Here is a 69,815-nt window from a genome sequence, read left to right as displayed (position 1 = left end):
TAGTGTCTTGGTATGTTGGGTTAGAGTGTGTTGGGTTAGAGTGTCTTGGTATGTTGGGTTAGAGTGTTGGTATGTTGGGTTAGAGTGTTGGTATGTTGGGTTAGAGTGTCTTGGTATGTTGGGTTAGAGTGTGTTGGTATGTTGGGTTAGAGTGTGTTGGTATGTTGGGTTAGAGTGTGTTGGTATGTTGGGTTAGATTGTGTTGGTATGCTGGGTTAGAGTGTGTTGGGTTAGAGTGTGTTGGTATGCTGGGTTAGAGTGTGTTGGTATGCTGGGTTAGAGTATGTTGGGTTAGAGTGTGTTGGTATGTTGGGTTAGAGTGTGTTGGTATGTTGGGTTAGAGTGTGTTGGTATGTTGGGTTAGAGTGTGTTGGTATGTTGGGTTAGAGTGTTGGTATGTTGGGTTAGAGTGTGTTGGTATGTTGGGTTAGAGGTTTGGTATGTTGGGTTAGCGTGTGTTGGTATGCCGGGTTAGCGTGTGTTGGTATGTTGGGTTAGAGTGTGTTGGTATGCTGGTTTGAGTGTTGGTATGTTGGGTTAGCGTGTGTTGGTATGTTGGGTTAGTGTCGTTAGAGTGTGTTGGTATGTTGGGTTAGAGTGTGTTGGTATGTTGGGTTAGAGTGTGTTGGTATGTTGGGTTAGAGTGTGTTGGTATGTTGGGTTAGAGTGTGTTGGTATGTTGGGTTAGAGTGTGTTGGTATGTTGGGTTAGAGTGTGTTGGTATGTTGGGTTAGAGTGTGTTGGTATGTTGGGTTAGAGTGTGTTGGTATGTTGGGTTAGAGTGTGTTGGTATGTTGGGTTAGAGTGTGTTGGTATGTTGGGTTAGAGTGTGTTGGTATGTTGGGTTAGATTGTGTTGGTATGTTGGGTTAGATTGTGTTGGTATGTTGGGTTAGAGTGTGTTGGTATGTTGGGTTAGATTGTGTTGGTATGTTGGGTTAGAGTGTGTTGGTATGCCGGGTTAACGTGTGTTGGTATGCCGGGTTAGCGTGTGTTGGTATGTCGGGTTAGAGTGTGTTGGTATGCTGGTTTATAGTGTTGGTATGTTGGGTTAGAGTGTGTTAGTATGTTGGGTTAGAGTGTGTTGGTATGTTGGATTAGAGTGTGTTGGTATGTTGGATTAGAGTGTTGGTATGTTGGGTTAGAGTGTGTTGGTATGTTGGGTTAGAGTGTGTTGGTATGCCGGATTAGCGTGTGTTGGTATGTCGGGTTAGAGTGTGTTGGTATGTTGGATGAGAGTGTGTTGGTATGTTGGATTAGAGTGTTGGTATGTTGGGTTAGAGTGTGTTGGTATGTTGGGTTAGAGTGTGTTGGTATGTTGGATTAGAGTGTTGGTATGTTGGGTTAGAGTGTGTTGGTATGCCGGATTAGCGTGTGTTGGTATGCCGGATTAGCGTGTGTTGGTATGCCGGATTAGCGTGTGTTGGTATGTCGGGTTAGAGTGTGTTGGTATGTTGGATGAGAGTGTGTTGGTATGTTGGATTAGAGTGTTGGTATGTTGGGTTAGAGTGTGTTGGTATGTTGGGTTAGAGTGTGTTGGTATGTTGGGTTAGAGTGTGTTGGTATGTTGGATTAGAGTGTTGGTATGTTGGGTTAGAGTGTGTTGGTATGTTGGGTTAGAGTGTGTTGGTATGTTGGGTTAGAGTGTGTTGGTATGCCGGATTAGCGTGTGTTGGTATGTTGGATGAGTGTGTTGGTATGATGGGTTAGAGTGTATTGCTATGTTGGGTTAGAGTGTGTTGGTATGTTGGATGAGAGTGTTTTGGTATGTTGGGTTAGAGTGTGTTGGTATGTTGGATTAGAGTGTTGGTATGTTGGGTTAGAGGTTTGGTATGTTGGGTTAGAGTGTGTTGGTATGCCGGGTTAGCGTGTGTTGGTATGCCGGGTTAGCGTGTGTTGGTATGTTGGGTTAGAGTGTGTTGGTATGCTGGTTTAGAGTGTTGGTATGTTGGGTTAGAGTGTGTTGGTATGTTGGGTTAGAGTGTGTTGGTATGTTGGATTAGAGTGTTGGTATGTTGGGTTAGAGTGTGTTGGTATGTTGGGTTAGAGTGTGTTGGTATGCCGGATTAGCGTGTGTTGGTATGTCGGGTTAGAGTGTTGGTATATTGGGTTAGAGTGAGTTGGTATGTTGGGTTAGAGTGTGTTGGTATATTGGGTTAGAGTGTGTTGGTATATTGGGTTAGAGTGTGTTGGTATGTTGGGTTAGAGTGTGTTGGTATGTTGGGTTAGAGTGTTGGTATGTTGGGTTAGAGTGAGTTGGTATATTGGGTTAGAGTGAGTTGGTATATTGGGTTAGAGTGAGTTGGTATATTGGGTTAGAGTGAGTTGGTATATTGGGTTAGAGTGTGTTGGTATATTGGGTTAGAGTGTGTTGGTATATTGGGTTAGAGTGTGTTGGTATGTTGGGTTAGTGTATGTTGGTGTGTTAGGTTAGAGTGTTCATATGCTGGGTTAGAGTGAGTTGGTATATTGGGTTAGAGTGAGTTGGTATATTGGGTTAGAGTGAGTTGGTATATTGGGTTAGAGTGTGTTGGTATATTGGGTTAGAGTGTGTTGGTATGTTGGGTTAGAGTGTGTTGGTATATTGGGTTAGAGTGTGTTGGTATATTGGGTTAGAGTGTGTTGGTATATTGGGTTAGAGTGTTGGTATATTGGGTTAGAGTGAGTTGGTATATTGGGTTAGAATGTTGGTATGTTGGGTTAGTGTATGTTGGTGTGTTAGGTTAGAGTGTTGGTATGTTGGGTTAGTGTATGTTGGTGTGTTAGGTTAGAGTGTTGGTATGTTGGATGAGAGTGTGTTGGTATGTTGGGTTAGAGTGTGTTGGTATGCTGGTTTAGAGTGTGTTGGTATGTTGGATGAGTGTTGGTATGATGGGTTAGAGTGTGTTGGTATGTTGGATGAGAGTGTATTGGTATGTTGGGTTAGAGTGTGTTGGTATGTTGGGTTAGAGTGTGTTGGTATGTTGGGTTAGAATGTTGGTATATTGGGTTAGAGTGAGTTGGTATGTTGGGTTAGAGTGAGTTGGTATGTTGGGTTAGAGTGTGTTGGTATGTTGGGTTAGAGTGTGTTGGGTTAGAGTGTTGGTATGTTGGGTTAGAGTGTGTTGGGTTAGTGTCTTGGTATGTTGGGTTAGAGTGTTGGTATGTTGGGTTAGTGTGTTGGTATGTTGGGTTAGAGTGTCTTGGTATGTTGGGTTAGAGTGTCTTGGTATGTTGGGTTAGAGTGTCTTGGTATGTTGGGTTAGAGTGTTGGTATGTTGGGTTAGAGTGTGTTGGTATGTTGGCTTAGAGTGTGTTGGTATGTTGGGTTAGAGTGTGTTGGTATGTTGGGTTAGAGTGTGTTGGTATGTTGGGTTAGAGTGTGTTGGTATGTTGGGTTAGAGTGTGTTGGTATATTGGGTTAGAGTGAGTTGGTATATTGGGTTGGAGTGAGTTGGTATGCTGGGTTAGAGTGTGTTGGGTTAGAGTGTGTTGGTATGCTGGGTTAGAGTGTGTTGGGTTAGAGTGTGTTGGTATGTTGGGTTAGAGTGTGTTGGTATGTTGGGTTAGATTGTGTTGGTATGCTGGGTTAGAGTGTGTTGGTATGTTGGGTTAGAGTGTGTTGGTATGCCGGATTAGCGTGTGTTGGTATGTCGGGTTAGAGTGTGTTGGTATGTCGGGTTAGAGTGTGTTGGTATGTTGGATGAGAGTGTGTTGGTATGTTGGATTAGAGTGTTGGTATGTTGGGTTAGAGTGTGTTGGTATGTTGGGTTAGAGTGTGTTGGTATGTTGGATTAGAGTGTTGGTATGTTGGGTTAGAGTGTGTTGGTATGTTGGGTTAGAGTGTGTTGGTATGCCGGGTTAGCGTGTGTTGGTATGCCGGGTTAGCGTGTGTTGGTATGTCAGGTTAGAGTGTGTTGGTATGTTGGATGAGAGTGTGTTGGTATGTTGGATTAGAGTGTTGGTATGTTGGGTTAGAGTGTGTTGGTATGTTGGGTTAGAGTGTGTTGGTATGTTGGGTTAGAGTGTGTTGGTATGTTGGATTAGAGTGTTGGTATGTTGGGTTAGAGTGTGTTGGTATGTTGGGTTAGAGTGTGTTGGTATGTTGGGTTAGAGTGTGTTGGTATGCCGGATTAGCGTGTGTTGGTATGTTGGATGAGTGTGTTGGTATGATGGGTTAGAGTGTATTGCTATGTTGGGTTAGAGTGTGTTGGTATGTTGGATGAGAGTGTTTTGGTATGTTGGGTTAGAGTGTGTTGGTATGTTGGATTAGAGTGTTGGTATGTTGGGTTAGAGTGTGTTGGTATGTTGGGTTAGAGGTTTGGTATGTTGGGTTAGAGTGTGTTGGTATGCCGGGTTAGCGTGTGTTGGTATGCCGGGTTAGCGTGTGTTGGTATGTTGGGTTAGAGTGTGTTGGTATGCTGGTTTAGAGTGTTGGTATGTTGGGTTAGAGTGTGTTGGTATGTTGGGTTAGAGTGTGTTGGTATGTTGGATTAAAGTGTTGGTATGTTGGGTTAGAGTGTGTTGGTATGTTGGATTAGAGTGTTGGTATGTTGGGTTAGAGTGTGTTGGTATGTTGGGTTAGAGTGTGTTGGTATGCCGGATTAGCGTGTGTTGGTATGTCGGGTTAGAGTGTTGGTATATTGGGTTAGAGTGAGTTGGTATGTTGGGTTAGAGTGTGTTGGTATATTGGGTTAGAGTGTGTTGGTATGTTGGATGAGAGTGTGTTGGTATGTTGGATTAGAGTGTTGGTATGTTGGGTTAGAGTGTGTTGGTATGTTGGGTTAGAGTGTGTTGGTATGTTGGATGAGTGTGTTGGTATGATGGGTTAGAGTGTATTGCTATGTTGGGTTAGAGTGTGTTGGTATGTTGGATGAGAGTGTATTGGTATGTTGGGTTAGAGTGTGTTGGTATATTGGGTTAGAGTGTGTTGGTATATTGGGTTAGAGTGTGTTGGTATATTGGGTTAGAGTGAGTTGGTATGTTGGGTTAGAGTGTGTTGGTATGTTGGGTTAGAGTGTTGGTATGTTGGGTTAGAGTGTTGGTATATTGGGTTAGAGTGAGTTGGTATATTGGGTTAGAGTGAGTTGGTATATTGGGTTAGAGTGAGTTGGTATATTGGGTTAGAGTGTGTTGGTATATTGGGTTAGAATGTTGGTATGTTGGGTTAGTGTATGTTGGTGTGTTAGGTTAGAGTGTTGGTATGTTGGGTTAGTGTATGTTGGTGTGTTAGGTTAGAGTGTTGGTATGCCGGGTTAGCGTGTGTTGGTATGCCGGGTTAGCGTGTGTTGGTATGCCGGGTTAGCGTGTGTTGGTATGTCGGGTTAGTGTGTGTTGGTATGCTGGTTTAGAGTGTTGGTATGTTGGGTTAGAGTGTGTTGGTATGTTGGGTTAGAGTGTGTTGGTATGTTGGGTTAGAGTGTGTTGGTATGTTGGGTTAGAGTGTGTTGGTATGTTGGGTTAGAGTGTGTTGGTATGTTGGGTTAGATTGTGTTGGTATGCTGGGTTAGAGTGTGTTGGTATGCTGGGTTAGAGTGTGTTGGTATGCTGGGTTAGAGTGTGTTGGGTTAGTGTGTTGGTATGTTGGGTTAGAGTGTGTTGGGTAAGAGTGTGTTGGTATGCTGGGTTAGAGTATGTTGGGTTAGAGTGTGTTGGTATGTTGGGTTAGAGTGTGTTGGTATGCTGGTTTAGAGTGTTGGTATGTTGGGTTAGAGTGTGTTGGTATGTTGGATGAGAGTGTGTTGGTATGTTGGGTTAGAGTGTGTTGGTATGCTGGTTTAGAGTGTGTTGGTATGTTGGATGAGTGTGTTGGTATGATGGGTTAGAGTGTATTGCTATGTTGGGTTAGTGTGTGTTGGTATGTTGGATGAGAGTGTGTTGGTATGTTGGGTTAGAGTGTGTTGGTATGTTGGGTTAGAGTATGTTGGTATGTTGGGTTAGAGTGTTGGTATGTTGGGTTAGAGTGAGTTGTTATGTTGGGTTAGAGTGTGTTGGTATGTTGGGTTAGAGTGAGTTGGTATATTGGGTTAGAGTGTGTTGGTATGTTGGGTTAGAGTGTTGGTATGTTGGGTTAGAGTGTTGGTATGTTGGGTTAGAGTGAGTTGGTATATTGGGTTAGAGTGAGTTGGTATATTGGGTTAGAGTGTGTTGGTATGTTGGGTTAGAGTGTGTTGGTATATTGGGTTAGAGTGTGTTGGTATATTGGGTTAGAGTGTGTTGGTATATTGGGTTAGAGTGAGTTGGTATATTGGGTTAGAGTGAGTTGGTATGTTGGGTTAGAGTGTGTTGGTATGTTGGGTTAGAGTGTTGGTATGTTGGGTTAGAGTGTTGGTATGTTGGGTTAGAGTGTTGGTATATTGGGTTAGAGTGAGTTGGTATATTGGGTTAGAGTGAGTTGGTATATTGGGTTAGAGTGAGTTGGTATATTGGGTTAGAGTGAGTTGGTATATTGGGTTAGAGTGTGTTGGTATATTGGGTTAGAATGTTGGTATGTTGGGTTAGTGTATGTTGGTGTGTTAGGTTAGAGTGTTGGTATGTTGGGTTAGTGTATGTTGGTGTGTTAGGTTAGAGTGTTGGTATGCCGGGTTAGCGTGTGTTGGTATGCCGGGTTAGCGTGTGTTGGTATGCCGGGTTAGCGTGTGTTGGTATGTCGGGTTAGTGTGTGTTGGTATGCTGGTTTAGAGTGTTGGTATGTTGGGTTAGAGTGTGTTGGTATGTTGGGTTAGAGTGTGTTGGTATGTTGGGTTAGATTGTGTTGGTATGCTGGGTTAGAGTGTGTTGGTATGTTGGGTTAGAGTGTGTTGGTATGCTGGGTTAGAGTGTGTTGGGTTAGTGTGTTGGTATGTTGGGTTAGAGTGTGTTGGTATGCTGGGTTAGAGTATGTTGGGTTAGAGTGTGTTGGTATGTTGGGTCAGAGTGTGTTGGTATGCTGGTTTAGAGTGTTGGTATGTTGGGTTAGAGTGTGTTGGTATGTTGGATGAGAGTGTGTTGGTATGTTGGGTTAGAGTGTGTTGGTATGCTGGTTTAGAGTGTGTTGGTATGTTGGATGAGTGTGTTGGTATGATGGGTTAGAGTGTATTGCTATGTTGGGTTAGTGTGTGTTGGTATGTTGGATGAGAGTGTGTTGGTATGTTGGGTTAGAGTGTGTTGGTATGTTGGGTTAGAGTATGTTGGTATGTTGGGTTAGAGTGTTGGTATGTTGGGTTAGAGTGAGTTGTTATGTTGGGTTAGAGTGTGTTGGTATGTTGGGTTAGAGTGAGTTGGTATATTGGGTTAGAGTGTGTTGGTATGTTGGGTTAGAGTGTTGGTATGTTGGGTTAGAGTGTTGGTATGTTGGGTTAGAGTGAGTTGGTATATTGGGTTAGAGTGAGTTGGTATATTGGGTTAGAGTGTGTTGGTATATTGGGTTAGAGTGAGTTGGTATATTGGGTTAGAGTGAGTTGGTATATTGGGTTAGAGTGTGTTGGTATATTGGGTTAGAGTGAGTTGGTATATTGGGTTAGAGTGAGTTGGTATATTGGGTTAGAGTGTGTTGGTATATTGGGTTAGAGTGTTGGTATGTTGGGTTAGAGTGAGTTGGTATATTGGGTTAGAGTGAGTTGGTATATTGGGTTAGAGTGAGTTGGTATATTGGGTTAGAGTGTGTTGGTATATTGGGTTAGAGTGAGTTGGTATATTGGGTTAGAGTGTGTTGGTATGTTGGGTTAGAGTGTGTTGGTATGTTGGGTTAGAGTGTGTTGGTATGTTGGGTTAGATTGTGTTGGTATGCTGGGTTAGATTGTGTTGGTATGCTGGGTTAGAGTGTGTTGGTATGTTGGGTTAGAGTGTGTTGGTATGTTGGGTTAGAGTGTGTTGGTATATTGGGTTAGAGTGAGTTGGTATGTTGGGTTAGAGTGAGTTAGTATGTTGGGTTAGAGTGTGTTGGTATGTTGGGTTAGAGTGTGTTGGGTTAGAGTGTTGGTATGTTGGGTTAGAGTGTGTTGGGTTAGTGTCTTGGTATGTTGGGTTAGAGTGTTGGTATGTTGGGTTAGAGTGTGTTGGTATGTTGGATGAGAGTGTGTTGGTATGTTGGGTTAGAGTGTGTTGGTATGCTGGTTTAGAGTGTTGGTATGTTGGGTTAGAGTGTGTTGGTATGTTGGATGAGAGTGTGTTGGTATGTTGGATGAGAGTGTGTTGGTATGTTGGGTTAGAGTGTGTTGGTATGTTGGATGAGTGTGTTGGTATGATGGGTTAGAGTGTATTGCTATGTTGGGTTAGAGTGTGTTGGTATGTTTGATGAGAGTGTGTTGGTATGTTGGGTTAGAGTGTGTTGGTATGTTGGGTTAGAGTGAGTTGTTATGTTGGGTTAGAGTGTGTTGGTATGTTGGGTTAGAGTGAGTTGGTATGTTGGGTTAGAGTGAGTTGGTATGTTGGGTTAGAGTGAGTTGGTATGTTGGGTTAGTGTATGTTGGTATGTTGGGTTAGAGTGTTGGTATGTTGGGTTAGAGTGTTGGTATGTTGGGTTAGAGTGTTGGTATGTTGGGTTAGAGTGTTGGTATATTGGGTTAGAGTGAGTTGGTATATTGGGTTAGAGTGTTGGTATGTTGGGTTAGTGTATGTTGGTGTGTTGGGTTAGAGTGAGTTGGTATATTGGGTTAGAGTGTTGGTATGTTGGGTTAGTGTATGTTGGTGTGTTAGGTTAGAGTGTTGGTATGTTGGGTTAGTGTATGTTGGTGTGTTAGGTTAGAGTGAGTTGGTATATTGGGTTAGAGTGTGTTGGTATGTTGGGCTAGTGTATGTTGGTGTGTTGGGTTAGAGTGAGTTGGTATATTGGGTTAGAGTGAGTTGGTATATTGGGTTAGAGTGTTGGTATGTTGGGTTAGAGTGTGTTGGTATATTGGGTTAGAGTGTTGGTATGTTGGTTTAGAGTGTGTTGGTATGCTGGTTTAGAGTGTGTTGGTATGTTGGATGAGTGTGTTGGTATGATGGGTTAGAGTGTATTGCTATGTTGGGTTAGAGTGTGTTGGTATGTTGGATGAGAGTGTATTGGTATGTTGGGTTAGAGTGTGTTGGTATATTGGGTTAGAGTGTGTTGGTATATTGGGTTAGAGTGTGTTGGTATATTGGGTTAGAGTGAGTTGGTATGTTGGGTTAGAGTGTGTTGGTATGTTGGGTTAGAGTGTTGGTATGTTGGGTTAGAGTGTTGGTATATTGGGTTAGAGTGAGTTGGTATATTGGGTTAGAGTGAGTTGGTATATTGGGTTAGAGTGAGTTGGTATATTGGGTTAGAGTGTGTTGGTATATTGGGTTAGAATGTTGGTATGTTGGGTTAGTGTATGTTGGTTGTGTTAGGTTAGAGTGTTGGTATGTTGGTTAGTGTATGTTGGTGTGTTAGGTTAGAGTGTTGGTATGGCCGGGTTAGCGTGTGTTGGTATGCCGGGTTAGCGTGTGTTGGTATGCCGGGTTAGCGTGTGTTGGTATGTCGGGTTAGTGTGTGTTGGTATGCTGGTTTAGAGTGTTGGTATGTTGGGTTAGAGTGTGTTGGTATGTTGGTTAGAGTCGTGTTGGTATGTTGGGTTAGAGTGTCGTTGGTATGTGGTATGTTGGGTTAGATTGTGTTGGTATGCTGGGTTAGAGTGTGTTGGTATGCTGGGTTAGAGTGTGTTGGTATGCTGGGTTTAGAGTGTGTTGGGTTAGTGTGTTGGTATGTTGGGTTAGAGTGTGTTGGGTAAGAGTGTGTTGGTATGCTGGGTTAGAGTATGTTGGGTTAGAGTGTGTTGGTATGTTGGGTTAGAGTGTGTTGGTATGTTGGTTTAGAGTGTTGGTATGTTGGGTTAGAGTGTGTTGGTATGTTGGATGAGAGTGTGTTGGTATGTTGGGTTAGAGTGTGTTGGTATGCTGGTTTAGAGTGTGTTGGTATGTTGGATGAGTGTGTTGGTATGATGGGTTAGAGTGTATTGCTATGTTGGGTTAGTGTGTGTTGGTATGTTGGATGAGAGTGTGTTGGTATGTTGGGTTAGAGGTGTTGGTATGTTGGGTTAGAGTATGTGGTATGTTGGGTTAGAGTGTTGGTATGTTGGGTTTAGAGTGAGTTGTTATGTTGGGTTAGAGTGTGTTGGTATGTTGGGTTAGAGTGAGTTGTATATTGGGTTAGAGTGAGTTGGTATATTGGGTTAGAGTGTGTTGGTATATTGGGTTAGAGTGTGTTGGTATGTTGGGTTAGAGTGTGTTGGTATATTGGGTTAGAGTGTGTTGGTATAATTGGGTTAGAGTGTGTTGGTATATTGGGTTAGAGTGAGTTGGTATATTGGGTTAGAGTGAGTTGGTATGTTGGGTTAGAGTGTGTTGGTATGTTGGGTTAGAGTGTTGGTATGTTGGGTTAGAGTGTTGGTATGTTGGGTTAGAGTGTTGGTATATTGGGTTAGAGTGAGTTGGTATAATTGGTTAGAGTGAGTTGGTATATTGGGTTAGAGTGAGTTGGTATATTGGGTTAGAGTGAGTTGGTATATTGGGTTAGAGTGTGTTGGTATATTGGGTTAGAATGTTGGTATGTTGGGTTAGTGTATGTTGGTGTGTTAGGTTAGAGTGTTGGTATGCCGGGTTAGCGTGTGTTGGTATGCCGGGTTAGCGTGTGTTGGTATGCCGGGTAGCGTGTGTTGGTATGTCGGGTTAGTGTGTGTTGGGTATGCTGGTTTAGAGTGTTGGTATGTTGGGTTAGAGTGTGTTGGTATGTTGGGTTAGAGTGTGTTGGTATGTTGGGTTAGATTGTGTTGGTAGCTGGGTTAGAGTGTGTTGGTATGTTGGGTTAGAGTGTGTTGGTATGCTGGGTTAGAGTGTGTTGGGTTAGTGTGTTGGTATGTTGGGTTAGAGTGTGTTGGTATGCTGGGTTAGAGTATGTTGGGGTTAGAGTGTGTTGGTATGTTGGGTCAGAGTGTGTTGGTATGCTGGTTTAGAGTGTTGGTATGTTGGGTTAGAGTGTGTTGGTATGTTGGATGAGAGTGTGTTGGTATGTTGGTTTAGAGTGTGTTGGTATGTTGGATGAGTGTGTTGGTATGATGGGTTAGAGTGTATTGCTATGTTGGGTTAGTGTGTGTTGGTATGTTGGATGAGAGTGTGGTTGGTATGTTGGGTTAGAGTGTGTTGGTATGTTGGGTTAGAGTCTGTTGGTATGTTGGGTTAGAGTGTTGGTATGTTGGGTTAGATGTGAGTTGTTATGTTGGGTTAGAGTGTGTGTTGTATGTTGGGTTAGAGTGAGTTGGTATATTGGGTTTAGAGTGTGTTGGTATGTTGGGTTAGAGTGTTGGTATGTTGGGTTAGAGTGTTGGTATGTTGGGTTAGAGTGAGTTGGTATATTGGGTTAGAGTGAGTTGGTATATTGGGTTAGAGTGTGTTGGTATATTGGGTTAGAGTGAGTTGGTCTATTGGGTTAGAGTGAGTTGGTATATTGGGTTAGAGTGTGTTGGTATATTGGGTTAGAGGTGAGTTGGTATATTGGGTTTAGAGTGAGTTGGTATATTGGTTAGAGTGGTGATATGGGTTATATTGGGTTAGCGTTTTGGTTATGTTGGGGTTCGAGTGAGTTGGTATATTGGGGTTAGAGTGAGTTGGTATATTGGGTTAGAGTGAGTTGGTATATTGGGTTTAGAGTGTGTTGGTATATTGGGTTTAGAGTGAGTTGGTATATTGGGTTAGAGTGTGTTGGTATGTTGGGTTCGAGTGTGTTGGTATGTTGGGTTAGAGTGTGTTGGTATGTTGGGTTAGATTGTGTTGGTATGCTGGGTTAGATTGTGTTGGTATGCTGGGTTAGAGTGTGTTGGTATGTTGGGTTAGAGTGGTTGGTATGTTGGGTTTAGAGTGTGTTGGTATATTGGGTTAGAGTGAGTTGGTGATGTTGGGTTAGAGTGAGTTAGTATGTTGGGTTAGAGTGTGTTGGTATGTTGGGTTAGAGTGTGTTGGGTTAGAGTGTTGGTATGTTGGGTTAGAGTGTGTTGGGTTCGTGTCCTTTGGTATGTTGGGTTAGAGTGTTGGTATGTTGGGTTAGAGTGTGTTGGTATGTGTGATGAGAGTGTGTTGGTATGTTGGTGGTTAGAGTGTGTTGTATGCTGGTTTAGAGTGTTGGTATGTTGGGTTAGAGTGTGTTGGTATGTTGAATGAGAGTGTGTTGGTATGTTGGATGAGAGTGTGTTGGTATGTTGGGTTAGAGTGTGTTGGTATGTTGGATGAGTGTGTTGGTATGATGGGTTAGAGTGTATTGCTATGTTGGGTTAGAGTGTGTTGGTATGTTTGATGAGAGTGTGTTGGTATGTTGGGTTAGAGTGTGTTGGTATGTTGGGTTAGAGTGAGTTGTTATGTTGGTTAGAGTGTGTTGGTATGTTGGGTTAGAGTGAGTTGGTATGTTTGGGTTAGAGTGAGTTGGTATGTTGGGTTAGAGTGAGTTGGTATGTGGGTTAGTGTATGTTGGTGTTGGTTAGAGTGTTGGTATGTTGGGTTAGAGTGTTGGTATGTTGGGTTAGAGTGTTGGTATGTTGGGTTAGAGTGTTGGTATATTGGGTTAGAGTGAGTTGGTATATTGGGTTAGAGTGTTGGTATGTTGGGTTAGTGTATGTTGGTGTGTTGGGTTAGAGTGAGTTGGTATATTGGGTTAGAGTGTTGGTATGTTGGTTAGTGTATGTTGGTGTGTTAGGTTAGAGTGTTGGTATGTTGTGGGTTAGTGTATGTGGTGTGTTAGGTTAGAGTGAGTTGGTATATTGGGTTAGGTGTGTTGGTATGTTGGGCTAGTGTATGTTGGTGTGTTGGGTTAGAGTGAGTTGGTATATTGGGTTAGAGTGAGTTGGTATATTGGGTTAGAGTGTTGGTATGTTGGGTTAGAGTGTGTTGGTATATTGGGTTAGAGTGTTGGTATGTTGGTTTAGAGTGTGTTGGTATGCTGGTTTAGAGTGTGTTGGTATGTTGGATGAGTGTGTTGGTATGATGGGTTAGAGTGTATTGCTATGTGGGGTTAGAGTGTGTTGTTGGTAGGTGGATGAGAGTGTATTGGTATGTTGGGTTAGAGTGTGTTGGTATATTGGGTTAGAGTGTGTTGGTATATTGGGTTAGAGTGTGTTGGTATATTGGGTTAGAGTGAGTTGGGTAGTGTTTGGGTTAGAGTGTGTTGGTATGTTGGGTTAGAGTGTTGGTATGTTGGGGTTAGAGTGTTGGTATATTGGTTAGAGTGAGTTGGTATATTGGGTTAGAGTGAGTTGGTATATTGGGTTAGAGTGAGTGGTATATTGGGTAGAGGTGTTGGTATATTGGGTTAGAATGTTGGTATGTTGGGTTAGTGTATGTTGGTGTGTTAGGTTAGAGTGTTTGGTATGTTGGGTTAGTGTATGTTGGTGTGTTAGGTTAGAGTGTTGGTATGCCGGGTTAGCGTGTGTTGGTATGCCGGGTTAGGTTGTGTTGGTATGCCGGGTTAGCGTGTGTGTTGGTATGTCGGGTTAGTGTGTGTTGGTATGCTGGTTTAGAGTGTGGGTATGTTGGGTTAGAGGGTGTTGGTATGTTGGGTTAGAGTGTGTTGGTATGTTGGGTTAGAGTGTGTTGGTATGCTGTGGTTTAGAGTGTTGGTATGTTGGGGTAGAGTGTGTGGTATGTTGGTTAGAGTGTGTTGGTATGTTGGGTTAGAGTGTGTGTTGGTATGTTGGGTTAGAGTGTGTTGGTATGTGGGTTAGATTGTGTTGGTATGCTGGGGTTAGAGTGTGTTGGTATGCTGGGTTAGAGTGTGTTGGTATGCTGGGTTAGAGTGTGTTGGGTTAGTGTGTTGGTATGTTGGGTTAGAGTGTGTTGGGTAAGAGTGTGTTGTATGCTGGGTTAGGTATGTTGGGTTAGAGTGTGTTGGTATGTGGGTTAGAGTGTGTTGGTATGTTGGTTAGAGTGTTGGTATGTTGGGTTAGAGTGTGTTGGTATGTTGGTGAGAGTGTGTTGGTATGTTGGGTTAGAGTGTGTTGGTATGTGGTTAGAGTGTGTTGGTATGTTGGAGAGTGGTTGGTATGAGGGTTAGAGTGTATTGCTATGTTGGGTTAGTGTGTGTTGGTATGTTGGATGAGAGTGTGTTGGTATGTTGGGTTAGAGTGTGTTGGTATGTTGGGTTAGAGTNTGGGTAGAGTGTGTTGGTATGTTGGGTTAGAGTGTGTTGGTATGTTGGTTAGAGTGTTGGTATGTGGGTTAGAGTGTGTGGTATGTGGGTTAGAGTGTGTTGGTATGTTGGGTTAGAGTGTGTGGTATGTTGGTTTAGAGTGTGTTGGTATGTTGGATGAGTGTGTTGGTATGGGGTTAGAGTGTATTGGTATGTTGGGTTAGTGTGTGTGGTATGTTGGATGAGAGTGTGTTGGTATGTTGGGTTAGAGTGTGTTGGTATGTTGGGTTAGAGTATGTTGGTATGTTGGGTTAGAGTGTTGGTATGTTGGGTTAGAGTGAGTTGTTATGTTGGGTTAGAGTGTGTTGGTATGTTGGGTTAGAGTGAGTTGGTATGTTGGGTAGAGTGAGTTGGTATGTGGGTTAGAGTGTGTTGGTAATTGGGTTAGAGTGTGTTGGTATGTTGGGTAGAGTGTGGTGGTTATTGGGTTAGAGTGTGTTGGTATATTGGGTTAGAGTGTGTTGGTATATTGGGTTAGAGTGAGTTGGTATATTGGGTTAGAGTGTGTTGGTATGTTGGGTTAGAGTTGTTGGTATGTTGGGTTAGAGTGTTGGTATGTTGGGTTAGAGTGTTGGTATGTTGGTTAGAGTGTTGGTATATTGGGTTAGAGTGAGTTGGTATATTGGGTTAGAGTGAGTTGGTATATTGGGTTAGAGTGAGTTGGTATATTGGGTTAGAGTGTGTTGGTATATTGGGTTAGAGTGTGTTGGTATATTGGGTTAGAATGTTGGTATGTTGGGTTAGTGTATGTTGGTTGGTTAGGTTAGAGTGTTGGTATGCCGGGTTAGAGTGTGTTGGTATGCCGGGTTAGAGTGTGTTGGTATGCCGGGTTAGAGTGTGTTGGTATGTGGGTTAGTGGTGTTGGTATGCTGGGTTAGAGTGTTGGTATGTTGGGTTAGAGTGTGTTGGTATGTTGGGTTAGAGTGTGTTGTATGTTGGGTTAGATGTGTTGGTATGCTGGGTTAGAGTGTGTTGGTATGTGGGTTAGAGTGTGTTGGTATGCTGGGTTAGAGTGTGTTGGGTAGTGTGTTGGTAGTGGGGTTAGAGTGTGTGGTATGTTGGGTTAGAGTATGTTGGGTTAGAGTGTGTTGGTATGTTGGTCAGAGTGTGTTGGTATGTGGGTTTAGAGTGTTGGTATGTTGGGTTAGGGTTAGAGTGTGTTGTATGTTGGATGAGAGTGTGTTGGTATGTTGTTTAGAGTGTGTGTGGTATGTTGGATGAGTGTGTTGGTATGATGGGTTAGAGTGTATTGCTATGTTGGGTTAGTGTGTGTTGGTATGTTGGATGAGAGTGTGTTGGTATGTGGGTTAGAGTGTGTTGGTATGTTGGGTTAGAGTATGTTGGTATGTTGGGTTAGAGTGTGTTGGTATGTTGGGTTAGAGTGGAGTGTTATGTTGGGTTAGAGTGTGTTGGTATGTTGGGTTAGAGTGAGTTGGTATGTTGGGTTAGAGTGTGTTGGTATGTTGTTAGAGTGTTGGTATGTTGGGTTAGAGTGTGGTATGTGGGTTAGAGTGTGTTGGTATATGGGTTAGAGTGGTTGGTATGTTGGGTTAGAGTGTGTGGTATGTTGGGTTAGAGTGTGTTGGTATGTTGGGTTAGAGTGTGTGGTATTTGGGTTAGAGTGTGTGGTATTGGGGTTAGAGTGAGTTGGTATATTGGGTTAGAGTGAGTTGTATATGGGGTTAGAGTGTGTTGGTATGTTGGGTTAGAGTTTGGTATGTTGGGTTAGAGTGAGTTGGTATATGGGGTTAGAGTGAGTTGGTATATGGGTTAGAGTGAGTTGGTATATTGGGTTAGAGTGTGTTGGTATATTGGGTTAGAGTGAGTTGGTATATTGGGTTAGAGTGTGTGGTATGTTGGGTTTAGAGTGTGTGGTATGTGGGTTAGAGTGTGTTGGTATGTGGGTTAGATTGTGTGGTATGCTGGGTTAGATTGTGTTGGTATGCTGGGTTAGAGTGTGTTGGTATGTTGGGTTAGAGTGTGTTGGTATGTGGGTTAGAGTGTGTTGGTATTATGGGTTAGAGTGAGTTGGTATGTTTGGGTTTAGAGTGAGTTAGTATGTTGGGTTAGAGTGTGTTGGTATGTTGGGTTAGAGTGTGTTGGGTTGTTAGAGTGTTGGTATGTTGGTTAGAGTGTGTTGGGTTAGTGTCTTGGTATGTTGGGTTAGAGTGTGTTGGTATGTTGGGTTAGAGTGTGTTGGTATGTTGGATGAGAGTGTGTTGGTATGTTGGGTTAGAGTGTGTTGGTATGCTGGTTTAGAGTGTTGGTATGTTGGGTTAGAGTGTGTTGGTATGTTGGATGAGAGTGTGTTGGTATGTTGGATGAGAGTGTGTTGTATGTTGGGTTAGAGTGTGTTGGTATGTTGGGAGTGTGAGTGTGTTGGTATGATGGGTTAGAGTGTATGCTATGTTGGGTTAGAGTGTGTTGGTATGTTGATGAGAGTGTGTTGGTATGTTGGGGTTAGAGTGTGTTGGTATGTTGGGTTAGAGTGAGTTGTATGTTGGGTTAGAGTGTGTGGTATGTTGGGTTAGAGTGAGTTGGTATGTTGGGTTAGAGTGAGTTGTATGTGGGGTTAGAGTGAGTGAGTTGGTATGTTGGGTTAGTGTGTGTTGGTATGTTGGGTTAGAGTGTTGGTATGTTGGGTTAGAGTGTGGTATGTTGGGTTAGAGTGTTGGTATGTTGGGTAGAGTGTTGGTATATTGGGTTAGAGTGTGTTGGTATATTGGGTTAGAGTGTTGGTATGTTGGGTTAGTGTGTGTTGGTATGTTGGGTTAGAGAGGTGGTTGGTATATTGGGTTTAGAGTGTTGGTATGTTGGGTTAGTGTATGTTGGTGTGTTAGGTTAGAGTGTTGGTATGTTGGGTTAGTGTATGTTGGTGTGTTAGGTTAGAGTGAGTTGGTATATTGGGTTAGAGTGTGTTGGTAGTTGGGCTAGTGTATGTTGGTGTGGGTTAGAGTGAGTTGGTATATTGGGTTAGAGTGAGTTGGTATATTGGGTTAGAGTGTTGGTATGTTGGGTTAGAGTGTGTTGGTATATTGGGTTAGAGTGTTGGTATGTTGGTTTAGAGTGTGTTGGTATGTGGTTTAGAGTGTGTTGGTATGTTGGATGAGTGTGTTGGTATGATGGGTTAGATGTGTGTTGTGTATTGTATGTGGTTAGAGTGTGTTGGTATGTTGGATGAGAGTGTATTGGTATGTTGGGTTAGAGTGTGTTGGTATATTGGGTTAGAGTGTGTGGTATATTGGGTTAGAGTGTGTTGGTATATTGGGTTAGAGTGAGTTGGTATGTTGGGTTAGAGTGTGTTGGTATGTGGGTTAGAGTGTTGGTATGTTGGGTTAGAGTGTTGGTATATTGGGTTAGAGTGAGTGGTATATTGGGTTAGAGTGAGTTGGTATATTGGGTTAGAGTGAGTTGGTTGGTTATTGGGTTAGAGTGTGTTGGTATATTGGGTTAGAATGTTGGTATGTTGGGTAGTGTATGTTGGTGTGTTAGGTTAGAGTGTTGGTATGTTGGGTTAGTGTATGTTGGTGTGTTAGGTTAGAGTGTTGGTATGCCGGGTTAGCGTGTGTTGGTATGCCGGGTTAGCGTGTGTTGGTATGCCGGGTTAGCGTGTGTTGGTATGTCGGGTTAGTGTGTGTTGGTATGCTGGTTTAGAGTGTTGGTATGTTGGGTTAGAGTGTGTTGGTATGTTGGGTTAGAGTGTGTTGGTATGTTGGGTTAGAGTGTGTTGGTATGTTGGGTTAGAGTGTGTTGGTATGTTGGGTTAGAGTGTGTTGGTATGTTGGGTTAGATTGTGTTGGTATGCTGGGTTAGAGTGTGTTGGTATGCTGGGTTAGAGTGTGTTGGTATGCTGGGTTAGAGTGTGTTGGGTTAGTGTGTTGGTATGTTGGGTTAGAGTGTGTTGGGTAAGAGTGTGTGGTATGCTGGGTTAGAGTATGTTGGGTTAGAGTGTGTGGTATGTTGGGTAGAGTGTGTTGGTATGTTGGTTTAGAGTGTTGGTATGTGTTGGGTTAGAGTGTGTTGGTATGTTGGATGAGAGTGTGTTGGTATGTTGGGTTAGAGTGTGGTTGGTATGCTGGTTTAGAGTGTGTTGGTATGTTGGATGAGTGTGTTGGTATGATGGGGTTAGAGTGTATTGCTATGTTGGGTTAGTGTGTGTTGTGTTGGTGGATGGGATTGAGTTGTGTGGTATGTGGGTTAGACGTGTGTTGGTATGTTGGGTTAGAGTATGTTGGTATGTTGGGTTTAGAGTGTTGGTATGTTGGGTTAGAGTGAGTTGTTATGTTGGGTTAGAGTGTGTTGGTATGTTGGGTTAGAGTGAGTTGGTATATTGGGTTAGAGTTAGAGTGTGTTGGTATGTTGGGGTTAGAGTGTTGGTATGTTGGGTTAGAGTGTTGGTATGTTGGGTTAGAGTGAGTTGGTATATTGGGTTAGAGTGAGTTGGTATATTGGGTTAGAGTGTGTTGGTATGTTGGGTTAGAGTGTGTTGGTATATTGGGTTAGAGTGTGTTGGTATATTGGGTTAGAGGTGTTGGTATATTGGGTTAGAGTGAGTTGGATATTGGGTTAGAGTGAGTTGGTATGTTGGGTTAGAGTGTGTTGGTATGTTGGGTTAGAGTGTTGGTATGTTGGGTTAGAGTGTTGGTATGTTGGGTTAGAGTGTTGGTATATTGGGTTAGAGTGAGTTGGTATATTGGGTTAGAGTGAGTTGGTATATTGGGTTAGAGTGAGTGGTATATGGGTTAGAGTGAGTTGGTATATTGGGTTAGAGTGTGTGGTATATTGGGTTAGAATGTTGGTATGTTGGGTTAGTGTTGTTGGTGTGTTAGGTTAGAGTGTTGGTATGTTGGGTTAGTGTATGTTGGTGTGTTAGGTTAGAGTGTTGGTATGCGGGTTAGTTGTGTGTTGGTATGCCGGGTTAGCGTGTGTTGGTATGCCGGGTTAGCGTGTGTTGGTATGTCGGGTTAGTGTGTGTGGTATGCTGGTTTAGAGTGTTGGTATGTTGGGTTAGAGTGTGTTGGTATGTTGGGTTAGAGTGTGTTGGTATGTTGGGTTAGATTGTGTTGGTATGCTGGGTTAGAGTGTGTTGGTATGTTGGGTTAGAGTGTGTTGGTATGCTGGGTTAGAGTGTGTTGGGTTAGTGTGTTGGTATGTTGGGTTAGAGTGTGTTGGTATGCTGGGTTAGAGTATGTTGGGTTAGAGTGTGTTGGTATGTTGGGTCAGAGTGTGTTGGTATGCTGGTTTAGAGTGTTGGTATGTTGGGTTAGAGTGTGTTGGTATGTTGGATGAGAGTGTGTTGGTATGTTGGGTTAGAGTGTGTTGGTATGCTGGTTTAGAGTGTGTTGGTATGTTGGATGAGTGTGTTGGTATGATGGGTTAGAGTGTATTGCTATGTTGGGTTAGTGTGTGTTGGTATGTTGGATGAGAGTGTGTTGGTATGTTGGGTTAGAGTGTGTTGGTATGTTGGGTTAGAGTATGTTGGTATGTGGGTTAGAGTGTTTGGTATGTTGGGTTAGAGTGAGTTGTTATGTTGGGTTTAGAGTGTGTTGGTATGTTGGGTTAGAGTGAGTTGGTATATTGGGTTAGGAGTGTGTTGGTATGTTGGGTTAGAGTGTTGGTATGTTGGGTTAGAGTGTTGGTATGTTGGGTTAGAGTGAGTTGGTATATTGGGTTAGAGTGAGTTGGTATATTGGGTTAGAGTGTGTTGGTATATTGGGTTAGAGTGTTGGTATGTTGGGTTAGAGTGAGTTGGTATATTGGGTTAGAGTGAGTTGGTATATTGGGTTAGAGTGAGTTGGTATATTGGGTTAGAGTGTGTTGGTATATTGGGTTAGAGTGAGTTGGTATATTGGGTTAGAGTGTGTTGGTATGTTGGGTTAGAGTGTGTTGGTATGTTGGGTTAGAGTGTGTTGGTATGTTGGGTTAGCTTGTGTTGGTATGCTGGGTTAGATGTGTTGGTATGCTGGGTTAGAGTGTGTTGGTATGTTGGGTTAGAGTGTGTTGGTATGTTGGGTTTAGAGGTGTGTTGGTATATTGGGTTAGAGTGAGTTGGTATGTTGGGTTAGAGTGAGTTAGTATGTTGGGTTAGAGTGTGTTGGTATGTTGGGTTAGAGTGTGTTGGGTAGAGTGTTGGTATGTTGGGTTAGAGTGTGTTGGGTTAGTGTCTTGGTATGTTGGGTTAGAGTGTTGGTATGTTGGGTTAGAGTGTGTTGGTATGTTGGATGAGAGTGTGTTGGGTATGTTGGGTTAGAGTGTGTTGGTATGCTGGTTTAGAGTGTTGGTATGTTGGGTTAGAGTGTGTTGGTATGTTGGATGAGAGTGTGTTGGTATGTTGGATGAGAGTGTGTTGGTATGTGGGTTAGAGTGTGTTGGTATGTTGGATGAGTGTGTTGGTATGATGGGGTTAGAGTGTATTGCTATGTTGGGTTAGAGTGTGTTGGTTATGTTTGATGAGAGTGTGTTGGTATGTTGGGTTAGAGTGTGTTGGTATGTTGGGTTAGAGTGAGGTTGTTATGTTGGGTTAGAGTGTGTTGGTATGTTGGGTTAGAGTGAGTTGGTATGTTGGGTTTAGAGTGAGTTGGTATGTTGGGTTAGAGTGAGTTGGTATGTTGGGTTAGTGTATGTTGGTATGTTGGGTTAGAGTGTTGGTATGTTGGGTTAGAGTGTTGGTATGTTGGGTTAGAGTGTTGGTATGTTGGGTTAGAGTGTTGGTATATTGGGTTAGAGTGAGTTGGTATATTGGGTTAGAGTGTTGGTATGTTGGTTAGTGTATGTTGGTGTGTTGGGTTAGAGTGAGTTGGTATATTGGGTTAGAGTGTTGGTATGTTGGGTTAGTGTATGTTGGTGTGTTAGGTTAGAGTGTTGGTATGTTGGGTTAGTGTATGTTGGTGTGTTAGGTTAGAGTGAGTTGGTATATTGGGTTAGAGTGTGTTGGTATGTTGGGCTAGTGTATGTTGGTGTGTTGGGTTAGAGTGAGTTGGTATATTGGGTTAGAGTGAGTTGGTATATTGGGTTAGAGTGTTGGTATGTTGGGTTAGAGTGTGTTGGTATATTGGGTTAGAGTGTTGGTATGTTGGGTTAGAGTGAGTTGGTATATTGGGTTAGAGTGTTGGTATGTTGGGTTAGTGTATGTTGGTGTGTTGGGTTAGAGTGAGTTGGTATATTGGGTTAGAGTGTTGGTATGTTGGGTTAGTGTATGTTGGTATGTTGGGTTAGAGTGTTGGTATGTTGGGTTAGAGTGTTGGTATGTTGGGTTTAGAGTGTTGGTATGTTGGGTTAGAGTGTTGGTATATTGGGTTAGAGTGAGTTGGTATATTGGGTTAGAGTGAGTTGGTATATTGGGTTAGAGTGTTGGTATATTGGGTTAGAGTGAGTTGGTATATTGGGTTAGAGTGAGTTGGTATATTGGGTTAGAGTGTTGGTATGTTGGGTTAGTGTATGTTGGTGTGTTGGTTAGAGTGAGTTGGTATGTTGGTTAGAGTGTTGGTATGTTGGGTTAGTGTATGTTGGTGTGTTAGGTTAGAGTGTTGGTATGTTGGGTTAGTGTATGTTGGTGTGTTAGGTTAGAGTGAGTTGGTATATTGGGTTAGAGTGTGTTGGTATGTTGGGTTAGTGTATGTTGGTATGTTGGGTTAGTGTATGTTGGTGTGTTAGGTTAGTGTATGTTGGTGTGTTAGGTTAGTGTATGTTGGTGTGTTAGGTTAGTGTATGTTGGTGTGTTAGGTTAGTGTATGTTGGTGTGTTAGGTTAGAGTGTTGGTATGCTGGGTTAGAGTGTGTTGGTATGTTGGGTTAGAGTGTGTTGGTATGTTGGGTTAGTGTATGTTGGTGTGTTAGGTTAGTGTATGTTGGTGTGTTAGGTTAGTGTATGTTGGTGTGTTAGGTTAGAGTGTTGGTATGCTGGGTTAGAGTGAGTTGGTATATTGGGTTAGAGTGTGTTGGTATGTTGGGTTAGAGTGTTGGTATGTTGGGTTAGAGTGTTGGTATGTTGGGTTAGAGTGTGTTGGTGTGTTAGGTTAGAGTGTTGGTATGCTGGGTTAGTGTATGTTGGTATGCTGGGTTAGAGTGTTGGTATGCTGGGTTAGAGTGAGTTGGTATATTGGGTTAGAGTGTTGGTATGTTGGGTTAGAGTGTTGGTATGCTGGGTTAGAGTGTTGGTATGCTGGGTTAGAGTGTTGGTATGCTGGGTTAGAGTGTTGGTATGTTGGGTTAGAGTGTTGGTATGTTGGGTTAGAGTGTTGGTATGCTGGGTTAGAGTGTTGGTATATTGGGTTAGAGTGTGTTGGGTTAGAGTGTGTTGGTATATTGGGTTAGAGTGTTGGTGTGTTGGGTTAGAGTGTGTTGGTATATTGGGTTAGAGTGTGTTGGTATGTTGGGTTAGAGTGTGTTGGTGTGTTGGGTTAGAGTGTTGGTATGTTGGGTTAGAGTGTGTTGGTGTGTTGGGTTAGAGTGTTGGTGTGTTGGGTTAGAGTGTGTTGGGTTAGAGTGTGTTGGTATGTTGGGTTAGAGTGTTGGTATGTTGGGTTAGTGTGTTGGTATGTTGGGTTCGAGTGTGTTGGGTTCGAGTGTGTTGGGTTAGAGTGTGTTGGGTGTGTTGGGTTAGAGTGTGTTGGTGTGTTGGGTTAGAGTGTGTTGGTGTGTTGGGTTAGAGTGTTGGTATGTTGGGTTAGAGTGTGTTGGTGTGTTGGGTTAGAGTGTTGGTGTGTTGGGTTAGAGTGTGTTGGTGTGTTGGGTTAGAGTGTGTTGGTATGTTGGGTTAGAGTGTTGGTATGTTGGGTTAGAGTGTGTTGGTGTGTTGGGTTAGAGTGTTGGTGTGTTGGGTTAGAGTGTGTTGGTGTGTTGGGTTAGAGTGTGTTGGTGTGTTGGGTTAGAGTGTGTTGGTGTGTGGGTTAGAGTGTGTTGGTGTGTTGGGTTAGAGTGTGTTGGTGTGTTGGGTTAGAGTGTGTTGGTATGTTGGGTTAGAGTGTGTTGGTGTGTTGGGTTAGAGTGTGTTGGTGTGTTGGGTTAGAGTGTGTTGGGTTAGAGTGTTGGTGTGTTGGGTTAGAGTGTGTTGGTGTGTTGGGTTAGAGTGTGTTGGTGTGTTGGGTTAGTGTGTTGGTGTGTTGGGTTAGAGTGTGTTGGTGTGTTGGGTTAGAGTGTGTTGGTATGTTGGGTTAGAGTGTGTTGGTGTGTTGGGTTAGAGTGTGTTGGGTTAGAGTGTTGGTGTGTTGGGTTAGAGTGTGTTGGTGTGTTGGGTTAGAGTGTGTTGGTGTGTTGGGTTAGAGTGTGTTGGGTTAGAGTGTTGGTGTGTTGGGTTAGAGTGTGTTGGTTGTGTTGGGTTAGAGTGTGTTGGTGTGTTGGGTTAGAGTGTGTTGGTTGTGTTGGGTTAGAGTGTGTTGGTATGTTGGGTTAGAGTGTGTTGGTGTGTTGGGTTAGAGTGTGTTGGGTTAGAGTGTTGGTGTGTTGGGTTAGAGTGTGTTGGTGTGTTGGGTTAGAGTGTGTTGGTGTGTTGGGTTAGAGTGTGTTGGTGTGTTGGGTTAGAGTGTGTTGGTGTGTTGGGTTAGAGTGTGTTGGTATGTTGGGTTAGAGTGTGTTGGTATGCTGGGTTAGAGTGTGTTGGTGTGTTGGGTTAGAGTGTGTTGGTTTGTTGGGTTAGAGTGTGTTGGTATGTTGGGTTAGAGTGTGTTGGTATATTGGGTTAGAGTGTGTTGGTATGCTGGGTTAGAGTGTTGGTATGTTGGGTAGTTTACAGCACTGAGGGAGCAGATGTGACTCTATGGGGTGTGGATTTAGAGCTTGTACATTTCAGAGAGAGAGACAGAGAGAGAGAGAGAAACAGGGAGTGGGAAATGGGTCTTGTTATTAGACTGAGCCTCAGTAATCTGAGGGGGGGGGGGGCTTTATCCTCCTCCCAGCTGCTGCCTGGCCTGCCTCCTCTACTACATAATCTATGTGCTTGTTTACTACATGACATTAACATGAAATCTACTACTTTCATTGTACAGTTACATAACACTACACTGATGGATCTGCTGGATGCATACATATTTCAACCTAATCTGATTGAGGTGTGTGTGTGTGGCGTTATCCTCTCAAGAGGGGGATCGAAGGAGGCAAGTCAAAAGTGTTAATACTGTACATATACTGTACGAGTTACATCCTAGCAGTCTGGAGGATACTGGATACACACACACCTAAATCAGATGAGGTACCCCTCCAAATTAAAATATGTCTGCCTAAAGACACACATATACTATCCCAGATGCTCTGAAGAACTGAAAATACACAAACACTCACTGTGGACACATGATCAGAGACAGTACACTGTGAAACTGATGGCACAGTTGACTTGGGCCATGGCTGCATTACAAACACTTAAAAGACACACCCTCTCCCCTCAGGCTTCAAATTAAGTGGACACTTCTGATGATGAATCATGACGTCTGATGAGTTGACACTTGCAGGGCAAGGGGTGAGGGAGGAATGAATACATTTTAAATGGACCGCCCTTGCCCGGAAATTCGTCAGTCCCACGGTTGTGTTGTCAGTCATCATGGAACCACCGGTAGCTGTTGTGTTGTCAGTCATCATGGAACCACCGGTAGCTGTTGTGTTGTCAGTCATAATGGAACCACCGGTAGCTGTTGTGTTGTCAGTCATCATGGAACCACCGGTAGCTGTTGTGTTGTCAGTCATCATGGAACCACCGGTAGCTGTTGTGTTGTCAGTCATCATGGAACCACCGGTAGCTGTTGTGTGTGCTTTATATGCGCTACAGTCGATATGATTGCATTTCATATCTTGGCTAGAAGACAACACCTCCGCAGACGTCGAATACCAGCCATCTGACAATATCAGGTATATCGAAAATGATTATATTACGATGTCAGGTAAAGTTGTACGCGCTAGCTAACGTTTCTAAAAGCTAACCAAACAAAAACATGACTTTTACCATACGTGTTTTTGCCGTCATGTGCATTAGTAGCAAAATGTCAAACTTATTTACACTTCTTTTTACTTACACTTGTATGTTGACTTCTCCATATTAATGTTGGTGGTACGTTTTGGCTGACTTTTCTTAGCGGATGTACAATCATTGCGAATTGAATTATGGGGCGTTTCAGGCCCCAGAGTGAACAGAATTGTACACTCACACACTCAATCACAAACGAGAGCTGAGAGTCTTACGTTGCCAACTTTGCTTACTTGGCTAATTGTTTGGACTGATGGAAAAGACGGCCGCGGGGATTCCCCCAAGGGCATAAGGCGAGGGTAAGTGGAGGAGGGTGTGTCTTTTACGTGTTTGGAACGCAACCTCTGTGTTTTGGGTTACCATGTCACATGACCTAGATTTTAACCTTTATTTGAAGCCTTTCCCAGACATTTGAATTACACCAAAAATGTAACAAATTGTCTGAGGATGGTGCTGGACCATCTGACAGATTTAACTAAAGATGATTGTCCAAAACACAGGGCCCTAGACATGACACCTTCTATGCTGACATTGTCACAATGGAGACTGAACATTCTGATGAATTCAAATACACAAACATCCAATTATAAATTAAACTCTATTTATTTTCGTATAACAAACTGAATACCTACTAAAGTTAATTGTTTTATGTTTTTTATTAAGTTATTATTATTGCTGTTGAAGTTGTAATTTGACAAAAACACTAACAACCACCCATTGAGTTACTGTGTGCCATGTCTTTAACTCCGTTTTAAATTCAGTGCTGGACTCTTCCATCCCTGCTCCTCCCCAACATGCAGCGTATCCATGGAGTTGAACGTTGAGTTAGGGAGCAGAAATCGGAGAGGGTGTGGTTCTCCAAGCTCAGACAGACAGGATAGAGCACTGCCATCCCATCCTCCACCAACCAACATTCACAAACAAATAAACTCACACGCACAAAAACACATACAAGTAACAATACTCAGGTGTGCACACGCACACATCCCCTGACCTAGTGACTTGCTGATTCAGTACCGGGCCAATCTCTTCTGACACACTGACTGATTCTAAGCTACAACAACAAAGACCGCCTCCCCCCTGCTTCCCTCCACAGCCCCCCCTTGTATCCATGCAGTTTTTAGCTAGAGAAGCCCCTGCCTCCTCCCTCCCTCTCTAGCAAGGGCAGGAGGAAGGGAGGAAGAGGAGGGGCAGAAAGAGGAGTGGATATGTAGAGGGCACAAAGAGGAAACAGGATGACATGACTGCTGAGTGGGGTTTAGGGAACCAAGAAGTAGAATTTAGTGTTTATTTTGTGTGTGTTTAGTTGTATTCCTTATTTAGAACATTTGAATTAAAGAAAGTCAAAAGATAACCTCCTCCCCCACCCACCACACAGCCTAGAATGAATGAACTCCAATGTTATGCCAGACAGAGCCTCCCAACACAGATCAGCTCAGCATTGCCTTAAAAATAAAACAGTCAGCAAAGGGTGAATATACAGAACCTAGAAAATTGTGATTTCTAAAATGTTTCAGTGTGTACAACACTTCTCAGCCAAACCCCTCCCCCCGTAGTAATGCTAGAGCTGTGTAGCCTCTGCCAAGTCTCCAACGACCGGATGTTCCAGTTTTCAGGGGAAATGGAAAGAGAGCCTGTGACATGACTTCTGCTTTTGGACGCTAACAAGGCGACACTCCATGTCAACTCGTCCTCCACAGTTACTGGATTGGTTGAACAGTGCAGAAGAGAACCTCCAGACAGTTTTTTCCCTTCTCGTCAAGCCCGGTATGTAGGGCCGTGTTGACCAAACCCGGTCCTGGGTACTCCAAGCCCGGTATGTAGGGCCGTGTTGACCAAACCCGGTCCTGGGTACTCCAAGCCCGGTATGTAGGGCCGTGTTGACCAAACCCGGTCCTGGGTACTCCAAGGGGTAAATGTTTTGCTTTTTGCCCTAGCTGTTATGTGCCATACATAAGCATCTACCTCAGGTACCAAAAGTTACGTTCAAATCCAGCAATGGAAAGTTATTTTTGAGATTTTTGTTTTAAGCCTATCCCAAACCATAACCCTTACCGTAACCATTCTCAGTTAATGCCTCACCTTAAGATTTTGGAGTTAATTCGTAATTAATGCCTCAGCATCTGCCTTTGGTGCCAAAACCATTCAGAGTTAATGCCTAACCTTAACCTTAAAAATGTGGAGTTAATGCCTACACTTAACCCTAAACACTTTGAAATTTGACGTTTGGAACAACTTCAAAATGTGACATTTGAGAAACATGGCTGTGCCTGCTGTGTCTCGGTCTCTCTTTCCCTCTCTCTCTGTGCCTGCTGTGTCTCGGTCTCTCTATCCCTCTCTCTCTGTGTCTCGGTCTCTCTATCCCTCTCTCTCTGCACCTGCTGTGTCTCGGTCTCTATATCCCTCTCTCTCTGTGCCTGCTGTGTCTCTGTCTCTCTCGGTCTCTCTATCTGTGCCTGCTGTGTCTCGATCTCTCTATCCCTCTCTCTCTGTGCCTGCTGTGTCTGTCTCTCTCTGTCTCTCTATCCCCCTCTCTCTGTACCTGCTGTGTCTGTCTCTCTATCCCTCTCTCTCTCTGTGCCTGCTGTGTCTCTATATCCCTCTCTCTCTCTGTGCCTGCTGTGTCTCTGTCTCTCTATCCCTCTCTCTCTGTGCCTGCTGTGTCTGTCTCTCTCGGTCTCTCTATCCCTCTCTCTCTGTGTCTCTGTCTCTCTATCCCTCTCTCCCTGTGCCTGCTGTGTCTCTCTATCCCTCTCTCTATGTGCCTGCTGTGTCGGTCTCTCTATCCCTCTCTCTCTGTGTCTCTGTCTCTCTATCCCTCTCTCTCTGCACCTGCTGTGTCTCTGTCTCTCTATCCCTCTCTCTCTGTGCCTGCTGTGTCTCTCTCTCTATCCCTCTCTCTCTGTGCCTGCTGTGTCTCTGTCTCTCTATCCCTCTCTCTCTGCACCTGCTGTGTCTCTGTCTCTCTATCCCTCTCTCTCTGTGCCTGCTGTGTCTCTGTCTCTCTCGGTCTCTCTATCCCTCTCTCTCTGCACCTGCTGTGTCTCTGTCTCTCTATCCCTCTCTCTCTGCACCTGCTGTGTCTCTCTCTCTATCCCTCTCTCCCTGTGCCTGCTGTGTCTCTCTCTCTATCCCTCTCTCTCTGCACCTGCTGTGTCTCTGTCTCTCTATCCCTCTCTCTGTGCCTGCTGTGTCTCTGTCTCCTGGTCTCTCTTCCCCTCTCTCTCTGCACCTGCTGTGTCTCTGTCTCTCTATCCCTCTCTCTCTGCACCTGCTGTGTCTCTATCCCTCTCTCTCTGCACCTGCTGTGTCTCTGTCTCTCTCGGTCTCTCTATCCCTCTCTCTCTGCACCTACTGTGTCTCTGTCTCTCTCGGTCTCTCTATCCATCTCTCTCTGCACCTGCTCTCTCTCAGTCTCTCTATCCCTCTCTCTCTGCACCTGCTGTGTCTCTGTCTCTCTATCCCTCTCTCTCTGCACCTGCTGTGTCTCTCTCGGTCTCTCTATCCCTCTCTCTCTGCACCTGCTGTGTCTCTGTCTCTCTATCCATCTCTCTCTGCACCTGCTCTCTCTCAGTCTCTCTATCCCTCTCTCTCTGCACCTGCTGTGTCTCTGTCTCTCTATCCCTCTCTCTCTGCACCTGCTGTCTCTGTCTCTCTATCCCTCTCTCCGTCTCTGCTGTGTTCAATCACTGTGCTCCATTGAAAGTCACGCGAGGCAAGCCATGCTGTACTCTACTACTGACCGCGCACACACACACTCACCCAAATCCTCCAGGGCTGAATGCTGACTAGTCTCAAACCAACGTTGATCTGTATTAAACATGCACACTACCAATAGGGGGCATAGAGTTAACCATCACTTAACCATCACTACACTAGTCCTGCCTATGAACTGCAATACCAAGAGAGGGAATAGAGTTAACCTCCACACTACTGAACCTACTGTTTAAGGAATATATAGATAAACATTTTAAAGGATTCAAATATTTAGATAGCAGACATATCACATTTGTCCTTGCTTGGTGGCCATTATGATATCATCAGCAGGGGGCAGACGAAAATACATGATGTGGACCATATTTTCAAGGACACAGAAGTCTCTCATAACACAATGTGGGGATATTTGGGGAAGAGTCATGCTACGATCCTCATGGTGACACCATCTTACATGGCTTCTCAATTATTGAAGCAAAGTGACTGAATGAGAGACAAATAAAAAGGTGAAAGAAAAAGGTGGGATGAGAGAGAGAAATGGTGAAAGAGGTAAAAACTACCGTGCTTCCGCCGAGTATGTAAATGAGGGTTATTTTGCATGTACCTTGACAACACACATGCACACACACCCTGAGGACTGGTACACTCTGCCCATCTGTGTGTGTATTAGGGGCTGTGTGCTGTGGCATGCAGCTCAGTTTGGTGTGAAGTGAACACACACACACAGGGTTTGGAGAAGTGTATACAGCAGCGTGACCCAGAGTCCCCTGGTACCGGAACCTTCTAGAATGATTTAGAGCCACTGTCAGACACACAGGACTACAACTGGGTTAGAATGATGAAACACCACCTGATCTGCTGGGCTGGGGAATCACATAGTTTGATGCCATTCCATTGTGTATATGTGCCATTCAGAGGGTGAACAGGCAAGACAAAAGATTGAAGTGCCTTTGAACAGGGTATGGTAGTAGGTGCCAGGCGCATCGGTTTGTTTCAAGAACTGCAATGCTGCTGGGTTTTTCATGCTCAGCAGCTTCCCGTTTGTATCAAGAATGGTCCACCACCCAAAGGACATCTAGCCAACTTGAGACAATTGTGGGAAGCATTGTAGTCAACATGGGCCAGCATCCCTGTGCAACTCAATTATTAGGTAAATACTACTAATGTTTGGTATACTCAGTTTATGTGCCCTTCAAATGAAAACATTGTAGAATAAAACACAACACTGACAGTAATGTTATTTGATGAATAAGGATGAAGCGTGTATGGGGTGAGGGTACTTGTGATATTGTGTGCGTGAGTGAGTGTGTGGGGAAATGGGTTGAGGGGTCTGTGTGCGGTACAGTCACATTGTGCCATGATGCTGTTATATAATGGGCTGGCTAGTGGGATGTCAGACAGACATCTCAGACAGAGTTCAGTGTGTCAAATCGGAGGGCCTGTTGTCTGGACCTCTGGCAGTCTCTATGGGGGTGCCACAGGGTTAAATTCTCGGGCCGACACTTTTCTCTGTGTACATCAATTTTATTTTGATTTTAATTCACCTTTATTTAACCAGGTAGGCTAGTTGAGAACAAGTTCTCATTTACAACTGCGACCTGGCCAAGATAAAGCATAGCAGTGTGAACAGACAACAACACAGACAAGTCAATAGCACAGAGAGATGGGAAAACAAAAGAGTCTATATACAGTGGGGCAAAAAAGTATTTAGTCAGCCACCAATTGTCCAAGTTCTCCCACTTAAAAAGATGAGAGAGGCCTGTAATTTTCATCATAGGTACACTTTAACTATGACAGACAAAATTAGATTTTTCCCCCCAGAAAATCACATTGTAGGAATTTTTATGAATTTATTTGCAAATTATGGTGGCTAAAAACAGGGCTGGTATCTGTGCAGAAGGTAAAAGCCGCTAGCAGTGGCTAACAATGACTAAATAACTTGTAGCTAATTAGCTGGTTAGCTTCTGGAGGTTCTTGAATGTGTTCTAAAATTGAAAATAATAGCGATTCCATATCACATTGGGTGATGAACTTCAATACCATACAACTCTCCTTCCGTGGCCTCCAACTGCTCTTAAATGCAAGTAAAACTAAATGCATGCTCTTCAACCGATCGCTGCCCGCACCTGCCCGCCCTTCCAGCAACACTACTCTGGACGGTTCTGACTTAGAATATGTGGACAACTACAAATACCTTGGTGTCTGGTTAGACTGCAAACTCTCCTTCCAGACTCACATTAAGCATCTTCAATCCAAAATTAAATCTAGAATCGCCTTCCTATTTCGCAACAAAGCATCCTTCACTCATGCTGCCAAACATACCCTCGGAAATCGGACTATCCTACCGATCCTTGACTTCTGGGATGTCATTTATAACATAGCCTCCAACACTCTACTCAGCAAATTGGATGCAGTCTATCACAGTGCCATCTGTTTTGTCACCAAAGCCCATATACTACTCACCACTGCGACCTGTATGCTCTCGTTGGCTGGCCCTCGCTTCATATTCGTTGCCAAACCCACTGGCTCCAGGTCATCTATAAGTCTTTGCTAGGTAAAGCCCTGCCTTATCTCAGCTCACTGGTCACCATAGCAGCACCCATCCGTAGCACGCGCTCCAGCAGGTATATTTCACTGGTCACCCCAAAGCCAATCCCTCCTTTGGCCGCCTTTCCTTACAGTTCTCTGCTGCCAATGACTAGAACGAATTGCAAAAATCACTGAAGCTAGAGACCCATATCTCCCTCACTAACTTTAAGCACCAGCTGTCAGAGCAGCTCACAGATCTACAACTACTGGTCTCAGATGACCTACATCACGCGCCAGGAGAAAGAGGAGATAAAGAGGAAAAGTGGGCGCGGAAAGGAACACAGCCCACCTGTAAATAGCCCATCCAACTACCTCATCCCCCATACTGTTATTTTTGTTTTTGTTCCTTTGCACCCCAGTATCTCTACTTGCACATTCATCTTCTGCACATCTGTCACTTCAGTGTTGAATTGCTCAATTGTAATTATGTCACCACTATAGCCTATTTATTGCCTTACCTCCCTTATCTTACATCATTTGCACACACTGTATATATACTTTTTTTCTCTATTGTTATTGACTGTATGTTTGTTTATTCCATGTGTAACTCTGTGTTGTTGTTTGTGTCGCACTGCTTTGCTTTATCTTGACCAGGTCACAGTTGTAAAGGAGAACTTGTTCTCAACTAGCCTACCTGGTTAAATAAAGGTGAAATAAAAAATGTAAAACGTCATTTTTTTTACCAAACTAATTTTTTGCCAGGGCATTTAGTCAGTCCATCCCTGCATGTGAGGAGGATAAATTGGAAAGATGTGTGCGCTTTGTGTGTGAGAGAGCCCGGTGAAAGTGAGAGAAATTATGGAGATATAAAAAGAGGTGGAATGAAAGAAAGAGTGAGTAAATAATAAACTGAATTCCACAAAAAAAAAGTGTGTTTGTACTATTTGGCTGTACAGCACAGTACAGTTACAGTAGTAGGCCTAGATCATTATAGAACAGCACAGTGCAAGGGTTCTAAAACACTACTGCAGTAGTAGTACTAGGGAGTACACTAGAGGTGGAGAGGGAAGGGAGGGAGTACACTAGAGGGTGGAGAGGGAAGGGAGGGAGTACACTAGATGGTGGAGAGGGAAGGGAGGGAGTACACTAGAGGGTGGAGAGGGGCGGGAGGGAGTACACTAGAGGGTGGAGAGGGAAGGGAGGGAGTACACTAGAGGGTGGAGAGGGGCGGGAGTTGCATGTAATCTGGCAGAAGGGGGCTCCCGGCTCACACTGCAGCTCTCGTGCTCAAACTACTACTACTGGACTCAGATGACCTACATCACGCGCCAGGAGGAAAAGGGGGCGCGGAAAGGAAATAACCAAATAAACAAGGCGGCATCTTCAACATTAGCCAGTGTTTTCAACCAATTCTATGAATGCATGTCAGTTTGTTTACGCATCACGTAGTGATTGAGAAAACGCATTAATGCAGTTCTATCTATGTCTGGGTGTATATATTTTATTTGAATTTCAAGTTCAATTGACAAGGCCGACCTAGGCTGTGGCCTATAACGTCACTCTACTCCCGACTGGTGGCCGACAATCCAAATTGCAATAAATTAGAGTTGCCTACTACTGGGCTGCGTTCAGTACGAAAGAAAAGTACTTTAACTTTCAATTAAACGGAAACGGGGGTCATGAATTAGCAATTAAAATACGGGGAGGGGTTGAGGATGAAAATGATTGGCTTCTCTTTAAATATGTCACTCATTGCTTTCAGCCAAACCCACAAAAACGGAGCAAACCTCAAAGTCTGTTCAATAAAAACAGCCAAAGACTCCAGCCACAAGACTGCTAAATAGTTAATAAAATAGCTACCCAGACTAACTTATTTTGACTTATCACATAGCCAGCGCTGCTGCTACTGTTTACCATCTGTCACTTTATTCCCATTATACATTATGTACATATCTACCTCAATGAAAAACACATCACTTGTAGGGTTTAGAGTTTGGATGCCATTCATTATGTCACAGTGTTTGTTAGGGAACCTTCTGTTAAGCTCATTGAGCATATGATCTAAAACAGGGTAGAAAAGGGTTGTACGAAAACTGCCCTTTTCTTGAATCTGAATCTGACCCACTGTACTGAGTACAGAGTCTCCATTAAATTGAGAGCTTTTTTGGTCGTTTTGCAGGGGGTTGTATTGCAGTATCACATTGCTCAGCTGTGTTCAACACTTCATTCCATAGGTCATCAAAAAATGACTCATCTCATTCAAAGTTTGAACTAAGGCTTCAACTAAATCAACAGCCTTTGACAGGTCAAGTGATGAAGACTGTAGCATATCTGATAGAAATGTTGCTTCTCCAAACACTTTATGGAGTGTAACAAGGCACACAATGAATTGTAAATCTATCTGTGCAAGCAGACCTCGTGCCTCAACAGATCTGTCACCATTGTGTTCTTGGACTATGTCTCGCTTAATGGCAGGTAATCTATCCATAATAGTATGTAGAGCCATATATCGACATGCCCAGTGAGTGTCACTTAGTCTCTGAAACTCTCAAGGAGCACCTGGGTACATCTCTTCATGTATGCTAAGCCATTTTTGATGCACATATGAACCAGATGTGAAGACGTAAAGTCTTTCTAGTAAGGAGAAGAACTGTCCGACCTCAGGGACAGCTTTGACTGTGTCCACTAAAACTAAGTTTAGACAGTGTGCAATGCAGCGGATGTAAAAGGCGTTGCTTGTTCTTTAATGTGTGCCTGGACGCCTGAATGCTTGTTCTTTAATGTGTGCCTGGACGCCTGAATGCTTGCCACTCATAACGGAAGCACCGTCATATGCTTGCCCTACTAGGTTGTTTTTGTATTCAAGACCATGACTTTCTAATATGTTTATGATTCTGTCAGTAAGCCCTGCTGCATCTAGTCAATCAGCAGATTCAAAGCGGAGAAAGCTCTCATGGACAGCTCCTCTGAAATAGTACCTGAGTACTAGAGATATCTGCTCCTTTAAAATATATATATATATATTTTTACATCTTTTATTTTGTCTGCCATTATGCAAAAGACATCACTGTTTTTCACTTCTATAATTTTTGTTCAAACCATGTCTGCCAAACACCTCAGAACCTCATTCTGAATCCCTTTGCTTGTATATTTTGCATTATGAATGGAAGTCAACCTTTTTTTCACAGTTGCGTCTTGCTTAGCTACTGTTTCTAGGATTGCCATGAAGTTCCCTTTATTATCTGACTCTGCAGACTCCTCTTTGTGCAATGTTTTGTGTGGCTGTAAGTAGTAGTACTTCTATTGTTTTAATATTGTCCCTATTTTCTTGAACCTGTTTGTTGTGTTCCTTGTTTAGGGCATTTACCAGTGTTGCATTACTTTGTACAGCTTTCTGATAGTCTCTCCATGTAATCATTGCTTGTTTGTGCCGCTCAGACCTCTTGCATGAATTGCAAATCCCACTTCTTTGTAAGTTGCCTTCTTCCAGTTGTTAAAACCCAAATGTGAATCAAATACAGTCTGAGACTTTGGGAGGGCTAAAATGCCTGCAGACGTAACAAAACAGAGTCTGATTCTTTTGAATAATCAAGGCAGGGGTGGATATGGTACCAGGCCGCCTTGAAGCTCCTCCTCCGGTCCCCCATCAGAGTTCTTGGGTATATGTTCATCATTGGCTGCACCGGTGGTTCCTCTCAGGATTTGCTGATATCTGCCAAAGAAATACTTTTATATATATATCTATTTGGGCAATTTACATATACCATTGCCACCAGGCAACTTCTGAAATCCATCTGATATCTGTATCACAAGCCCAACAGCATGTTAAATAAGAATTCATTTAAATCACAAACCGACGCATTTCTATACACCATTTAAACTGACTAATTGCACTGCTTTTACAAGTAACCACAGATTTATTCAACATCACAAACCTGACGGTCCACTGCTTGTGGACACACGTGGCTCCTCTGTTGGTGTCACACTCTCAGCATCTTTCTCACTTTCCTGCTCTACTATGCCTTCACTCGCAGCCTCTACCCCAATCTGTCTCACTTTCCTGCTCTACTATGCCTTCACTCTGTCTCTCCAATGGACAGGTCTTCCTGCTCTCTGCTCTCTCTACTGCTGAACCATCTGGCTCTGTCTCACTGTCTGCCTTGTCTTTTCTTTTTCTCTTCATTTATGGTGAAAACTAAAGAGCAAAAGCAATGGGGACCACGCGTATTAATTAATTTAAAATAACTGACTTGCTAGGTAACTACCTTTATGTCTAACCGTTTTACGTTACAATGCGTGTGGTTTAAGTAAAAACACTCAGCACCATGAGTTTGTTGATCATATATTTCATCCTTTTTCATACTGCCACAAAGTAACAAACGGCCAGGTTAAGATAAGCTGATCTTACGTTACACTTCTATTTTTTTATTTTTTTATTTTACCTTTATTTAACCAGGTAGGCAAGTTGAGAACAAGTTCTCATTTACAATTGCGACCTGGCCAAGATAAAGCAAAGCAGTTCGACAGATAAAACGACACAGAGTTACACATGGAGTAAAAACAAACATACAGTCAATAATGCAGTATAAACAAGTCTATATACAATGTGAGCAAATGAGGTGAGAAGGGAGGTAAAGGCAAAAAAGGCCATGATGGCAAAGTAAATACAATATAGCAAGTAAAATACTGGAATGGTAGTTTAGCAATGGAAGAATGAGCAAAGTAGAAATAAACAATAATGGGGTGCAAAGGAGCAAAATAAATTAATTAATTAAAATTAAATACAGTTGGGAAAGAGGTAGTTGTTTGGGCTAAATTATAGGTGGGCTATGTACAGGTGCAGTAATCTGTGAGCTGCTCTGACAGTTGGTGCTTAAAGCTAGTGAGGGAGATAAGTGTTTCCAGTTTCAGAGATTTTTGTAGTTCGTTCCAGTCATTGGCAGCAGAGAACTGGAAGGAGAGGCGGCCAAAGAAAGAATTGGTTTTGGGGGTGACTAGAGAGATATACCTGCTGGAGCGTGTGCTACAGGTGGGAGATGCTATGGTGACCATCGAGCTGAGATAAGGGGGGACTTTACCTAGCAGGGTCTTGTAGATGACATGGAGCCAGTGGGTTTGGCGACGAGTATGAAGCGAGGGCCAGCCAACGAGAGCGTACAGGTCGCAATGGTGGGTAGTATATGGGGCTTTGGTGATAAAACGGATTGCACTGTGATAGACTGCATCCAATTTGTTGAGTAGGGTATTGGAGGCTATTTTGTAAATGACATCGCCAAAGTCGAGGATTGGTAGGATGGTCAGTTTTACAAGGGTATGTTTGGCAGCATGAGTGAAGGATGCTTTGTTGCGAAATAGGAAGCCAATTCTAGATTTAACTTTGGATTGAAGATGTTTGATATGGGTCTGGAAGGAGAGTTTACAATCTAACCAGACACCTAAGTATTTGTAGTTGTCCACGTATTCTAAGTCAGAGCCGTCCAGAGTAGTGATGTTGGACAGGCGGGTAGGTGCAGGTAGCGATCGGTTGAAGAGCATGCATTTAGTTTTACTTGTATTTAAGAGCAATTGGAGGCCACGGAAGGAGAGTTGTATGGCATTGAAGCTTGCCTGGAGGGTTGTTAACACAGTGTCCAAAGAAGGGCCGGAAGTATACAGAATGGTGTCGTCTGCGTAGAGGTGGATCAGGGACTCACCAGCAGCAAGAGCGACCTCATTGATGTATACAGAGAAGAGAGTCGGTCCAAGAATTGAACCCTGTGGCACCCCCATAGAGACTGCCAGAGGTCCGGACAGCAGACCCTCCGATATGACACACTGAACTCTATCAGAGAAGTAGTTGGTGAACCAGGCGAGGCAATCATTTGAGAAACCAAGGCTGTCGAGTCTGCCGATGAGGATATGGTGATTGACAGAGTCGAAAGCCTTGGCCAGATCAATGAATACGGCTGCACAGTAATGTTTCTTATCGATGGCGGTTAAGATATCGTTTAGGACCTTGAGCGTGGCTGAGGTGCACCCATGACCAGCTCTGAAACCAGATTGCATAGCAGAGAAGGTATGGTGAGATTCGAAATGGTCGGTAATCTGTTTGTTGACTTGGCTTTCGAAGACCTTAGAAAGGCACGGTAGGATAGATATAGGTCTGTAGCAGTTTGGGTCAAGAGTGTCCCCCCCTTTGAAGAGGGGGATGACCGCAGCTGCTTTCCAATCTTTGGGAATCTCAGACGACACGAAAGAGAGGTTGAACAGGCTAGTAATAGGGGTGGCAACAATTTCAGCAGATAATTTTAGAAAGAAAGGGTCCAGATTGTCTAGCCCGGCTGATTTGTAGGGGTCCAGATTTTGCAGCTCTTTCAGAACATCAGCTGAATGGATTTGGGAGAAGGAGAAATGGGGAAGGCTTGGGCGAGTTGCTGTTGGGGGTGCAGTGCTGTTGTCCGGGGTAGGAGTAGCCAGGTGGAAAGCATGGCCAGCCGTAGAAGAATGCTTATTGAAATTCTCAATTATGGTGGATTTATCAGTGGTGACAGTGTTTCCTATCTTCAGTGCAGTGGGCAGCTGGGAGGAGGTGTTCTTATTCTCCATGGACTTTACAGTGTCCCAGAACTTTTTTGAGTTAGTGTTGCAGGAAGCAAATTTCTGCTTGAAAAAGCTAGCCTTGGCTTTTCTAACTGCCTGTGTATAATGATTTCTAGCTTCCCTGAACAGCTGCATATCACGGGGGCTGTTCGATGCTAATGCAGAACGCCATAGGATGTTTTTGTGTTGGTTAAGGGCAGTCAGGTCTGGGGAGAACCAAGGGCTATATCTGTTCCTGGTTCTAAATTTCTTGAATGGGGCATGTTTATTTAGGATGGTTAGGAAGGCATTTTTTTTAAATATCCAGGCATCCTCTACTGACGGGATGAGATTAATATCCTTCCAGGATACCCCGGCCAGGTCGATTAGAAAGGCCTGCTCGCAGAAGTGTTTCAGGGAGCGTTTTACAGTGATGAGTGGAGGTCGTTTGACCGCTGACCCATTACGGATGCAGGCAATGAGGCAGTGATCGCTGAGATCTTGGTTGAAGACAGCCGAGGTGTATTTAGAGGGGAAGTTGGTTAGGATGATATCTATGAGGGTGCCCGTGTTTAAGGTTTTGGGGAGGTACCTGGTAGGTTCATTGATAATTTGTGTGAGATTGAGGGCATCAAGTTTAGATTGTAGGATGGCTGGGGTGTTAAGCATGTTCCAGTTTAGGTCGCCTAGCAGCACGAACTCTGAAGATAGATGGGGGGCAATCAGTTCACATATGGTGTCCAGAGCACAGCTGGGGGCAGACGGTGGTCTATAGCAGGCGGCAACGGTGAGAGACTTGTTTTTAGAGAGGTGGATTTTTAAAAGTAGAAGTTCAAATTGTTTGGGTACAGACCTGGATAGTAGGACAGAACTCTGCAGGCTATCTTTGCAGTAGATTGCATAGTAGATCTATAATGCATTTAATACAAATACAACCTATTAACAATTTTACTCACCTCTATATTTCGTTCTTTGTGCTTGAACTATAATATTCGTGCGGAATTTCTTTCAACTTCTGAATAGAAAAAAACTTACAGTTGCATGTGGTACGATACTGTTGTGTTCCGCCTAAAGCCGTCCCTCTAGAAAATGTGTGGGTTAAATTACTGTTCCGCGTTGCTACTTTCTAATAACGGATAAAAAAAAATAACGATAGCAAAAATTAGTTATGTAAAAATCATTTCATAATCCACATTTAGGGGGTCCAAAATTGTTGTCACAGGGGCACTGCCCCCCCCCCATGATATGATATGTTGTTGTTTTAGGTCTCTCTTTGTTTAATGTTGTGGTGTCTCTCTTGTCGTGTTTTGTCCTATATTTTATTGTACATTTTTAATCCCAGCCCACGTCCCGCAGAAGACATTTTGGTAGACCGTCATTGTCAATTAGAATGTGTTCTTAACTGACTTGCCTAGTTAAATAAATAAAAACTATTATTCACACATTGATTTTATGATTGATTTACGATAGGCGGCAACAACGAACAAGAACTAACAGTAGAAGAAGATACCTCACGTGTTTCCGCTTCCGGGTTCTGAATTCAGAACGTCGTGTGAACGCCGCGCTAACAGAAAGTTTGTTCACAGCGGCTTGAATTTATTATGTATTTCAATCTTTTAATATTAATGTTTTAGAATATAATTGATATAAGAGGATATATTTACCTGGTAAGGACGAAATCGTCTGGTTGGTAAGTTGATCTCACCGCACGGGGGAATCAGACAGTTGTAGCTTGCTAGCTAGCTACAAGAGTCCAATGCTAGCTAGTAGTTGAGACAGCTAGCAAGTTAGCTAATAGTTGAGCCCTAACTAGTTTGCTAACATTGGCAAAAATCTGTGTTGACAGGTGAAATGTGAATAGGCAAGGGAAACAAAAACAGCAAATGTTTGTTAACTTTGCAAGCAAACTAATCCTAACTTTTAGTAGCTTAACTTAACGCTAGCTGGGCAGATACACGTGACATTGGTCTGTTTGTCAACTTTGCTGATCACCTATCCATGCCACTAAGGTTAACGTTAGCTACTTGGCTAGCTAAGAAGTGTGTCTGTCAGTTTGTTTGTTTACCGACTACCGTTGTGTTGTAGACGATGTCTCTTCCTAAACGGGAGGTGGAGGAGCTACGGCCCTGGGTGGAACGGACCGTGAAGAAGGTGCTGGGGTTCTCTGAGCCTACTGTCGTTACTGCCGCCCTGCATTGTGTAGGCAAGGGCCTGGACAAGAGGAAGACCACAGGTGTGTGAGAGGGGGATTATGAGGGCAATTGGTGTGTGACATGTTACACTGAAATTATGGCAGAAAAGCTGTGTTGTACGTTGTCTATCTGTTTTGTTAGCCTGTTTTTCCAGAACGTCTGTTTTTTTTGTGTGGGCCTGACTCAAATAGATAACTGTTCAGCAGTCTTTAAATGTTGTATTTGACCCTTGACTCCTAACCTTTGACGCATTAGACCAGCTGCGTCCATTCCTGGATGAGTCTGCCGGTGGGTTCGTGGAGAGACTATTTGAGGCCCTGGAGGAGAGCCGCAATTCCCGTGGGAACAAGGGTGCTGGGGAGAGGAACCGCAAGAGAGACCTGAAGGTAGACCTCACCACACGCTGCTGCTGTTGTACCACACATTCCACTTTAACCTGTAGCCTGTAACCAGTAGCTACCTACATGTTTAGACCATGGAGATGGAACACATTAACCTGTAACCAGTAGCTACCTACATGTTTAGACCATGGAGATGGAACACATTAACCTGTAGCCTGCAACCAGTAGCTACCTACATGTTTAGACCATGGAGATGGAACACATTAACCTGTATCCTGTAACCAGTAGCTACCTACATGTTTAGACCATGGAGATGGAACACATTAACCTGTAGCCTGTAACCAGTAGCTACCTACATGTTTAGACCATGGAGATTGCACAGATATCTGAAGGCATTGAATGGGTGTAAACGATAGGCTAGGTGAGTTTCTACCATTATCAGAGATTTCAACTCAGTAACTCGTTTATCTACAGAAAGTCATTGTCTCAAGGATTAATCTTTATTATGTTAGTGTCATACATATCTCCCCTGTGAGCAGGAAACAGTGAGTGGATATATTATACTCATTGCATTGGTTCGATTGATTGGCTGTGCCTCTGGCTAAGCCTCAGGCCATTGCTGCCTACTGATGTTCCCCCAGGATGTGTTTGGTGATGAGGTGGAGGTGGGTGCGAGGCGGGACGTCCCCGAGGCAGGAGATGGTGTGCCGGTGAAGAGGAAACGTGTCCCCCGCTTCGAGGAGGTGGAGGAACCAGAGGTCCTACCTGCACCCCCTACTGAGAGCCCTGTCATGCTCACTAAGATACAGGTAGACACACACACACACACACACTGTTTCCCATATGAAACACACATGTACCAAGATCCTGCTTCACATACAGATGTGTCACGATCCTTGTGAAATGAATCAGTGTTCATTCCCTCTCTCTCTGTCCTCAGATCAAACAGATGATGGAGGCTGCCACCAGACAGATAGAGGAGAGGAAGAAACAGCTGAGCTTCGTCCCAGTGTCTTCCCAGCAGGTGAGACTAAACTTCCTCTACTCTCTCCCTCTCTTGAAGGATTGGCTGTCTTTTCTCCTCCTTTATAAATGAGAAGTGTAGATGTCTGACAGATATTGTGGACTTGTGTTGTTACTGTCTCATCACAATCTCCTGTCCCCCTCCAGAGGCTGCCCCTGCCCACTCCCCAGCCAGACCCCCCCTTCGCCTCTCATCTTCTCCCCGCTCCCTCTGCCCCCTCCTCGGGCTCGGCCCAGTCCATCGCTCCCTCCCAGGCAGCTACTTTCATGAACGATGCCATCGAGAAGGCTAGGAAGGCTGCAGAGCTGCAGGCCCGCATCCAGTCGCAGTTAGCCATGAAGCCTGGTATACTGGGAGCCATTGGGAACACTGGAGGACCTCATAACCTGGTGGCGCTGGCCAACCTGCACGCCATGGGGATAGCACCACCGTGAGTATAGCATATACCACAGACCCAACTTTAGACACTTCCACAAATACATGTCATACTACAGGGAGGCTTAACACATGTATGTCATCTGAGTTTGTGTGTGTTGGGTGTAGGAAGGTGGCGGAGGCCCGTGAGTCAAACAAGCCGGCCCCTCTGATTCTGGATGATATGGGTCGAACCGTGGATGCCAGCGGCAACGAGGTGGAGCTAACACACCGCATGCCCACCCTCAAAGGTACAACACTCTCCTCTACTGTCACAATCAGCATGCTCTATTCCCCGATCTTCAGTCACCTGTCTGACTGTTCATTCATCTCCTCTCCATCCACAGCTAATATCTGACTCTCCATCCACAGCTAATATCTGACTCTCCATCCACAGCTAATATCTGACTGTGTTCATTCATCTCCTCTCCATCCACAGCTAATATCTGACTGTGTTCATTCATCTCCTCTCCATCCACAGCTAATATCTGACTGTGTTCATTCATCTCCTCTCCATCCACAGCTAATATCTGACTGTGTTCATTCATCTCCTCTCCATCCACAGCTAATATCTGACTGTGTTCATTCATCTCCTCTCCATCCACAGCTAATATCTGACTGTGTTCATTCATCTCCTCTCCATCCACAGCTAATATCTGACTGTGTTCATTCATCTCCTCTCCATCCACAGCTAATATCTGACTGTGTTCATTCATCTCCTCTCCATCCACAGCTAATATCTGACTGTGTTCATTCATCTCCTCTCCATCCACAGCTAATATCTGACTGTGTTCATTCATCTCCTCTCCATCCACAGCTAATATCTGACTGTGTTCATTCATCTCCTCTCCATCCACAGCTAATATCTGACTGTGTTCATTCATCTCCTCTCCATCCACAGCTAATATCTGACTGTGTTCATTCATCTCCTCTCCATCCACAGCTAATATCTGACTGTGTTCATTCATCTCCTCTCCATCCACAGCTAATATCTGACTGTGTGCATTCATCTCCTCTCCATCCACAGCTAATATCTGACTCTCCATCCACAGCTAATATCTGACTGTGTTCATTCATCTCCTCTCCATCCGCAGCTAATATCTGACTCTCCATCCGCAGCTAATATCTGACTCTCCATCCACAGCTAATATCTGACTCTCCATCCACAGCTAATATCTGACTGTGTTCATTAATCTCCTCTCCATCCACAGCTAATATCTGACTCTCCATCCACAGCTAATATCTGACTGTGTGCATTCATCTCCTCTCCATCCACAGCTAATATCTGACTCTCCATCCACAGCTAATATCTGACTCTCCATCCACAGCTAATATCTGACTCTCCATCCACAGCTAATATCTGACTGTGTGCATTCATCTCCTCTCCATCCACAGCTAATATCGGACTCTCCATCCACAGCTAATATCTGACTGTGTGCATTTATCTCCTCTCCATCCACAGCTAATATCTGACTCTCCATCCACAGCTAATATCTGACTGTGTGCATTCATCTCCTCTCCATCCACAGCTAATATCGGACTCTCCATCCAGAGCTAATATCTGACTGTGTTCATTCATCTCCTCTCCATCCACAGCTAATATCCGTGCGGTGAAGAGGGAGCAGTTCCGTCAGCAGTTGAAGGAGAAGCCTGGCGAGGACCTGGAGTCCACTATCTACTTTGACGGGCGTGTTAACATAGCACCCGCCCAGCGAGCCAAGAAGGGCTTCAAGTTCCATGAGCAGGGACGCTTTGAGAAGATCGCCCAGAGGATCAGAACTAAGGTACCAAATCTGACCCCTGACCTGTCACCTTCCACCTCTTACCATAGCCTTTTATTATTTTGAAAGCGTTGTACAAACAATTGATCAATACACAGAGAGGAACAACTATTTGTAGAGTAACATTAACTGCAAAATGGAAATTAAACAACCAAAACCACCTCTGTCACCTGTCCAGGCCCAGTTGGAGAAGCTGCAGACAGAGATCGCCCAGGCAGCCAAGAAGACTGGGATCCAGGCCTCTACCAAGCTGGCCCTCTTTGCCCCCAAGAAGATGCTGGGGGACGGGCAGGTGCCCATCATTGAGTGGTGGGACTCGTACATCCTCCCCTCCAACATTGACCTGTAAGGCTTTACACATTTAATCCCCACTTTACTAGCTCAATATAGTAATCCTAACACCTACATCCAAGTTGTATACCTTTTGAAGAATTGTCATAAGTCCTCCACCGTTTTCCAGATTTCTTGTTGTGCTGATCATATCTCTTCTCTCTCAGATCTACAGAGACCAATTTTGTGGCGATGGAGTTGTTTGGAGTCACAAACCTGGTGGAGCACCCTGCTCAGATCAGCCCCCCAGGTAACCACACAAATCCCTTCTTTGATGTGACTTTTATGTCAAGTTCCCAATAAGGGCTCCTGGATATTAGTCAGTGGGTTAGATTAATCTCACCCGGCTGCCTGTGTAGGTGTGTTTTGCATGGGCTGAAAGTTGACCGTGTTCTATTTGGAACGGGGTTACCGCCCAGGTGTGACCCAGGGGACCTGTTCAAGCCCACAGCGAAGTCGGCTCAAAACAAAAGTGACCTAATTAAGCATGTGGAGTAATGACTAGGATTCTGTTTTCACATGACAAAGGGATCGGTTTTGATAGAAACCCTTTATCTGGCTTCCAGGTGAAAACTAGTTTGAAAATTCAAACATATTTTATGGAGAAGAGATGTCTGTTTCTGAACGATGCGCCATGTCGCCTTGTTGACAACCTGACCGAGAGGAGTAGATTACTGTTCGGTTTGAGAAGGCAGCTCTAAGTGTTGGTCTCCTCTCTCCAGTGGACACAGACAAGCCAGGAGTGACTCTGGGAGTGTACCTGACTAAGAAGGAACAGAAGAAGCTGAGGAGACAGACTCGCAGGGAGGGACAGAAAGAGCTTCAGGAGAAGGTCCGACTGGGGCTCATGCCCCCCCCAGAACCTAAAGGTAGGATCGAGACCAGGGCTGTTGAAGTAATGCTGCTTTTCTTTTCTCTTCAATTTGAAGTTTTACTGAGTGGTAGTCCTGTTTGAGGCCTGTGTTCCTCTCCTCCCCGTTTCAGTGCATCTCTGAACTTGAGTGTGTTTGTCTCGTCAGTGCGCATCTCTAACCTGATGAGAGTGCTGGGTACGGAGGCAGTACAGGATCCCACTAAGGTAGAGGCCCACGTCAGAGCACAGATGGCCAAGAGACAGAAGTAAGTCAAACCACTACACATTCCCCTCTTTTCTCTTACCCCTCCCTCATTTATTAACCCTTTTCTCCTCACTCTCTCTCTCCCCCCTCCTCTTTTCTCTTACCCCTCCCTCATCTATTAACCCTTTTCTCCTCGCTCTCTCTCCCCCCTCTTTTCTCTTACCCCTCCCTCATTTATTAACCCTTTTCTCCTCGCTCTCTCTCTCCCCCCTCTTTTCTCTTACCCCTCCCTCATTTATTAACCCTTTTCTCCTCGCTCTCTCTCTCCCCCCTCCTCTTTTCTCTTACCCCTCCCTCATTTATTAACCCTTTTCTCCTCGCTCTCTCTCCCCCCTCCTCTTTTCTCTTACCCCTCCCTCATTTATTAACCCTTTTCTCCTCGCTCTCTCTCTCCCCCTCCTCTTTTCTCTTACCCCTCCCTCATTTATTAACCCTTTTCTCCTCGCTCTCTCTCCCCCCTCCTCTTTTCTCTTACCCCTCCCTCATTTATTAACCCTTTTCTCCTCGCTCTCTCTCTCCCCCCTCCTCTTTTCTCTTACCCCTCCCTCATTTATTAACCCTTTTCTCCTCGCTCTCTCTCTCCCCCCTCCTCTTTTCTCTTACCCCTCCCTCATTTATTAACCCTTTTCTCCTCGCTCTCTCTCTCCCCCCTCCTCTTTTCTCTTACCCTTCCCTCATTTATTAACCCTTTTCTCCTCGCTCTCTCTCTCCCCCCTCCTCTTTTCTCTTACCCCTCCCTCATTTATTAACCCTTTTCTCCTCGCTCTCTCTCCCCCCTCCTCTTTTCTCTTACCCCTCCCTCATTTATTAACCCTTTTCTCCTCGCTCTCTCTCTCCCCCCTCTTTTCTGCCTCCCATCTATCACTGCTCCCATTTCACCCACTTCCTGACTCACCATTTCTGTCCTCTTCCACCATATGACATCTCTCACTACATAACCAGCTGTCTGTGTGTTTGTCCTCAGGGCCCATGAGGAGGCCAATGCAGCCCGGAAGCTCACAACCGAGCAGAGAAAAGAGAAGAAGGTGAAGAAGCTGAAAGAGGACCTGAGTCTTGGAGTTCACATCTCAGTCTATAGGTGAGTTAGGGTTTGTCTCTGGATAGCGTAAGGGTTTGTGTGCATGTTATAGTGTTTAGGCAAGTCTCTGCACATGTAACTATTTACGGCTTAGTGTGTCCGTGTGCCTTTCCTACTCATTCGTACTTGCTCGCTCACCCCCTCGCTTTCCCTCAGGATCCGTAACCTCCACAACCCGGCTAAGAAGTTTAAGGTGGAAGCTAACGCCAACCAGCTGTACCTGACGGGCACCGTGGTGCTACACCGAGACGTCAACATGGTGGTGGTGGAGGGAGGTGAGAGAGGGGTGGCTGGAGGGGAGGGGGTGAGAGGAGAGGGACCATATTAGTCTCTTTAAATGGGGTCTACTTTCACTGAGTCTGAACCATTCAAGTTGCCTTTAATTACCATGAATTACTCGTGAAAATCTCATAACATTTCTTATGACTTGTTGCTGTAAATGGGTTCTTCTTTACCCCAGAGTTAACTACATGACTGAGCATGCATGTACTGTTCTCTCAGGTCCCAAAGCCCAGAAGAAGTTCAAGAGGCTTATGTTGAGCAGAATCAAATGGGAAGAACACAACTCCAAGAGAGATGGTGAGAACTTAATTTATATATACAGTACCAGTCAAAATGTTGGGCACCTCCTCATTCAAGGGTTTTTCTTTTTATTTGGACTATTTTCTACATTGCAATATAAGTGAAGACGTCACAACTATGAAATAACACATGGAATAATGTAGTAACCAAAAAAGTGTTAAACAAATCAAAATATATTTGAAGTCTTAGATTCTTCAATGTAGCTACCCTTTGTCTTAATGACAGCTTTGCACACTCTTGGCTTTCTCTCAACCAGCTTCATGAGGTATGCTTTTCTAACAGTCTTGAAGGAGTTTCCACTGAGCACTTGTTGCCTGCTTTTCCTTCACTCTGCTGTCCAACTCATCCCAAACCATCTCAATTGGGTTGAGGTCAGGTGATTGGAAGCCAGGTCATTTGATCAAATCAAATTATATAGCCCTTCGTACATCAGCTGATATCTCAAAGTGCTGTACAGAAACCCAGCCTAAAACCCCAAACGGCAAGCAATGCAGGTGTAGAAGCACGGTGGATAGGAAAAGCTCCCTAGAAAGGCCAAAACCTAGGAAGAAACCTAGAGGAACCAGGCTATGAGGGGTGGCCAGTCCTCTTCTGGCTGTGCTGGGTGGAGATTATAACAGAACATGGCCAAGATGTTCAAATGTTCATTAATGACCAGCATGGTCAAATAATAATAATCACAGTAGTTGTCGAGGGTGCAACAGGTCCGCACCTCAGGTGCTGAACAGTTGAAACTGGAGCAGCACGGCCAGGTGGACTGGGGACAGCAAGGAGTCCCCGATACCCCCGGACAGGGCCAAACAGGAAGGATATAACCCCACCCACTTTGTCAAAGCACAGCCCCCACACCACTAGAGGGATATCTTCAACCACCAACTTACCATCCTGAGACAAGGCCGAGTATAGCCCACAAAGATCTCTGCCACGGCACAACCCAAGGGGGGGCGCCAACCCAGACAGGAAGATCACATCAGTGACTCAACCCACTCAAGTGACGCACCCCTGCACCCCTTTGATGCAGCACTCATCACTCCTTGGTCAAATTACCCTTACACAGCCTGGAGGTGTGTTTTGGGTCATTGTCCTGTTTGAAAAACAAATGATAGTCCCACTAAGCCCAAACCAGATGGGATGACGTATGGCTGTAGAATTAGGTGGTAGCCATGCTGTGCCTTGAATTTTAAATAAATCACTGACAGTGTCACCAGCAACGCACCATCACACCTCCTCCTCCATGCATCAAGGTGGGAACCATACATGCGGAGATCATCCGTTCACCTACTCTGCGTCTCAAAGACACAGCGGTTGGAACCAAAAAACTCATTTGGACTCCAGACCAAAACGACATTGTTTAATGTCCATTGCTCATCTTCATGACCCAAGCAAGTCTCTTCTTCTTATGGGAGTCCTTTAGTAGTGGTTTCTTTGCAGCAATTCGATCATGAAGGCCTGATTCACAGTCTCCTCTGATCAGCTGATGTTGAGTTGTCTGTTACTTGAACTCTTTGAACCATTTATTTGGCCTGCAGTTTCTGAGGCTGATAACTCAAATGGACTTATCCTCTGCAGCAGAGGTAACTCTGGGTCTTCCTTTCCTGTGGCGGTCCTCATGAGAGCCAGTTTCATCACAGCGCTTGATGGTTTTTGCGACTGCACTTGAAGAAACTTTCAAAGTTCTTAATTTCCGTATTGACTGACCTTCATGTCGTCAAGTAATGATGGACTGTCGTTTCTCTTTGCTTATTTGAGCTGTTCTTGTCATGACATGGACTTGGTCTTTTACCAAATAGGGTTATCTTCTGTATACCCCCATCAACCTTGTCACAACAACTGATTGGCTCATAAAATACTAAAAACAGCAACAAATCAACTCCCAAGTGATTGTAATTTTTGCAAATCTGTTCAAGTATTCCGAACATACGAGATACAGTGGCAAGAAAGTATTTGAACCCTTTGGAAATACCTGGATTTCTGCATAAATTGGTCATAAAACTTGATCTGATCTTCATCTAGGTCACAACAATAGACAAACACAGTCTGCTTAAACTAATAACACACAAACAATTATACACTTTCATGTCTTTATTGAACACACTGTGTAAACATTCACAGTGCAGGGTGGGAAAAGTATGTGAACCTTTGGATTTAATAACTGGTTGACCCAACTTTTGAAGCAATAACCTCAACCAAATGTTTTCTGTATTTGCGGATCAGACCTGCACAACGGTCAGAAGGATTTTTGGACCCTTCCTCTTTACAAAACAGTTTCAGTTCAGCAATATTATTGGGATGTCTGGTGTGTCTCTTGAGGTCATGCCACAGCATCTCAATTGGGTTGAGGTCAGGACTCTGACTGGGCCACTCTAGAAGGTGTATTTTCTTCTGTTGAAGCCATTCTGTTGTTGATTTACTTCTGTGTTTTGGATCATTGTCCTGTTGCATCACCCAACTTCTGTTGAGCTTCAATTGGCGGACAGATAGCCTTACATTCTCCTTCAAAATGTCTTTATAAACTTGGGAATTCATTTTTCCCTCGGTGGTAGCAAGCTGTCCAGGCCCTGAAGCAGCCAGCAAAGCAGCCCCAAACCATTGATGCTCCCTCCACCATACTTTACAGTTGGGATGAGGTTTTGATGTTTGTGTGCTGTGCCTTTTTCTCTCCACACACAGTGTTGTGTGTTCCTTCCTTCCAAACAAATCAACTGTAGTTTAATCTCTCCAGAATATTTTGCCAGTAGCGCTGTGAAACATCCAGGTGCACTTTTGCAAACTTCAGACGTGCAAGCAATGTCTTTTTTGGGACAGTGGTGGCTTCTTCCATGGTGTCCTACCATGAACACCATTCTTGTTTTCTGTTTTACGTATCGTAGCCTCGTCAACAGAGATGTTGGCATGTTCCAGAGATTTCTGTAAGTCTTTAGCTGACACTCTAGGATTCTTCTTAACCTCATTGAGAATTCTGCGCTGTGCTCTTGCAGTCATCTTTGCAGGACGGCTACTCCTAGGGAGAGTAGCAACAGTGCTGAACTTTCTACATTTATAGACAATGTGTCTTACCTTGGACTGATGAACAAAAAGGCTTTTAGAGATACTTTTGTGAACCTTTCCAACTTTATGCAAGTCAACAATTCTTCATCTTAGGTTTCTGAGATCTCTTATGTTTGAGGCACGGTTTACATCGGGCAATGCTTCTTGTGAATAGCAAACTCAAATTTTGTGAGTTTTTTTTTTATAGGGCAGGGCAGCTCTAACCAACATCTCTCATCTCATTGATTGGAATCCAGGTTAGCTGACTCCTGACTCCAATTAGCTTTTGGAGGTCATTAGCCTAGGAGTTCATACTTTTCCAACCTACACTGTGAATGTTTAAATTATGTATTCAATATAGACAAGAAAAAGACAATTTGTTATTAGTTTAAGCACACTGTCTATTGTTGTGACTTAGATGAAGATCAGATCAAATTTGATAAATTTGTGCAGAAATCGAGGTAATTCCAAAGGGATCACATTCTTTTTCTTGCCACTGTATGTGATCGTATACAAATGTAAGCATGGTTTGAAATGATTGTTGTAGTCAAATGTTATATCTGTATGTAATTTGTAATTATGTTCTGCCCCCCTGACCATCTGCTTAAGAAAAAATGGGCCCATAGCTGAATCTAGTTGATGGTCCATGCTTTCTTATTGTTTATATTACATAATACTTCACTGTACTTGTTTTGCTTCTGAATCTGTTTTCCTTTCTCCTCTGTCTGTCAGATCCAGATGCAGACGATGAGACCAAGAAGAACAACAGATGCAGCCTGGTCTGGGAGGTGAGTGGTTAACCATGACATCTTATTTCACTAACACTCCAGGAGTGTAATGCATGCTTCATATAATAATCATGTTCATCTTGGACAACTGGCTTCTTTAAAATGGATTGATTGTAAACACAGTATAGACTGATCTAATCTAGTCTTTCTCTTTCTTCCCCTGCTGTTTTCTCTCCTGCCTCCATCTGTCCCCTCCTCCTCCTCCTCCCAGGGCACGGCTAAGGAGCGTAACTACGGGGAGATGAAGTTTAAGCAGTGTCCTACAGAGAACATGGCTAGAGAACACTTTAAGAAGCACGGAACAGAACACTACTGGGACCTGGCTCTGAGCCAGAGCGTGCTGGAGAGCACTGATGACTGAAGGGAGAGCATCACTAGAAAGCTGAGGCGGCAGAAGGATCCCTTACCACTGACCCAGGGTCCGATAGTTGTTCATCCTCATAATGGTTAGGGTTGGGAGTTATCTGATCCTGGATCAGTGGTGAAGCGCATTGTTACCTCGTGCACCAGAGACATGCAAAGGTCAGGGGTGATTCTAGCCCTCTTACAGATACATTCACAACACCAACCCAGCCTTGTATGGCTGACTGCCTGCCTGTTATTGTGTGGTGACTTGACTTAAGGCAGGGAGGGAGACTGATTGGGAGTGCTGGTTAGGGAATGGATGAGGGCGAGGTCGTAGATTAGGAGGGATATATGGTGTGTGTATAGATATTATTGAGCGAGGTGTACACTGTTCTGCAATCACATTTTGTGGAAGAGTTGATAACTGTGAGACCATCTTTCTAGCAGTTAGGGTGTCATTCAGGCTGTCAGTTGCTGTGTGTCAGTGTTTAATACTATGTCTGACATCTCTCCACTGTGTGAGTGTTCTATAGCTTGCTATTGGCTTCTCTACCTGACTACAGTTCCTGAGTAAGCCCAGCTGTGGTCCAAATACAGTTCTGAAATATTGCCGCAATGTACTATTCCCAAGCAAAAGCCCTGTTTCGAATAAACAAAAACCAACCTATCAACGTAAGAGTAACTAAAGACTTTGAAATGTATGAGATCGTACATTAGACTACGGTTTGTGTCATGTTTTTGGCCTTTTATTGTATTTCTAAAGAAAATTGATACAATTGGTTTTTGTGGAATGACCACATTTAGTCAAGTATTGACTGACCCAAAATTATTTTGGATAAAGTGTCTTCCCTTAATGTTTGATCCTGTATATGTTGCCAATAAACACATGCAGGACAATACAATACACTTTGTAATGAAAAATGAAAGCTTTATACCTTTGTGCACTTTTAAAATTATTTTCAGCTGCTGCATTGGATTTGTAACGCAGTGAGAGGTGACATTTTATAATGCTTGCGATTGGATGCAACCAACTTTAAACATACAGGTTGTAAATATTGGTCAAACTGTTGGAGTTGTCTGCCCCTCCAACTGTTATTAGGTCAGTTTTCAGAATCTGACCCTAGATCTGTAGGGGGCGTGTCTCCTCTCGCCTGTCTGTCACACTTTTGCTACCTTCATGACTCATTGCGGTGTCCATGTCTGCAGTACCAGAGAGGACTGGAAAAATGGCGGCGGGTTCTGGAGCTGTTAGCGGCCATGGTGGCCGCGGCGCTTTGGAGGCCACCCTGGACCGCAGATTCCAAGGAGTATCCAACACTATGGAGTCTATACAGGGACTGTCGACCTGGTGCATTGAAAATAAAAAGTATCACAGCCTTATCGTTCGGTACTGGATGAAGTGGCTCAAGAAATGTGAGTAGCTAACGTTAGCTTGTCATTCGTTAGCTAACTTCCCTGCTACTATACACACGTTAGCGAATCAATGATGTTGCTAATGTGTTACCGAAAAATTGACTCCATAAAGTTCATGCATAGCTAAAATAAGATGTGCCCTTATAGTTAGTTACATTAGCTTGCAAGGCAGCTAACTAGTTATAGTAAGGTAGTTAGTGCCTACCAGTAGCTGCAGTTCAACATATCGTTATGTATATTAACGTTAGCTAGCGACGTGTGATCAATTTAGTTTGCTCGAACCTGACCTGTCGGCACATATGGTTCGACATTGCGCCTGTTTTGTGCGCATCGCACGCGCTATGTTTTTGCAGAACTGCAGAGGATAGAGGAGCCAGGTAATTCGCTAGCTAGCCAAACTATCAAATGTGTTTGAACTAGAGTTAAAATGGGGGTAGTGTTGACAGAGCACAGGTGATACATGTTGCTGGGTAAGTAAGTGGGCTGAAAAACCGGCCTTTAGGAAGAAATCTGGGTTAGGCCCAGGGTCGATTGTATGGTTGTTTTAACGGGGTGGCAAAGAGGGGGGCAACACCAGTCGTGTGGCCATGGGAAATTAGCTAATTGTATAACAAAACACGTTAAATTGGCTTAAAATACGACGCATTGTATTGCATAACTGTGTCAGACCCGCCGGCAAACGGGTGGCTAGCTGGGTTAGTTTAATACAAAATATCGACAAAAGCATTCAAGAGAGGAACAAAGTACGTGTTCTTTTTTGGGTGGGGGGGGGCATATTTTCCTCATGATTCGTCAACTCACACACAGTTGCTGTCCTGCACATCGGATCACTGCATGTTCAAAGCGCTCAGCACTTTCCTGCATAGGTCTATTTTTTTTAGTAAATGTGAAAGCACATCAGCCCGACAGACACAAGCAAAAACTCTTAACATGGATGTTGCAGCATCCTACACCTAAACATTAGCGATCTGGTATGCTGTATGTGAAGAAAACGAGACGATTTCTGTAGGCTACTAACAACACACAGCCTACTATGCGCCCTATCCCCCTGGCCAGGGTAAACTAAGCTGTAATGTTATGTATTTATGGCCCATTTGTTTGCATTAGGAGAACATGTGATCAAGTTGGATTTGCATTCATACTTGGGCTGGCTAGGCTACCTAGACTTTTTCAATCCAAAGAGATTAACTGGAAATAATTAGTCAACACAATAGTGGTTACATAAGAGTTCGTTTTTTATTACCATCTACAATTGCATAGGTCTACATGATACAAACCTGTATAAAGCAACCTCAGCCCGGAGTTCTACTGTCCAATCATAGTGGTCTCCGTCTGTGTTTTTAAAACATAATTCATATGAATAAGTACAAGGTTGCTGCAGTCTGACATGGTTTTCATCCTCCCCAGGGCCAGGAGTTTTCTGACCTGATTAGAAAAACTGGTCCCAGTATAGTCCATATAAAACCTTTTTACAACTGATTAATCACTGTCATAAGGTCTGGTGTTTTACCTGGTTAGGTTATCAGACCAGGAAGAACTCCAGGCCCAGTGGAAAAGATGTGCCCTACCACTCTGAGACTTGTTGCCACCTCTGCTGTTTCAACTGTTAATTTGTATCTGCCCAAATGTATTAAAATAAATACATTTGAAGTGATCCGTATTCAAGTTAGATACTACCACCATGTCCAGTGGTAACTCCCCCATCCAAGACATTTTTTTAAGTTTAAGATGTATGTTTCTATACAATTTAAAAGCTCTAAAATGTTATTTGGGGAATGGCAAAAATAACTCCAGCCATTGTCACTTTGGCTGCTGTAGCTTCATTCACCTCAGTCAATAAGGGACATGCATAACAAACACGTCATATTCTACAGCAATAAACAGCTACACTGGCTATACACTGGGAAGCTAGTTTAGTTTGCTGTCAAGTCAAACAGCAGTTACCTAGCAATTTTCCACCTCTGCACTGCTTTCATCAACTCAACTGAGAGAAGTCATGCTGGGCTCTCTGTCGTCCCAAAAAAGCCAGCCAGCCAGAACAAACCCACAGTCCTAACTCTAATCTGAGCCAGATTGACAGCGCTCTGACCCAATGAGAATGGCAGGACACTAACGGTGGCCAATCATATTTCAGGAGTGGCTATTGCCACCCCTCACAATGCCCCTGGGTAGGCCTAGCTAAGATTTTAACTCCAGTGTTTGGCATAGCTGTCTATATTTGTCAAACACTGGGGTTAAATTCTTAGCTAGCTAGAGTAGGCCTAGACCTAAACTTTGACTGTCATTCATTGTGTTTTTGAGGGGTTATTTAATGAAGTGCGTGGTGTGATATGGATATGTCATGGAAATAGATATGCCAGTGTTTTGTTGTTTATGGAAACGGATGTTGCCCACTTTCCTTGCCTCCAGCAATAAAGGTTTAGCTGGTTTTCAATGCTTTCATTTCCCTGAGCAGTTTTTGTTAATTAAAAATGAATTGCACTGCAGTAGACTAAACATTTGCAAGGTTGCATGTGTTCCCATCTCTCTCTGTCCCTGTCATTGGCTCAACCACATGTATATCTGTTGTCTATGGTGCTGTGCTTTATGTATGATGTCCTCAAACATTCAAACTAGCTTTTGAACTCAGTCAACCAAAGATAACGTTGGTGAGTTGTAGGCTTCGTTGTCCAGGTTAAACTTTCAACTCAAATGTTTTAATTTTCACGGAATGTTGGATGGCCGTGTTAACGGTTCCGTTCCAAGGGTTGTGTTGTAATGCAGTGTTTCTGCTGCACTCATTTAACTGGCGCTGCGCCACGGCCAGATCATTGCCGCCACGCCCCAAAAATATGAAACATAAATATTTCTGTCGAGTCACACTTTGGTGCTAGAACAGTCCAGTCAACATTTATTTTTCCCGTGCAAACAAAATGTAATGCTAGACAAATCAGATAACTGCATAGTAGAATAGTTCATCTATTTCACTCTTGAGATTCATTCATGTTATGAGTGCTATAGGGAGGAAACCTGCATTCTGACAAATGGATGCACAATAATTCTTGCAATCGCAGGGAAAAGCAGTTTTAATGGCCTTTGTTAAAAAGATGGTGTTGTCAGCTTTCCATTCCTACTTGATTTATTTCTTAACTCCTGAATATGTGCGAACTGCACCACAGAGGTTTTTAGCAGCATCATGGTTAAGCACATTATCACTGTAATTTGCTGTGAGTGTATAGGGGAGAGTGGGGCTAAATGTAACACAGTCCATTGTAAGGTACCTTGGTGTGAAACGCCACCCTACCGCGCTTGTTTTTGGGGGGTGACAAAAAAAATGTGCTGAAACAGATTCCATTTTTAGTTGAGGAAGAGCAGTGGCAACAAGGGAAAGTGTTGGGGGGGGGGCATGAAGTGGTTTAGTTGAGCAAGAGCAGGGGCAACAAGGGAAAGTGTTGGGGGGGGGGGCATGAAGTGGTTTAGTTGAGCAGGGGCAACCAGGGAAAGTGTTGGGGGGGGGGCATGAAGTGGTTTAGTTGAGCAAGAGCAGGGGCAACCAGGGAAAGTGTTGGGGGGGGGCATGAAGTGGTTTAGTTGAGCAAGAGCAGTGGCAACAAGGGAAAGTGTTGGGGGGGGGGGGCATGAAGTGGTTTAGTTGAGCAAGAGCAGTGGCAACAAGGGAAAGTGTTGGGGGGGGGGGGGGGGGCATGAAGTGGTTTAGTTGAGCAAGAGCAGTGGCAACAAGGGAAAGTGTTGGGGGGGGGCATGAAGTGGTTTAGTTGAGGAAGAGCAGTGGCAACCAGGGAAAGTGTTGGGGGGGGGGGGGGGGGGGGGCATGACGTGGTTTAGTTGAGGAAGAGCAGTGGCAACAAGGGAAAGTGTGTGTGGGGGGGGGGGGGGTGACATTAAGTGGTTTCGGTGAGAAGTAGAGGCAGGGGGTTTGCGTTACCCCCGGTGGCGGAATACCCCAAGTTACCCTAACCGGTAGGCAGGGCTACATTATATTCACTATTTATGCACGTTTTTTGAGACATACATTTCACTAATAGGATGCTAACTAGTTAAAAGATTACATTTGGGATCTAGCTAATGATTAGCCCAATAGGGTAAATGCAGATAAGCAACCCCATGCTTCAGCCTATTTATTTATAGCCACTATGCTGCATCCGTTGGGCTACAGGTGATAATGCTAATAGCATACCTGATAATATGGACCATGCATACGCTATATGCATGGTCAAATATGTTAAAATAATAGTTAATCATTTAAACTATGTTATTGGGTCTCCCCACAATGCAAAAGAAATATTCCAGAGAAATTACTGTTGTAATGTGTTGCATGACACACTGGAAATAACTAACTGTTGGTTAATCTCGGTCACGTGTTTCTGCTATGAGATTGAGAAAACATATAAGTGTATATTGTTTACAGCAGTAGGGGCCTATGTGATGTTCTGTTTCTGAACACATACCTTTTTTCCACTTGCAAAATTAATCCTACTGTACCTGAGCTGGTGCAGGTAGTGGTACAGATTTTACCACTACAACTTGAGTTCGTCGCGGTTTGGTTTGGAAGGCTTAAAGCGTGCTAATTAGGTACCCAAAATATCTGGTCCTGGCTGGCTTGTACTAGGTCAGGGAGTTCTGTGTTGGGTCAGGAGGAACCAATTTCTGCAAATGGGCTGTCTCTCTTAGAGGTACGCTAAGGCTAATGCTGTTGTAATGCATCATTTGCCCATGATTGCTATCTGATGGTTCACGTGGCATCGCAGTCTGCCTGGCAAAGCAGACTGCGAGGGTTGGAAATTGCCAAATCACCTCCCAATACCATATTATCGCCATACTTTGGCGCCGATACTATGCGTATTGCGATTTTGATACTAGGATTTTATTGAGATTTGAAGTTCCAAAGATATTGCTCACCATATGTCCGCTGCAGAGGCACTAGAGGACCATGAGAAAGTTTTGATCAGTCATGGAAATAAGTGCTGAAAACAATTGGTTCCCTATTTAAAATGATTGAGAACAAGCTATGGAAAAATACTGGAGTTTTGTTGCAGGTGCAGCCAACTAGCCCAAAATAATATTGCCACATTGTCAAAACGGTAAGAAATATAATCAAAAAGAATATCCTGATATGTAACTATAAATATCCCCCCCATGACTATGGCTTTGGAGGTTAAAACTTTAAACCTCCAGACGTGGCCCTGAGTGTGTCTGTGTTCGTTGGTCTGTGTCCACCTAAACTACGGTGTCGGCTGTAGTAGAACAGTGATGCTCAGTCACACACTCCTGTGTGTGCAACAGGTGTTCCATCCAAGGCCCACTTTTACACCCAATCACATGTCCAAGTCCATAATCATTCTGCAATATTCTCAACTGAAGATTTGCAATATAGCTTAGGCCAGGGAAGGAAGCTGGGACGCTGTTGCCATTGAAAGCGATTGTTTATTTGATATTTTGAACTGTTTCCCCTTCCCCACCACTCAGTCTTAGTTAGGCCTAGACTTAGTTAGGCCTAGACTTAGTTAGGCCTAGACTTAGTTAGGCCTAGACTTAGTTAGGCCTAGACTTCAGCAAGTTCTATTTTTTGACTCCAGGATCTTTTCGAAGAAGAGTCGTTTCATGTAATGAACTTAGGATATGAATTAGAACTCATTGTTACATTCATTGGATATCTTGGGGCTCGATTCAATCCACAGTGCTAGGCAAGTCAGTTCACATGTTCTTATTTACAATGACTGCCTACCCCGGCCAAACCCGGACCACGCTGGGCCAATTGTGTGCTGCCCTATGGGACTCCCAATCACGGCCGGATGTGATACAGCCTGGATTCGAACCAGGGACTGTAGTGACGCCTCTTGCACTGAGATGCAGTGCCTTAGACTGCTGCGCCCCTCGGGAGCCCACGCTGTTTGGTTTGCGTACTGTAGACCGCATAGAGCTGGTTGTTTTCTGTTCTGTGCTCAGTCTTCATCTCTGCTTCCCCTGGTTGAATACATTCCAACTCGTCCTCCCTGAATGCATCTTCCCATAGGGAGTCAGGGGGGACGTTTCTCTCTCCTTTGACTTGACAACCTTTCCCCACTTAGACTCAACTGAGATGTATGAAAGGCTTCTGTATTGTTATTTTATGTTACAAAGTGGTAATGCATCTGTTTATTTTGTTACCATTTACTAAGATTTACCCTACTTAGTTGGTTTACACTAGTCATCACAGCTGCCCTGCACAAGCTGCTGAGGCTGTAGGGCGTAGGCTAATATCACTTTCAGTTTATCAACTGGCTTCAATGACCCTAATTGATATTGTGGGACTCGTACATACCGTTTCTAGACTTGTCTGCATCAGAACCTGATCTGTGTTTGATTTGTCTGTTTTCCCTACTCCATCAGCTGTCACTTTGAAATACCTTAACTCTGGGTGTGCAGGCTTTTCAATGTATGGCGTTCTCCAGCTTTGAGTCATTTACATTTTTTTAATTACATGAATGTCATGAACGTTGTCTTGTGTCGGAGTGTGACAACGCTGTCTGCTGAAAACAATGTGTCATGAATGAATCGGTGGCGGTGCTGAACATTATTATTGACATTGTGACTACCGTGTTGCATGCTGCATCTTTGAACATGTTCAACTGGATCTTCATATATTCAGGGAGGGAGACGTTAGAGCCTTTATATTGCTGTTCAACAACCAGGCTTCATTTATGTTGGACTCCATTTACCTGCATGACAAACCTATTTGGTTTCCATGTCTTAGCCTTGCCTGTAACACAGGGCTTCAGTTGGAAAAGTTGTCAGTTGAAAAAAGTGTGCGCTGCAGTAATGATGTTTTGTCTGTGCGTTAATTATGCATTAGATAGATGTCATGACAAGCTGATGTTCACTTTTCTGACTGTCACTTAGTAAAAGCACGGCATTGTTTATCATTTCAGTAAAGTTTCCCATCAACACTGGTTGGTTTTGCTATATTTCCAGAATTTATTAGCAAATGCATGCATGAGCTAATAGGTCTTCCACTGGGCAGTCTAGGTTTAGGCTGGTCATCCACTGGGCAGTCTAGGTTTAGGCTGGTCATCCACTGGGCAGTCTAGGTTTAGGCTGGTCATCCACTGGGCGGTCTAGGTTTAGGCTGGTCATCCACTGGGCGGTCTAGGTTTAGGCTGGTCATCCCCTGGGCGGTCTAGGTTTAGGCTGGTCATCCACTGGGCGGTCTAGGTTTAGGCTGGTCATCCACTGGGCAGTCTAGGTTTAGGCTGGTCATCCACTGGGCGGTCTAGGTTTAGGCTGGTCATCCACTGGGCGGTCTAGGTTTAGGCTGGTCATCCACTGGGCGGTCTAGGTTTAGGCTGGTCATCCACTGGGCGGTCTAGGTTTAGGCTGGTCATCCACTGGGCGGTCTAGGTTTAGGCTGGTCATCCACTGGGCGGTCTAGGTTTAGGCTGGTCATCCACTGGGCGGTCTAGGTTTAGGCTGGTCATCCACTGGGCGGTCTAGGTTTAGGCTGGTCATCCACTGGGCGACGGTGGTTTGGGCTGGTCATCCACTGGGGTGTCTAGGTTTGGGCTGGTCATCTACTGGGGTGTCTAGGTTTAGGCAGGTCATCCATGGGACTAGGCTGGTCAAGGTTTTTGATGTGGTTAAACGTCAGGCTTCTGAGGATCCACTAACCCTCTTCCTCCTCCACCTATTCTTCTTCTTCCCTGTCTTCCTCTCCTCCTTCTCTCCATCAGCGGACACCAACCACCGCCTGAATCTGTTCTATCTAGCCAATGATGTAATACAGAACTGCAAGAGAAAGAACGCCATCGTCTACCGCTCAGCCTTCGCTGAGGTGCTCCCCAACGCTGCACTAATGGTCAAGTGAGTGAACTGCTCTGGATTATATGAATATTGTGAGGCACATCCTAACTTCCATTTGAGGCACGTTTTAATTGTCAATGGGGAGACTAAGTAAACATCTGATTTAGGTGGAAGTTAGGATTAGCCCATGTATGATTAAATTGACCACCAATCTCTTGCTGACTGAATTTGTGCCCTTCTAACCTCTTGCCCTTTGACCTGTTGTCTTGCCAGAGACCCGAAGGTGCGTAAGTCAGTGGAGCGGATCTTCACTATCTGGGAGGAGAGAAACGTCTATCCTGAGGAACTCATCACTCAGCTCAAAGCCAACCTGGCCAAGAAGGAGAGAGAGAGGGAGAAAGAGAAGGCTAAAGAGATGCCTCCTCCGCCAGGTCAGTCTTCTATGCTCCTATTTCTTTCTCTCCTCACCATCTTTTCCTTTTGCCGTCTCTCTATTTCTGTAACCTCTGGGTCTGTATGAGTCAACAGGTCAGTGTGTTGTGTTGTGGTTTTGTCCTGTAGCCCCAGTCAACCCCAAAGCTGCCCTGAAGTCCAAGATTGTGTCTGATTTCATAGTAAGTGTATATTTTCTGTCCTCTGCTAAATTGCTTTGACCCTTTTAAAGAGGTAATCTGCAGTTGCTACGTAAATTTTTGGTTTTGATAAATTAATGATTTGTACCCATTGATTCTTGAAGAATATAACTTTTATAAATGCCTCATGAGCTTAGTTCAACTGTCACACCCCATCAGAACCCCAAATATAAGCTTGTTTTACTCCAATATTTGTAAACAACGTACATTATATACCCTCCAAACATGGTTAAAACGATAATGTTGATATCATGGATGGTCAGTCCTTGTATCCATAGCTCTGTCTATGAATTCGAGTGGTTACTTTTCTTCAGCCCTATCCCTCAGCTTTTTACCCAAACAGTGGCGGGGATGATGCTTTATTGATTCAACTGATGATTGGCCCTTGATGGAGATGCACACAATAATACTCTTTCCCTCCTTCCCCACGCCCTCCTTCTTTCCTTCCCCCTCTCTCTCCAGCCCCAGTCATTCATCGAGCAGCTGGCAGGCTTCAAACGGGTGGTGGAGGAGGAGGAGCTGAGGGAGACCCAGCTGACAGCTCTCAGAGTGGACGTCTGCAGCACGGAGGCCCTCAAAAGACTCAAAGGTCAGTGGTCAAAACAGGGTTAAGGCCAGGGTTCATGCCTAGGGCTGTTAAGGTGACCGTATTACCGCCACACCGGCAGTCATGACTGCAGTCAAATTCCACGTGACCGTTGAATCACAGTAACTAGGCGTCTCCAAAACTGCGCTCTGATGTCCCCTATAGTCAGTAGTAGCCTACCAAACTTGCTAATGGCCTGGTACTCAGCGCTCTATTGACCCTCATCACTCAATGCAATGGAAAATCAAATGGAACACTTCATGAGAGCCCTGGCGTTAAGAGTTTGAGGGGAATAGGATCACCCGGCTGCGACCAGGAGACCCATGAGGCAGTGCACAATTGACCCAGCGTCGTCTGGGTTAGGGGAGGGTTTGGCCGGCTGGGATATCCTTGTCTCATCGCGCTCTAGCGACTCCTTGTGGCGGCCGGGCACATGCACGCTTACTTCGGTCGCCAGCTTTGCGGTGCTATCTCCGACATCTTGTTTAAATGACTTATTTTCCTCTTGTCCTCCGTCCATCTCTACCCCAGACAAGGCCGGAGGGAACAAGTTTGCCAAGGACTTTGAAGAGGGCAGTCAGAAGCTGCAGGAGTTTGTCAGTTTCCTGGAGAACCAGATGCCTGTAGGGCCCCCTCTGCTGGAGGCTCTGGGAAACGCAGACGTCTTCTATGAGATGCAATACAAGGAAGTCAAGATCGTGGCCAGCGTGAGTATCAACCAATCATTCAGGCAATCAATCTGATCATCATCTATCAAATAAATAATCTAATCAATATCTAATACATCTAATTCTATGGTTCTAATTTAAGGCCTACAAAACCTTTGCCAACCGCGTGGTCAACCTCAAACGTAAACTGGATGCCCTCAAGTCCTCCCTTCCCGGTCCCGAGGACTCTCCCATCCCCTCCCCCTCTGAGGACGCTCCCTCACCCACCGGCTCTGACTCCCCCTTCCTGGGGCTGGGAGGAGGCCGAGGGGGTAGGCTGGGCTTTGACCCGGACCTGGATGGGAGTGCCATGGACGAGAGGGACATGGGGGTTGTGAGAGAGGGGGACAACAGAGATGTGGAGGACATGGATCTGTCTGAGGAGGACATGGAGACAGCCAACACAGGTGAGATGGCAGTAGGGAATTCTCAATGAGACTAAACCTTGTCAAAATAAACATGCTAACCCCTTGTTTCCATCAGCAGAGACGCAGTCGTCATCAGCCACCGTTTCCAAGGTGACCAGCTCCAAGACCGCAGCAAAACCCGCCCCTGTCACACTCATTCGAACCTCCACCGAATCCCCTCTCAAAAAGGCAGCCTCGTCTACCCCGACGCCAGTGACCCCCAGCACCCCTACAAGCGCGGGTGTGAGTGGTCCTAGCGGTCCGACCGCTCCGCTGGGAATGAACCTGGCCAATGTGGACCTGGGCAAGATCAGCTCCATACTGAGCAGTATCACATCAGCCATGAAGAACACAGGTGTGTGTCTATACTTGGCAAGATAAGCAGAGTTAATATATGGATTCTGTGACACACTGGTACAGAAATCTTATAACATGTTTGCATAAGATTGTTCTCTCTCTCTTTCTCTCTGTGTGTCTCTGTCTCTCTCAGCAGCCAGCCCTGTGTCTCGCCCCTCCCCTGGAACTCCCACCACCCCCTCTGGCCAATCATCTTCCTCCAAAACCCCAGTTGGCCCCACCCCTCCTAGCCCAGCCCTGGCCAGCATCCTGTCCAGAGTGAACGTCACCCCTGAAGGCATCCTCAACGCCCTGTCAAAGACCCAAACACAGAGTGAGACACACATAAGATAGTAAACCAGACAGGCAGATTTATAGACAGACTTTGAGATGGGAAATGCAAGGCTTCTGTTGGAATTGTTTTGGGGGGCACTTTTAATGTTGAGTAACTTGTGTATCTGCTGGTGTAATTATCTCCACCCACCCCACTTTCTCTCTCTCTCTCTCTCCATATCTTTGTTTCTCTCCATCTTCTCTTCTCTCTCCTCAGGTCTGTCCTCTCTGCTGAGGTCTGGTAGCTCCTCCTCCTCTGCCCCCTCCTCCCATGCCTCCCCAGACTCCTCAGCAGCCAAGGGCCCCCCCACACCCACCACTCCTAGCAACACCAAACCCCCCCTGACCAACAGTCTCAAACGAGACACACCTGAGAGGAGCAGAGGAGCCAGGGATTGGGAGAGAAACCGAGAGGCCTCCCCTCCTCCTCCTCCTCCTCCTCCTCCCTCTCTCCCTAGCCGCTCTGTCTCTCCTCCCAGCCTAGAGTCTAAGATCAACCGTTTCCTCCAGGGGAACCCAGGGTTCAGTCTGGGCCTAGGGGATGGGAGCCCTCTGCTGGGGGGAGACGGGGTAGACGGGACCCCCGTCAGGGATGAGAGCGGGGGCACCCCCACCCAGGACGAAATCATGGACACACCAGGGGGTGTCTCCTCCGACCCCCTTGGCCTCAACAGTGACCCCAAAAGCTTAGGCTCATCCATAGGTCATGATCTTTCACCCACAGCCTACCGCAGTGACCCTTGGGATGCCGTCATCACCCCAACAGGAAGCAGCAGCGACGTGGACTTCCTCTCTTCCTCTTCTCGTTTCCAAGGCTACGGAGCGGGGAAGAAGGCCGCCAAGCTGAAGGAGGAAGATTCGAAGAGGAAGATTAGCTCTTCATCACTGGGAAGCAGCAAGTTGAAGAAGGATGGACAGAACAGTCACGGGAACAGTCACGGTAACAGTCATGGGGACAGTCACGGGAACAACAGATCAGTCGAAGGAGAGAGGAGAGCGTCCATAGGTTCTCGCAAGACCAGCAGCGGGTCAGAGGAGGGAGGAATGAGTGGAACGAGGGTTGGAAAGAGGGGAGGAGAGGATGGTGGGGGCTCATCTGACGGGGAGGGGGGGCAGTACCACCGTATCGAGACGCTGGTGTCGCCTTGCACAGAGGGAGCACCTTTCCAATCACTGGGGGGCTTCTCAAACCGCCAGGCAACCGGAGAGCGCATCCAGACGGTGGAAAGTATCCGCGTGATTGGACAAGGGCTGCGTCGCGGGGGTGGAGAAGGGGGGAGGCCAGGCGGAGGGATGTGGTACGATGAGGAAGGGTACCTGGATACCCAGCCCCCCTCACCTTCCCCTCAGGGCGGCTCTGACAACATGACCTCACCCCCCATGCCTCCCCCGACCTCACACCACCACCTTCCTCCTCATCCTCCTCATCCTCATTCTAATCACCCTCCCCACCCTCATCCGCACGGCCCCCCACCCCAGTTTCAGATGCCCCCCTACCATGGGGAGAACCCCCAGGGTCCCCTCCCCTCACACCTCCACCATCACCCCCCTCCTCCCTTCTTCAACTCCCCTCCTCCACCCATCCCACGCCCTCCACCCCCTCCCATGCCCCAGCTCCCTCCACCCCCGCGCAACTTCCTCCCCCCCTCGGCAGTCATGGTAGGCGGGGTTCTAGTCCCCATTGATCGCCAACTGCCCCTCCCTCCCCAGGTCCGCCCAGACGGAGGAGACCGAGGGGGGATGGGAGGGGGACCCAGGGGGGGTAAAGGGGGTCCCACTCCCCTCATGTCCTCTCTGTTAGGGGAGCCCCCTAAGATGCCTCGTCCCGGCACAGTCAAAGAGCATTTCACTCCCCGCCACGCACCCCCTCTCCACCGCCCCGGCACCCCCGGTGCCCCGCCTCCCTTATTGGGCCGTGTCAAGGATGGCATCAACCTCCCTCCTCCACCCCCCTCCTCCTCCACCCCTCCCTCTCCCTCAGGCGACCCCCTGCCTCCTCGCCCCCAAGCTCCTCCACTCCAGCACCCTCCAGCTAGCCCGCCTGCCCAGCCCCGACACCCCAACCCCAACCATCCACACCGTCCCTCGCCATCCCTCCTGCGCCTATCCTCCCCCAACCCCCGCCCCCCCATCAACTCCACCCCCCAGAGACCTCTACTCCACCCTCGCGGCCCCCCTGTCCACCCACACCTAAACCGAGAGCCACCCATGTTCCGCGGGGGCAAGCGTCCTGGCCCTCCATTCGGCGGGGGCCGAGGAAGTCCCTTCTACCCCCCCAAGAGACCTTTCTTACCCCCACGCTATTGAAATGTTAACCATGACAAGCTGAATGAAAAGCGACCCACACACCTAGCTACCCAACACGGGGAGAAGATGTGTAGAACCCTTATGGTATGAGCCCAGTCTGTCCTCACTATGTTAATCCTAGTGGAGTCATTTGTTTTACTACATTTAGCTGATCGCACCTTGACACAAACTAGCACGTCACCTCACCACAATACAGTACCAGCTTAGCGATTATGCACAGTGTTATGGATGAAATAGGTAACCAAACCAATTCTGCCTCCCTCTCCCCTCCTCCGATCCCCAGGAGCAACAATGTTCTCTGCTTCCCCTCACTAAAGCAGTGAGGGAGTAATGGAGGTGTGAACTAGAAGGAAGACGACAAGCACAGATCAAATAGAAACAGAAACAGGTGGTTATTCTATTTCACTAAAATTCTACTTACCTCCGGTATTGTGTGAATAAGCTGATATAAACACTTTCAGAGAGAGAGAGAGGGATAGATGGGATGGGCTGGAGGGAGGGAGGGATAGATGGGAGGGGATGGGATGTATGGAGGGATAGATGGGAGGGGCTGGAGGGAGGGATAGATAGATGGGAGGGGGTTTGATTGAGGAACAAAGTTTCTCCCTGAGAGTGTGTCCTAAATATAACCATTTTTCTCAATAGGATTTGGTTTTCCAAATGAGTGCTGGCTTTATGATCAGTGCTGTTGTGGAGTTTCTCCACCATAACCCCAATGTGCTCCCAGTGCATCGTATTGCAAATAATAACCTTGTTTCTCTCCTAGAGGTTTTCATGCTCAAGTCTCTCTTCCTTCTGTATATTTCTCAGCTTTTAAATGTATAGACTGAATGAGTTGGCTGTGTTGCGACTATTAAACCTCGGTTGTTTGTGTAAAGAGCAGAGTCATCGCTATTTGGTAACTTGTGATTGACGCCATTGTGAAGAAGCCTTAGCTGTAGTTACACACCGAGGCAGCAATGTTTGTGCTTCTCATTGCTCTAACAAAACACCACTCTGTCCATCTCCATTTCTCCAATTCTGGGGGGGGGGGGTTGAAGAATCGTCCAGTGTAAAGACGCATTTAACAGATAATGATGAGTTGCGGAGACTCTCAGTAGTTGAGGCGGGTGCTTTAGAAGTTTGAACTATGAACCCGCTGTCTCTCTACTAGGCCATCGCTACCTGTATTGTCTTTAATAAAATCCAGTTTCAACCCAACCAAGGGGAGGGTACTACTTTCTTTGATAGTCACTGTCATGGATACCGGTAAGACCAGTCGCAGCAGTTGTCATGGATACCGGTAAGACCAGTCTCAGCAGTTGTCATGGATACCGGTAAGACCAGTCGCAGCAGTTGTCATGGTGCTGCTGTATGATAGATGTTATTTTGGTCTACTTATTCAAAGCTGAATTGAAATGCTGAAACATTACTTATAACAGTACAAACAATGTCATTTTTCCCTCAACTGCTAATTTGTTCTGAGTTGTTTTGGATTTCTTGCTGTGATTTTTGTTGTGGCTGTAACCTCATGTCAGATGTAAAATCTCTATTCTTGCTTGTGCAGTGCACTGTCTCTGTCTCTGTCCAGAAGTCCTTTTTGTTACTTTTGACCTTTTCCCTTCGCTACCTTTCCTAGATTTAGTCTCTTCTCTTTCCTCCTTTCCTTCCTCTGACGCTGTACATTTACAACTGTAGAATACCAAGTAACACCAATGAAGAAGTGATGAGTGAATTGTCTGCAAACATTCATTACTCATTAAGATAATGGACACCTATGTAAATGCTCCTCTAAATTTCCCATCAGTGTTAGTTTATCAGTTTATAGTGTTCTGCTATACATTTCTGAATGGAAGCGATGCTGTTCTGAATCAATGGTACAGAGCAGCTACTACTCTCACTCTGACTGTATGTATGATGTGATGCTTCTCTCTGTCACTGCTGATAATGACCAGATTAACGCAGGCAAGTTGGTTTGTGCACGTTTCCCTGCTGTACAGTAGACTAATGACTCCCCTTCTAACTCGTACCTCAGTTAGACAGCGAGCCGCCAGGATGGATTCAGATGTAATCATTTTGTTTGAACAGTTTGTTTATATAATATTGTCATTTCAATGTACTCTTGAGTTTGAAATATGTTTGTTTTGAATAACTTTTGAGTGAAAATGCTTAAGATTTGAAGAATCTAATGGTGTGTGTGTATAGTATGCATTAACTATGTAATGATTCAGTCATGAAGTGGGTGGTTGTGTTATGTTCTCCGTGTTTAGATGCATTGCTATTCTTTTTATGATCATCAATGATGTTCTATCATTAATCTTTTGAGTGTCCAATCCTTTCCGATGCTACTGCTCTCCTCTCTCTACCACTGAGCCGTCCTGTAGTTCAGGGATTTACTATGTTTACCTATGACTGTCACAATTTAGACATACAGCCAGGCATTTACTTCATATGAAGACTTTACAGTTTAAACCACACTCCATGGAGTCCTACTGCATGTGTTTTTGTTTTAAAGACAGCCTCTGCATTTATGAATATGCAATTCATAATCAACCCCATGGCCTTACCTTTTAGGCACTTGTCGATCTGGGAGGATTACATAGGTGTAAGCCAATCAGAGGCAAGGTGCAGCTATTACCGTATTGCACCTATCCAATCCTTTCATATACGTGAAGTGCGTAGTAGAGACTAGGGGTTGATTTGGTGACCGGAATGGGCCACAGAGCACTGACATGAAGACAGTACTGTACCATATCGGTTAAGACCAGTGGTGGCTGGTGGCACTTCAGATGGGGAGGACAGGCTCATAGTAATGGCTGGAACGGAATAAATTGAGTGGTATCAAACACCTGGTTTTCCATGTGTTTTTATATCATTCCATCCATTATTATGAGTTATCCTCCCTTCTCCAGCCTCCTCTGGTTGAGTGAGGTAGTCACTGCCATGCTATTACACCCATGATGAGTTTAGTTATTTTATTGAGTCTGAAGATCCTAACCCAGAAGTGGGTTACCATTTATTGTTTTCTATACACACACACACACACAAACACACGTGATTCCATCCAACAGCATCTACCATACCCATCTGCATTTAACCTTTTTGCTTGACACTGGTTTTCTTGGTTGTGTAGTTCACATCCTTGCCCAGAGCTCTAGTCCACATGTCTTTGCTGTCACATCCATAGTTCCTCCCAAACCAGTCCACTGCATGTATGACGCACCTTGACGGTCTGGCGTTGAAAGCATTGAAGCCTGTAACCCACCCACCCAATATTCAGTGCAGTCACTGCACAGTACTTTAAATGTATTACCCCTATCCCATTTAATGAAAGGCAGTTGAGATCATATTGTAATATTACCACATCTCAGTGGCTTCCTCTCATCACCTTCATATACTGTTCTGAGAAGACCGGATAGGTGGAAGCAATGTGGGGCAAGTGTGCTAAAAGTATTTATTTCAGCGGTTTCCTTCATTCAGATCAGTGTAGATGAAGGAAAGGATGCAATGAGAGCCATTGAGATACTCTTCATATAAACAAATATGTTTCACCTTATGAGAGTACACACATCTCATATCTGTGTGGTGGTGGGGTTCACAGTATGAGATATTGACGGTGAACAAGTATTTAATTGTGCTTCATAATGGTCCATATTTCAGGTAGTAGGCAATGAGGACATTGCCCCTAGACACTGATCTAATATAATTTTGGAGTTTTACCCCTAATGAGATTTTGGAATCAGTATTTGGGGTAACCTGTGAATTTTAGGGCAACCTGATTTCTAGGGCTTTAACTCAATTTGTATTTTTGTGATTCTTTGTGTCCTATCTCCTCACCCTCCTCAAATGTATTTGAGGAGAAGGTCCAAGGTCCCACTAGGGCATTCTACCCAGGGACCTACCCATTTCAGTGTATTTTCAGTGACACTTTACAGGTGGTCCTAAATCCCCAGTTAATTAACTCTGGCGCCACCAAGCGTTCTTTCAATATTTTTTGTTATACGAGCCAGTCTGCGTCACTTGCAAATCCCCTTTTCTCTAAAATTATATTGACCGTTTGTTAGTAGATCAACACTATGTAACTCTTTTGAAGTATTTTTTACTTAAGAATAAATGAAACTATATTTACGTGTATCGGTAAAATAAAATGACCAAGTTATGTCTTAACTAATTATACACAGACGTCTACAACCAATATGAGCTTTGAACCAATATACCTTATGTGGAAAGAAATAACGAAACCCTATTGATCATATCACCATGCGCTCGTTACTGGTGTCTTGACTGTACGAATTGAGATGCCAGTGGCAAGGCTTCTCAAACGAATCCTAGTTATATGCTACTTTTATATTCTACTTTATTTATTAAAACAATGTAAACGAGGCTATTCATACTATTCCTTCCAGAGGTCTGTTGAAAGTAGCCTAATTTCTGCCCCACG

General features: G+C 44.7%; 2 protein-coding genes across 3 annotated transcripts; both read left to right on the top strand.

The window, feature by feature from the left end:
- The first annotated feature begins 39,359 nt into the window (after nt 1-39,359).
- LOC109884633 (U4/U6 small nuclear ribonucleoprotein Prp3) lies at nt 39,360-51,936 on the top strand. The gene is made up of 17 exons (XM_031837746.1): nt 39,360-39,568; nt 39,964-40,111; nt 40,326-40,456; nt 41,053-41,220; nt 41,352-41,435; nt 41,582-41,865; nt 41,979-42,100; nt 43,446-43,633; nt 43,809-43,975; nt 44,128-44,210; nt 44,683-44,829; nt 44,980-45,079; nt 46,043-46,156; nt 46,313-46,431; nt 46,658-46,735; nt 50,498-50,553; nt 50,765-51,936. The coding sequence occupies exons 2-17, from the start codon at nt 39,967-39,969 to the stop codon at nt 50,912-50,914; spliced, it is 2,136 nt and encodes a 711-aa protein (XP_031693606.1). The 5' UTR covers nt 39,360-39,568; nt 39,964-39,966; the 3' UTR covers nt 50,915-51,936.
- A 40-nt stretch (nt 51,937-51,976) lies between these two features.
- LOC109885842 (regulation of nuclear pre-mRNA domain-containing protein 2) lies at nt 51,977-66,950 on the top strand. Of its 2 annotated transcripts, XR_004211990.1 has the most exons (11): nt 51,977-52,311; nt 60,018-60,147; nt 60,361-60,518; nt 60,649-60,701; nt 61,182-61,308; nt 61,837-62,012; nt 62,116-62,419; nt 62,496-62,774; nt 62,910-63,089; nt 63,306-65,479; nt 65,679-66,950. XR_004211990.1 is itself a non-coding variant. In XM_031837728.1 (10 exons), exons 1-10 carry the CDS (start codon nt 52,095-52,097, stop codon nt 65,393-65,395), a joined length of 3,714 nt encoding a protein of 1,237 aa, XP_031693588.1. In that variant the 5' UTR covers nt 51,977-52,094; the 3' UTR covers nt 65,396-66,950. The 2 variants fall into 2 exon arrangements, 1 of the variants encoding a protein (XP_031693588.1); XM_031837728.1 differs by having other exon boundaries at nt 63,306-66,950.
- Nucleotides 66,951-69,815: the final 2,865 nt, after the last annotated feature.

The sequence above is a fragment of the Oncorhynchus kisutch genome, linkage group LG2, assembly GCF_002021735.2.
Source record: "Oncorhynchus kisutch isolate 150728-3 linkage group LG2, Okis_V2, whole genome shotgun sequence".
Taxonomy (NCBI): Eukaryota; Metazoa; Chordata; class Actinopteri; order Salmoniformes; family Salmonidae; genus Oncorhynchus; species Oncorhynchus kisutch.
This window is presented reverse-complemented; position numbering and strand designations above follow the sequence as displayed.

Excerpts from the sequence above, each read along its gene's own strand:
- LOC109885842 (XM_031837728.1), top strand. The coding sequence starts at position 52,095 with ATGTCTGCAGTACCAGAGAGGACTGGAAAAATGGCGGCGGGTTCTGGA. Across the intron at positions 60,148-60,360 it reads AACGCTGCACTAATGGTCAA|AGACCCGAAGGTGCGTAAGT; the intron begins GTGAGTGAACTG and ends TTGTCTTGCCAG. Across the intron at positions 62,013-62,115 it reads AAGTCAAGATCGTGGCCAGC|GCCTACAAAACCTTTGCCAA; the intron begins GTGAGTATCAAC and ends TTCTAATTTAAG.
- LOC109884633 (XM_031837746.1), top strand. The coding sequence starts at position 39,967 with ATGTCTCTTCCTAAACGGGAGGTGGAGGAGCTACGGCCCTGGGTGGAA. Across the intron at positions 41,436-41,581 it reads TCCCAGTGTCTTCCCAGCAG|AGGCTGCCCCTGCCCACTCC; the intron begins GTGAGACTAAAC and ends GTCCCCCTCCAG. Across the intron at positions 46,157-46,312 it reads GTTCACATCTCAGTCTATAG|GATCCGTAACCTCCACAACC; the intron begins GTGAGTTAGGGT and ends GCTTTCCCTCAG.